The 72,089-nt window shown below is 41.9% G+C and overlaps 1 protein-coding gene across 6 annotated transcripts; it reads left to right on the top strand.

The window, feature by feature from the left end:
• Positions 1-21,211: 21,211 nt before the first annotated feature.
• LOC126213494 (uncharacterized) lies at positions 21,212-49,083 on the top strand. Of its 6 annotated transcripts, none has more exons than XM_049941320.1 (5): positions 21,212-21,343; positions 23,272-23,358; positions 30,108-30,170; positions 38,930-39,022; positions 48,667-49,083. In XM_049941320.1, the coding sequence occupies exons 1-5, from the start codon at positions 21,302-21,304 to the stop codon at positions 48,757-48,759; spliced, it is 378 nt and encodes a 125-aa protein (XP_049797277.1). In that variant the 5' UTR covers positions 21,212-21,301; the 3' UTR covers positions 48,760-49,083. The 6 variants fall into 6 exon arrangements, with proteins under 6 accessions (XP_049797277.1, XP_049797282.1, XP_049797281.1 ...); XM_049941324.1 differs by having other exon boundaries at positions 21,220-21,289; XM_049941323.1 differs by having other exon boundaries at positions 21,222-21,374.
• The last annotated feature ends 23,006 nt before the right edge of the window (positions 49,084-72,089 follow it).

The raw sequence follows: 72,089 nt of genomic DNA, 5'->3' as shown, positions 1-72,089 counted from the left end.
CAATGATATCCCTGAGGTGTGAGCATTGTCATCAAGCTCAAATATCGGCAGATGGTGCTAAGAACTATAGATTCTATTGCGTGTGTGACTTCCTAAATGGAAGGACTGTCCGTGATGCATATACCATCAATCATTGAACACAATAATATCCCTGAGGTGTGAGCATTGTCATCAAGCTCAAATATCGGTAGATGGTACTAAGAACTACAGATTCTATTGCGTGTGTGACTTCCTAAATGGAAGGACTGTCCGTGATGCACATACCATCCATAAAATTAGGCAACGTTCTACAATTTGGACCAATCTAGAGACTTTTCAACCATTTGTTTCAAGAGCGGCTACCACCAACCTAAAGCAGTTCGAAAATATGGGCCAACAGCAGTCTTTTCATGGGGGCATTACCAGCTTCATAGGATGGCATGGCTGGCTACATCAAACTAGTCAGAAGATTCAAGAAAAAAAAATGCCATTTGGCCTGAAGAATGTGAAGGCTAAATTCCTTAGACTCTTGGACGGAGTGTTTCAGGAACTGAAACCTAAGAAGAAGTGTGGTCTCCCTTGACGACAAGATTGTCTTTTTAAAGGATATGGAAGAAAATGAGTCAACTAGAAAAAATTTTTAAAAGACTACAGGTACCACATCTGACACTAAGTGTCCATTAGTGCCACTTCACTAGAATGGAAGTAAACTAGCTCAGTTATTTATTTAGTCAGGAAGGAGTAAAACCTGATCCACATCTCATAGCAGCAGTCTGAGACTTTCTGGCACTGCTAACTATGAAACAAGTACAGTCATTCTTAGGTTTCTGCAATTATTATAAAAATTTTTGACGAATTTTGCACAAACATCCAAGTCGTTGAATCGTGTATTGAGAAAGAAAAGACTCAAATTGGAATGGTCAGCAAAGTGTCAAGCTGCTTTTGAGACATTGAAACATTCGTTGATATAAGATACGTCTCGGTATTTTCTGAATTTGAGCAAGTGTTCATCCTATCACGTGATGTGATCAATACAGCAAATTGGTTGTGTTTCGAGCTACATTGTGAATAACAGGAAACTTCCAGTGGCTTATGTGCCAAGGCAGTAGAACGAGGAGAATGTAACTATTCCACTACAGAGAAGGAAGTACTAGCTGTCATTTATGGCACTATCTACTTTCAGTGTTATTTATATGGACAAACATTTAAGGTATTTATGGATCATACTTGCCTTTAGTGATTGCTGAGAGTGATAGACACTTCCAGTATGTTGACGCAATGGGTGATGAAGCCAAGTAGATTCAGTTATAAAGTGGTGCACATACCATACATGGGAAAAAGCACAAAAATGCAGACACACCGAGTAGGAAGATTGGAGCTATGCAAACACTAGATGAAAGTCTGTTACAGTGGCAGAAGGCACAGGCAGCTGATGTAGACTGTCAGGCATTTAGGTCGCAGCCATAGTTTGATACGCCTGGGGGAATGTTTGTTATGCAGTAGAAATACGAAATGCAGACCACTCATGGTGGTTCCCACATCACAGAAATAAATTATTATGACAGGCACATGACCATGACTATCATGGTGGACATATGACATCAGACAGGTGTGAAACTGACAAGGATTGGTGGACCACCAGAAAACAAGATGCTCTACAGTATATAAAAGACAGTGTGCCACGTGCACAAAGAGCAAAGATTGGTGGTACAGTTAAAAACCTTTGAAATTCTGGGTTTGGATACCTGTGGATCATTTAATAGGACAGCAGCAGGAAATAAATATATTCTGACGATACTAGCCACTTTTCCAAGTTTGTAGCAATGGTTGTGATTTCAGACCAGTGAGCAAGCACATCACGAAACGGATAGTTACCACTTGGTTATAAACATTTGGTATTCCCAATGCTATAATTGCAGATCAATGTACAAATTTTGTGTCAGATCTGTTGAAGCAGCTGTGTTGCCAGCTTCATATCGGAAAACTGTGCACTATCTCTTTCCATTCTCAACAAATGGACATACTGAGAGAGTTCATCGCATAGTTTTTAGAATTTTGAGTCATTATGTAAATAATCAGCATGGTAATTGGGATATGTGTCTTCAACACGTCTTCTCTGCGTATAATTCCAAAGTACACACAGGAACAGGTCTTTCACCACTCGAGGTGGTATGTGGTAGGAAGATTCCATCTCCTTTAGAGATTTGGAAACCTAAATTAGGTTCTAATAAGGAATCGGTGGACAAGGTCGGGAAACAGTTAAGAGAGGTTTGGCAGAAGATCAAATGAACGAAAAGAAAGGCACTTGAACATCAAGAATGGATGGGGAAACTTACTGGAAAACTGCTGCCATACTGGATGGGCCAGTGGGTTTTAGTGACAAAACCTTACACACCAAAGTGCAGAACAAAGAATTTTTTAATTATCATTGTTTATATGAAGTGATAGAGTTGATATAACTCGTAAATGTGAAGATGCGACTTCTAACGAAGACATCTGTTATTCGTGCTTCCCAAGTCAAACCCCTGAGTGGAGTGATAGATAATTTGTTACACATTCCATCACTGCATGGGGTACAGAATAAAGTGTCTATGAGGGCAAAGAAGCCACTATTTTAAAATGATCAGGTTACATGCAGCACGTCAGATACACTAAGACTGCATGATAGGTAAAGAGTATTTAATTTCTTTAGTCTCAATACGTATTTTTGTCTGCTTGTTTCTGAAAAACTGTAATTTATTACTGCATCAAATTCCGGTTGAATGGCTACAAAAATCCAGAGCATACACTGTACTACTAAAATGTATGTAGATATAATTGTTGCATGCTACTTCATTGTATTGTTACTGATCGTCATTCTACCATATTTTTAACACTACTTTATGAAGATTTCTTAATACTGTTGTATTTCAAGATATTACAGAATGAATGTATTATATACTTTTCCTAGTGAGCTAAGGCTTCCGGTTTGTTGTTTGTTAGTCATTTGTGGATGAACATAGGAGAAAATTCGAGGATAAATTTTTGTGTCTGGGGGGATTGTAGGCTGTATAATAATGATGTTTCATTTAAGGTTGTGTATAATAATTATGTATCATGGTATTATTTATGGTTGTACAAAGCAGGGATCCGGCAGAAAAATACGCTCTGATGATCTGTGCCAGAAGACGCTGACCCTGAGGGACGTTGGTTCGATTCCGCGATGGAGCGTGCCACACCGTGTGGTAGCCTTTTGTTACGAACGCAGCGAGCGAATTCACAAGGAGAAAAGCGCGCCGCCACTGCAGAGTGTCCCGGGCTTGGGACTGATGGAAGAATACGCCACCTGGCGCTCTGCTGCAACACGAGCCGTCGCCGTATCTGTGGTCACTGGAATCTGCATGCTACCACCCTGTGGCGCTCTGCTGTCGCAAGGAATGGAGCGAGTCAGAACACATTGTACTACTCTGTTTGTTTAAAGGCTCTCGTGTCTCAATAAATGACTGATAGTGGAACCACCAATGTTTCACTTACACCTCGCCCACTGAGTCAAGGAAAGAGCCCATCCACCGCCCACAAAGTGTCGCTCTCCCTCCCGCCATCCCCGACAAAATAATGACCTGTGCTCTCCTCTGTCACTGATGCTCAATATCTAGTGTCACAAAACCCCAACCCACTACGGTAGTAAGGTTACGTAGTTTAGCAGATATGAGCAGCCAACCATAATAAAAGATGATAAAAATAAACTACATGTATGAATATAATAGTTGTCACATGTTAATTATAACTGCTTATGTGTCATGAAGAAATAAAGAATGGAAGGAAGCATAGGCAGAGAAGGCAAAGTATGTGTGCAGGAGAAACATTTGTCTGAAGAAATCAACGTTTCATTTGAGCAGAGAACTGCAAATACCGCAGTCAACTGCCTGGTGCATTCTACAAGAAAGTCTGTGTGTAAAGGGGCATTAGAAAATGGTCCACCACAGACAGCACTTGTGACAGCCATCTGGCAGTAGAACAGATGGAATTGAGAGGAACTGAGAGAATTAGCAGACACATTATCTGCACTCAGAAAGAGAGTGCCGTTGTAGACTCCTGTGAATTGTGCATGCACAAATTTGGACATGTACATTAGATGGCCACAACTTGCACATACTCTGAAGGGAGTACTCTGAGTATCAGTATGATTTCTGTTTGTTGTTGTTTATGGTCTGCTGTTGTTGACATATGTGGCCAGCAGCTATAGTGCATTTAAAATTACACTCCTGGAAATGGAAAAAAGAACACATTGACACCGGTGTGTCAGACCCACCATACTTGCTCCGGACACTGCGAGAGGGCTGTACAAGCAATGATCACACGCACGGCACAGCGGACACACCAGGAACCGCGGCGTTGGCCGTCGAATGGCGCTAGCTGCGCAGCATTTGTGCACCGCCGCCGTCAGTGTCAGCCAGTTTGCCGTGGCATACGGAGCTCCATCGCAGTCTTTAACACTAGTAGCATGCCGCGACAGCGTGGACGTGAACCGTATGTGCAGACTTTGAGCGAGGGCGTATAGTGGGCATGCGGGAGGCCGGGTGGACGTACCACCGAATTGCTCAACACGTGGGGCGTGAGGTCTCCACAGTACATCGATGTTGTCGCCAGTGGTCGGCGGAAGGTGCACGTGCCCGTCGACCTGGGTCCGGACCGCAGCGACGCACGGATGCACGCCAAGACCGTAGGATCCTACACGGTGCCGTAGGGGACCGCACCGCCACTTCCCAGCAAATTAGGGACACTGTTGCTCCTGGGGTATCGGCGAGGACCATTCGCAACCGTCTCCATGAAGCTGGGCTACGGTCCCACACACCGTTAGGCCGTCTTCCGCTCACGCCCCAACATCGTGCAGCCCGCCTCCAGTGGTGTCGCGACAGGCGTGAATGGAGGGACGAATGGAGACGTGTCGTCTTCAGCGATGAAAGTCGCTTCTGCCTTGGTGCCAATGATGGTCGTATGCGTGTTTGGCGCCGTGCAGGTGAGCGCCACAATCAGGACTGCATACGACCGAGGCACACAGGGCCAACACCCGGCATCATGGTGTGGGGAGCGATCTCCTACACTGGCCGTACACCACTGGTGATCGTCGAGGGGACACAATAGTGCACGGTACATCCAAACCGTCATCGAACCCATCGTTCTACCATTCCTAGACCGGCAAGGGAACTTGCTGTTCCAACAGGACAATGCACGTCCTGTATCCCGTGCCACCCAACGTGCTCTAGAAGGTGTAAGTCAACTACCCTGGCCAGCAAGATCTCCGGATCTGTCCCCCATTGAGCATGTTTGGGACTGGATGAAGTGTCGTCTCACGCGGTCTGCACATCCAGCACGAACGCTGGTCCAACTGGGGCGCCAGGTGGAAATGGCATGGCAAGCCGTTCCACAGGACTACATCCAGCATCTCTACGATCGTCTCCATGGGAGAATAGCAGCCTGCATTGCTGCGAAAGGTGGATATACACTGTACTAGTGCCAACATTGTGCATGGTCTGTTGCCTGTGTCTATGTGCCTGTGGTTCTGTCAGTGTAATCATGTGATGTATCTGACCCCAGGAATGTGTCAATAAAGTTTCCCCTTCCTGGGACAATGAATTCACGGTGTTCTTATTTCAGTTTACAGGAGTGTAGTTGCGACTTTAGACATTTGGCTGACAGGAGGGGAACGTGACATCCTTACCCAGTGCTGGGGTAACACCAGTGGCGGGCTGGCTTTACCTACCACACTGTTCTGTAGTCGTGAGGTTCTGTGGTGTTCGCACTGCATTAATAAAAACAATGCAGTGTATCTGAACACGAGATTATAAGCAAAAGTATCATCCAATAACACGTTCACTGGCTGGGAAGATAACGTTCTGCTGCAAAACATTCTTCGGAATTCGACAACAGTAATGGACGAAACACCACACTCCTCTGCTGAGATGCATAAAGCTCCAACAATGCAGGGGAGACAAGTGGATATTTTGCTCTGGGTTCAAACAGCTGTTCCTTAAGATAAAGCTGAACGTAGCATGTATAAGGCGAAGTTAGTGTAACTTGTAATGCTGTACAAGCCAAAATCTCACACTACCAGGTCGACGAACTGGCTAATGGTAAAGGGAGTAGTTTAATCAGACTTCCTCCTTATCATGCACATTTAAATCCGACAGAGAACATGGGTTTAAGTGAAAAGTAATGCGACAAAAAACCACAAGAAGTTTATGTTCACTGAGGTTGAAATACTGACAAAAGAACCCACTTCAAGTGGTACATGGCAGGATTAGGCTTGAGGTGTCAGCCATAACAAGAAGATAGTAGAGGAGACGTTGATTCATGAAGAACTGTGATAAGTTTTGAAAAATGTGTCTTCTCTTGTTGCCATATTAAAATATGCTTCTTTTGCCAAAACACAGCAGAGTTTAGAAATATTCATCTCATTAACATTCTAATATATACCAGTAACAGCGTCACAAAGAAGCCCTTTGCTTGCAAAAATGGATGTAGGAGATTTTTTTATCTTGTGTATATAGTTGAGAATATGTAGAATACAAGTTTTCGATCTTCAAAACCCTCAGGACAACCTTTTCTGCCAGAAAAAGCACGAAATTTTGCCACTTTTCCAGATTTCCTCCAATTAATCGAAAATTATGCATCCGACTGAAAATTTATCATTACAAAAATGAAAGTGCATTAAATTATTCTTTGAATGACTGTTAAATGTCAAAATCTGTGCAGCCGTTTGGCCACAGTCAGTTGTCAAATTTCGGTCATTTCTTCCCAACTTGGTTCGAAAGCCGGCTCCAACGCCTTAGCTTAGAAAGAGCCACTCCAAATTTAAAATATCAAGTTATTAAAGTTGTAGAGCATGAAATTTCATGTTACAAAAGCATCAAGTTTCTCAGTTTTCGACAATATTAATCGTCTTGGGGTTCAAACGGAACAACAGCATCTATTTTATAAGGTTTAAGTGTGCCTGGGACTTTAATTTGCCAGCAGTGTGTAGTCATTCGAGTCAGGTATCTTTTAATTCAAGTTTCATCACTTTATCAACAATATTTCGCTTTGCGTAGGGAAATCTGCTAAGGTTCTCCCAATGGGCATCAATTTCCTAACCACAACAAAAGCAATGTTTATTAAAATCAAATACCTTCTCGTATGATCGAAGATTTGAAGCTGGCTGGAGTTGAAGTGCACAGTTCTTGTCGGAAGAAGCACAAAAATGCTAACATGATTAGATCGTCTTTGACAATATAAATAAACAAAATGCGCTGCAAATTTACTCCCAAGAGATCGTCATATTGGAAGACTGAATGGATGCTGCTGAATTCAACAAATTTACATCTGAAGGCTACTTCACCATCAGGTGAAGTGTTAAATTTTAGTGTGGTATATGGTCTGATACGACGATAGAGCAAACTTTAATGAGGACAATGAAAGCGAAAGGTGGCTCAATTCACCGATGGGGGTTTTCAGATTCTTTGCTCTTAAAGTGGACTCTAGGGATGGAAACCTTACAGGAGATTTGTAAAAAATTTAAAAATTCTCTGGTATATAAGAAGAAACAAGCGAGCAACATGTAGATTCAAGAGCCTCACGCACAGATGGAAATGTAGCAGACAATGACAATCTCAATAACTGGTTGTTAAAACATCCATCTTTTCCAAAATGTAATGATTATGTCAATAAACAGTGGAGTAATTGGTGATGAATGGGTGAACTTTCATGAGTTATTAGTAGAGGAAATCAAACGGATCACCTGAATGAAAAGAGAGAACTTGAGGAACATCTCATTTCAACACAACACCAAGATGCCTTACCACACTTGCATCCTGCACTACGGCACTCAAGATAGGGAAGAGGAGGATTTATACCATTAACTCATTAACATTGTCTTACAGACTATGTGTTACCAAGCAATCTGATAAAGATTTGAAGTTCTGTTCCTCATTTGAACTTTCTCCATCCCCCATGTCGTTGTTCACAGAAGATGGTCTCAATAAGGGTACCAAATCATATCGCTATGATGCATTCACACCTCTCCAACAGATGAAGTACCCAAAATAAAAAGCCTTGATGTGAATGGAGGTCACCTGCTCCATAAGGTTGCTTGGCACATCAAAGAAAAGTTTGGAATCATCTGTATGAAATATTTTGAGGACAGAGATATTAAAATGGAACAGATAGAAGAAGTTGCGGATTCATTAATTGTCAAAACGGCTATTTCCCAAGTTGCTGAGTCTGACAGTGTGGCAGTCGTGAGTGAGTGCAGTCACTTGCTTGTTCTCCTAATGGGTCGACAAAACAACTACAACAATTTGTGCTTCCATAAACAGGGAAGAGGGAAAGTAAGCTGGAGTGTGGTACTCCAGTAATTCTTTCACTTTGTATCCTGAATCTGCTTTTTCAGTTATGCCTTACAAGACGCGCTACCACATCTTCTACTTTTTTTGGCGAATGAAACAGGAAATTAATAAGCCTTGTGGAGCAACAGCCACACATCAAAGTGCAAGGTGCTGAATTCTTTAACACCTTAGTCTCTCGAGAAGTTATAGCACAGGTAGGAGAACAGCTGACGTTTGCACTGTTGTGGAGTTCCAACTGTGTAACTTTCTACGAGCTTTTCGTAAAATCTTCCAGAAAAAAATCTCCCAAACTCGAACGGCTACTGGCAGCATCGGACGCAGCAAGGCGCCACTCATTGCGATCCTACCATGAGGTGCAATCTTGGCTGGGGAAGAAAACTGAACCATGCCAGCTGGGCTGGAAGGAAAACTTATCACGCTTGTTTCCCATGGTGATGAGGAAAGATGTGGTAGCACTCAAGGTACTGAAGATGGTTTCCTGCACTTGCAAAACAGGATGCACAGCAATACGTGGATGTCGCAAATATGGACAGAATTACTCCTCGACATGCATACTGTTGTGGGTTATCTTGCGTGAATGCCCCAAAAATTGTGTTCCACGAGGGTGAGGAAGGGATCGAAGATAACTTACAGAACAAGTAAGTGGTGAAGGTGACATAATGGATCCTGAAGATCGGACAGTGGACCGGTAACTGCCGCAGTCTCCCAAACTACCTCGATAGAATTGAGATTTGTCACAATGTGAATCACTGTTATTTAAATTCTGCTTTCTTAAATACTCTCATGCCCTTTTATTTGTTCATTTGTACACACTTGTGTATTACTCGTACATAAACACATATTGGCCATTACTACGTACTTGGTTATCATTTTAGTAACCCACTGCCACCAATAAAGTGATGGATAAAAATGAATAAAAATAGACACGAATGAAGAAACATGAAAAGATGTACATAGAAATATATATGTGCTCATTAGAGAGCCGTCTTCCCACTGGAAATTCATTTCATTGAATAAATTTGCTTGAAGAAAAAAAAAGAGACCTTTGGTTTCAATAGTATGAACACTTTATGGTGAGTAAAACTGCAAAACTAGATGCTTTCATAACATGAAATTTCATGCTCTACAACTTTGATGACGTTTACCATTTGGAGTAGGCATTTTTGAGTTACAGGAGCTGAAGACGACTTTTTAGACCAGTTGCTAAAAATGAACGAACTTTGACAACTTACTGCAGCCAGATGGGTACACCGACATTGGCATTTACGTAATCATTCGATGTAAAATTTAATGCTCCTTCATTTTGGTAATAGTTAAATTCTCAGTAGGATGCATAGTGACCGAGTAATAGGTGAAAACCCGAGAAATGTAGCAAAAGTTTGTGGTTTTCTGTCCACAGAAATTGTCCTGAGGGTTTTGGAGGTCGAAAACGTGGATTCTACATGCTCTCAACTATATGCACAAGATGAAAATTCTATCTCAGCTTTTGCAACCAAAAGCACCCCATTACTGGACTAATACAATTGAAATTGCGGCAGAATAACGACATAGTGGATTATTAAACTAACAACTAAGTGCAAGTTAGGTCAATAGTCTTGTGACTGGCAAGACAGCCAAGCCACTAGGAGGAAGCCGAAAGGCACGCGTTTAAGCTCACGCAGGCTGGCGTGAGGTCTGCAACAGTTAAAGGAGTTGAGTCTAGTAAAAAAGGTACATAGCTGCTGGAATACTTAACTTTGATCCATAATTGGTGAACATCGGTCGGACGGTACATGCATCACAAGATAAATAGCAAATGATAATGGCGCCTTGCTAAGTCGTAGCAAATGACGTAGCTGAAGGCTATGCTAACTATCGTCTCGGCAAATGAGAGCGTAATTTGTCAGTGAACCATCGCTAGCAAAGTCAGATGTACAACTGGGGCGAGTGCTAGGACGTCTCTCTAGACTTGCCGTGTTGCGGCGCTCGGTCTGCAATCACTGATAGTGGCGACACGCGGGTCCGACGTATACTACCGGACCGCGGCCGATTTAAAGGCTACCACCTAGCAAGTGTGGTGTCTGGCGCTGACACCACAAATAGTTTGTGGAACAGCCGAGTCTCAGTATAGAGATAAACTTGTAACATCTTTGCTTGTACTGTTACAAAACCTACAGCATTCTCGTTCACAAGTTATCTATGGTTCTCAATAATTACATTATTTCATTGAAAAAGCCTGGAGTCCCTCGAATGTCGAGGCAGAAATGGAGGTTTCACATATTAATCATATGCCAAAACGCTCTCGTGCTATCATTTGCTGAAATCTTGTTTCGGTATCAGAGACCATTTATGAGGTACGAGGAAATTTTGAATACGTCGTTCTAGTTTCTCACTGACACACGAGTTCGTGATGGAGAGATTTAAATACATTCTATTTTCTCGAGATTGGAAACAGACAGCGATATACTTGCAAGTTTAAAGAATGATTCAATATATTATCTACATTTAATACACAATAACATGTAATCTGACATGAACCAAACGCAGATTCATAGCGGTACCTACTTTTCACTGCAGACTACGAATTTCTTGCATAGATTACCTACTAGCAAAATATCACAATAATATGACCATTAACGAAATGCTAGGTCGTTCATCATGAAGCTGGCGAATTAAGCTATAAGATGCGCGAGAATGACAGTTTATTACCGAATAGATTCTTTAAAATCGTTTCAGAAAGATCGCAGATTGGCTGGCTTGAGCGGTAGTTAGCGAGCCTGACTGGTTCTGCGCCGAGTAGGTCTGTACTGGCATTACACTGTGATCACCTGCTCACCCGCCCAGCACACACTGGCAGACTGCACTTCCCTCCACTCGTTCCATACTGAACTGTTGAGAGTCGCAACTTATTGTAAACGAACTTCAGCTTCAGGTTTCCATAGTGTAAATTTACCACAGTTTTCAGCGATTGAATTTTCATAAATATAATAATTAAACAAACTCGATATTTTGCCTACAAACTTTCTTTTACACAAATTGTTACTGGAAATCAGTCTTTGTACTGATTGTTTTGTATCCTACAAATAGAAAGAAATAGACAAGCATTTAGCGGTCTAAATCATGTGTTTGGTGAGGAAACGTGTCTGTATACAGTCATCGTCACGTCGGCAAACGTTTAGTTCTGAGTAATTAAGTATATAACATTATATGTGTACTATCGTTTTCTATATGTAGTGCCATAATTGCTGGAAGGTCACATTTGATTTGATTTCATCTTTTGCTATATTTCAACATGCCAGGAAGAAGAAACTGGCAAGAGTAGGTGAGAGTGCTCGATTACAAAATGAGTAAAAAATGATTTAATGGTCCCTTCTGACTAGATGAAAGTGTCTAACATTACGGTATCAGTTGAGTGAATTACTTCTTGTATCATCGACAGCCGCTTGTCGAAATAAGCCGCCACATTCCCACGAAGTTCCAGAATTCCTGCAGATCTGTGTCAGTTCCTTCAGCAATAGGGAATACATGCCATCAACTTCCACCCTTTTTCCCAGCCTGGTTTGATCCCCACAATATCTGCCTTGTGGTCATCATTATACTGCCCTAACCCTATGAGTGACAAATACTGCCCGTCCAGTAGACCCAAAAACAACTGCATCCTCCAAGTGCATAATGATGTAACAATGCAGTTCATACAAACATATTCTTGTGATTCCATATGTCATAGCTTGAAACAAACAGTTAAGCCGATAATTCAGAACAGAAATAATATAGTTCGATTATAGTTACATAAGAGAACAACAATTACATAATACATAATAATAACAAGAAATAGAAGCAATTACTTAATAAATAGAAACTTCTAGTTCTCAGACATTTTTAATTTGAATGAACACCTTTACAAGAAATCAGACAGCCCACTTCAAGATTTGCACATAATCTGGTGTGAACGCCAGGACTTACACCAGGACTACTCTGTCTGCATGATGTAATCAAGTGACATTAACCAGCAGTTCCAAACATGTACGCTTGGGGCTCTGCTGCATAGGCCTAGGACTACATCTTAGGTACATCATGTAATACAGGCTTAAAACCATACGGGCTACAAGCGACGACTTCAAGTGACAACAAGTGCAAGACAGTTTTTGACAATGTTTATTTCCAGTGATGAAGCCAAGTTTTGTGTGTCTCAAAAGGTGAATCATACACATAAGATTATAGAAAAAATTCGTGGTTCACCTAACATTAACGTCTTTTGTGCCACGTCCTCTTCAAAAGTTTACAGACTACTTTTCTTCCTGGAGAAAACCATGCCTGATTTCGTGTACCTACACACACTGCAGCTGTGGCTTATGCCAGAATTACAGCAAGCACGTGAAGGGTTCATTTTGCAACTACAAAATGCTCCACCTTACTTTCTTTCAGACATTTATGATTATCTCAAGGCCGAACTGCCTCAGTGTCGAAATGCACATGGTTCCCATTGTGACCCTCTTCTCCAGTGGCCCCCCACAGTCACCTGTCTTAGCTTCATATGATTTCTTCTTATGGGGTTAAGTCAAAGATCACCATATTCCTGCTTCCATTGCCACTTAATTTGGAAGAGTTGAAAGGAAGGACTAATATGGTCGCTGACAATGTAATTGGTAATATAGATAGAAACTGCCTAGGACAGATTTAAAAGCACAGAGAACATAACGTTATGGCATAAAACAGAAAATTCAGTTTCCAGTTCTTCAGAAGGATGAGAAACGCACTGAACTCTTCCTGGGACTGACATTAAAGAACGCAAAAAACCGATTTAAAAAAATGGATTGGGCCTGTATGCCACACAGTGACAAAAATTTCTCTGTATTCCTATCTGATAGTAAATACATAGCACATGATATGTATATCTGACACTGAAAAATTTCACACGAGTATTAGTCATGAGCAGCATGACACCAGTAAATGATGTACTCTAGAATTAGACAACCTTAGGGTACTGCTAATTATTTTGAGCAGCTTGAGCTAATAAGAAGAGACTAACATATTTTTATTCTTTCATTTTTCTACAGTGCGTTTGTGGAGAAAGACGTGTTGCCCTGAGTGGCATGTGGCAGAGACCAAGTGAACTAGTTGTGATATGTTTACCACAAGCAGCCAGAGATGCTAAACAGCACTATGAATTTTGAGTCAAAAGGTTCCAACATGTCCTTCACTCTTTATGTAAATGCAAACAGTGGTATAAATGTGCACTCTTGCTATACATTATGAATTTTAACAACTGACAAGCATCAAAAGAGTGCTGTGTAGACAAATGTCGCAAGGTGCATTTTACCTGTGTATGTTTTTACTTGCGACAATTCTATTTGTAATGAACTTTTTGTCAAACCAGTGTGGAATGTGCAATCCGATCTCCACTCAAGTGTGCACATCACATGAGTGATGAATGCACAATGGAACATGATGTAGACTCGAACAAGTTTTCAAAGATCTGAAGGTGACAATCTTAGCTGTTGAAACCAGTCAATAAGAAACTGTTTGGATCGAAATCTTGCCTATAGACTATTTCTTTGAAGTACATAGAGATCGCTGATTCTCATTTCTCATTATAAAAAAATTCAGAGAAGTTATATGCCAGTTTAAGCTTAGGGAACAGATGTATAATGAGCAGGCTGGTGGAAATATGGGATGAAATATCACAAAGGTGCCATCAGAAAACAAATTTTGTGAACAAACAAAACAAAAATTTTGTACAGCTGCTTGATATGTATTTATGTAGAGATCTATAACTGGCTGTAGTACCTTCCCAGTATAAGGAAACTTTTGAAATTGGAGTCTTTTTAATTGACATTAGCAAATTAGAATAAAAAGTGATTGACGAACTTTTGTCATAGACTTTCTTCTACCAGTATGAAGCTTACAGTAGACGCTCAAGTTAACACAACACACAGACTTGGAGAGGAACAAAGCACAAACTGAATGTGACTTTACCTTCTGGATTCTTTTCTCGACTTTATTTCTAAACTAATTTTTAATAAAAATGTGAAAATAAGCAGTTAAATATTCATCTAATGCACTTCGCACATTTCTTTAACACAATTATTTTCTTACAACATCATAATGTTTTCTGTCATTGTTAGCACTTTTTTAAAAAGGACATTTAAGCTTCATTTGTCTTCTTATTTTTTTTCCTGAGGATCGGAGTTCCATGTGACTTTTCAATATTAATATTACATTACTTGTAACAATTATTAACAAAAGGTTTACATGAAGTAATTGTATTTTGAATGCTATTAATCGCTTCCTGAAGCAAAATTAAATCAATCCAAGAATAACAATAATTACCAACTGATGAAACTGTTTCTGTTATGCCACTTGCTGTGGCGTCACTTTGGTTGCAAGTCACTCCTGCACCCCACATCAGTTAAATAAGAGCAAATATTGAAGTTACTCTATAACGAATTTGGAATTATGCTTCGTGCAAGTGCACTTAAAGACACTCTAATACAATTCATTTGCATTGTTAAAAACTACACTTAATCTCTGTAATCTCGTTCATTTCCTATATTAAAGAGTATACTTAATCTGAAGTTATACTGTCACCAGAAACCTCCTTACTTCCTTCCTCAAATCCATTAGGTCAGTGTCTAACGCTTTGTACTCTGTAATGGAGACATAGGGCATCTGTGTACACTCATATTTAAATCGCCACCACTTGGTGGCGAGCGTGCCATGGGGAATTGCACAAGCCTCTTTGTGGAAACAATAAGGTCACTGACCAACAATTTGGATATACATTAAAACAAGAAGTGCACTTTCATGCAAGCATATTTACATAACCATTACAAACCAAAACTTTTCATTGTTTGATATTTTTTGAATCTCTTCAGGGTGGTCTGTTTCCGCTATCATTTTACTTGAATCGTTTACAAATGAATCACTGTCATTATAAAGACTATTGTCATGGAAATCGTTGTTGTTCTAGTTTTCACTTTAAGATTTCTGTACAAGCTCTACATTATCTACCTCAGAAAGGAATGTATATGAAGAATTAGCCATTTCACACCAACTTACTTGAACTTTGTAATTACAACTTTTCTCTCAACATTATGGCTATAGTTCGACACTGAGTTAACACAGACTTCCCTAAATGGGAAGCAGCCAGGTTCGAGAATGGGCCATGTAAGAGCTATGAAAAGCAATATTTGGAATATCGATCGCCACTGGCCATTGGAGTGGGAAGGATTGAGAGCATTGAAGCTGCCAGCCCTAAAATCCGAATATACTGCCAATACTGTATTTAGTTTCACCATTTGTAGAAATGAGTGAGCTAATGTGAAACTAAAAATCACCTTCCATTAACTATCCAATAATACTTGCTTACTCAGACAGAAATCTTAACTGTGCATCATATAATGGGACAGCATAAACAATATAAATTAACAATGATGTGCCCACAACTGCAGTGGCCAAACGTTTCATTGCTAGCAACCCTAAATGTAGAAATTAAATATTATATTCCTGTTAATGTGCACATCATATAGTCACAGTCAGGGCACATGCTGTTTGGAATAAAAACACGCATGATGTTGTCAAAGTTACTTGGTGCTTACGAATAATGAAAAAATGCTCCACATCTTTTTTTTTTTTTGGCTTAAGTACGGTAACATTATTATTGTGATCAGACTTTCACAACTGTCTCTCTGCATTTCAAAGAATATATAGGATATTTTTCAACATGCACACAAAATTAACTAATAATTTCTTTTAGTAGGCTATAATATAACTTATTTACAACCATACAGTTGCAACATAATTTTCAGAAATAAGTCTGTATTGGTGCCAGTTGGACTGGCAGGCACACCACTTCCAGTGTCTGTAGCACAACAAACAGTACTAAAACCGACACTTTTTGTTGAGATCTTTGATATAGTCTGAAACTGAATCTGCATACTATCCTAATACACAGGTATAAATATCAAAGCTACCAATACTGCATACTAGCTTCAGAAGCACTGAAACCATAATGGCAATTGCTCGATTTACTTCTAACACTAATTAGTGTGGGTGAATGAAAGTGGTGCCAAATAGTTAAAACGACTTTATCTTTTATGACATAACTAAAAGTGGCTTCAATTGAGTGATGCCACAGTAATCGGGGTGCTGCAATTTCTGCATAGTTACACAGTTTTCTATATGGCGTCTGCGACAATTGAAATTGTTGAGGCAGGTATTATGTAGTAGTATACAGCGTGGCATTCGAATAATTAATTACACATGAAAGAAAATGCAAAGGATACCTAAACGGATTTCAGGCAGGAATAAAATGGAAATCACACATTCACCTTTAAAAGAATTACCATTCAAACCTGAAAATTGTTTTATAAATCATTTCTGAATTACAAAAACAAATTTAGAGTACTTCTTGAATCAAGTATCAAGCTCCATTTAAAGATGAGGAACACAAATTTTGGACGCAAACCCAGTTTGCCTGAAACTGAAGGTGATAGATACTGGCATGTAAGCGTTATAGTGCCTCCACAGTATCCTCAAAAATACATTTTTGGGGTGCTTACATGAGATGCTGGATGATGTTTACAGACGTAGCAATCATAATAAAATTTCTATCTGTGTACCACTTTCGAATAACAAGAACAAATGTTGCATAGTTGTAGAGCTGCGTATCGGACACCATTTAAAAATCCGATACTCATATTAAAGATGCATTATAAGTTCGAGTGAAACTGCAAATGACACTTCGATATTTGACATGTGGCATTTACCTGTCATCTCTCCAATATTTATATCATGTCCCCAAATACAAATTTTTAAATTATTGCATGTTCTGTTCCATGTTGTGTACTATGACCAGAGGATACAATTGAGAGCTAATATTTTTTCATCGTTGCACCCAATGGCAGTTAAAAATGACAAAACAATAATGTTACTCTATAATAAATTTTGTAGATATGCTTTGTTCAAGTGCACTATAATATAATTGAACATTGAATATCCATGTTCCTGTATTAAAAGCTAGAGTCAAGTTGAAAGTAAATTGCCTACAGTAACCTTATTTACTTCCTTTCTGAAATTCACTGGATAGATGCTCAAATTTATGTCGCCAGTACTATGATCTGAATACATTTGCCAATATTGTGTTGACGTTCAACATTTGTAGAATTCAGTGATCTGTAGTGAAACTACAAATCCCCTTCCACTAATTACACAATGACACATGCTTACACACAACCAGAACCTACCCATGTGCGTGATAGCACAGATATGATACATTTCCACCACATAGATTAACCATTTTTGCTCATATCTGCAATCTCAAAAAACTTTAGCTATGAACAACTTCGAAAGTAGGAGGTTGATATATGCTCCAACTGAAATAATTTAACTAAAAACATACATATCATGTTGTAAGAATTGCTTGGTACTCACCTTGTACACAACCTATAGAATGATACCACACTTTATATCTTCTTGTTGTCTCACTGGCTAAGCAGAGTAATAACAGTATTTCTACCCAACTTTCTCAGATTTTCACAACATATTTTGAAGAAAATACAGATTCTTTTTCTAACAAAAAAAAAAAGCAAACACCATCCAAACAGGCCTTGAAGGTTCAATAGTACTGACTGGCCACCATGTCATCCTCAATCTTTAGGCATCATCAGATGGGGATATGGAGGAGCACATGGTGAGTACACCACTCTCCCAGCCATTGTCAATTTCCGTGAGCAGCTTTTGTAGACACATAAAATAAAATAACAGGTTTCTAGAGTACAATTTTTTTCATGTAGTGCCAAACATTTTCAGCAAACAATCTTTTTAGGTGCCAGATAAATCTGTACACACGCCACTCTTCGAAGATTTTAACTATTTGTTATGTTCATTGATTTAGACATAGTGATTAATTCTTATTTTGGCTTTTGGCACAAATAAATGACAACTGTAGACAATTTCCCGTGTACCTACATCAACATCTATGCTCTGTAGGCCAGCCTGAAGTCAATGGTACAGGGTATGTCCAAATACCAGTTATTAGTGTTTCTTCCCATTTCATTCCCTTGGAACATGGGAAGCATGACTGTTTGAACGCCTCTGCATGTGCTGTAATTAATCTAATCTTTCCCTCACTATACCTATGTGATTTATACATAAGGGGTTATAATATATTCGCATAGTCATCATTCAAAGTCGGTTTTCGATACTTTGTTAGTAATCTTTCTTAGGATAGTTTATGTCTGTCTTCAAATTCTGCAGTTCAGCTTCTTCAGCATCTCTGTGACATTTTCACAAAGCTCAAACAAACCTGTGTCCATTTGTGCTGCCCTTCTCTGTATACTTTCAATATCCCCTGTTAGCCCTTTCTGGCACAGGTCACACACACTTGAACAATATGCTAGAACCAATCACATGACTGATTTGTAAAAAATTTCCTTTGTAGACTGATTGCACTTCCCCAGTATTTTACCAATAAACTGGAGTCTACTTTCTGCTTTTGCACCGACTGAGCCACCTCATATCCCTACAAAGGGTTATACCCAGGTATTTGTATAGCTCGCCTCATTGGTATTATAGTCATAGGATACTACACTTTTTCATGTTGAAGTGCACAGTGTTATGTTTCTGATTATTTAAAGCAAATTGTCAGTTATTACAGGCCTTTGAAATCTTATCACGATCTGGCTGAAAATTTACACAGTTCTTTCAGACAGTACTTCATTATGGATGACTGCATCATCTGCAAAAAGTCTCAAGTTACTGTTAATATTGTATGCAAGGTCATTAATATATGCTATGAACAGCAAGAGCCTAACACACTTCCCTGGGGCACATCTGAAGTTATTACTACATGTAACGACGACTCTCCATCCAAAATAACATGCTGCATCCTCCCTACCAAAATTCCTCAATCCAGTCGCAAAGTTCAATATGAATGTACTTTTGATAACAAGCACAGGTGTGGTACTGAGTCAGATGCTTTTCGAAAATCAATAAATACTGAATCTACCTGACTGCCTTGATCCAAAGATTTTAGAATGTCATGTGAGAAAAGAATGAGTTGGGATTCACATGACTGATATTTTCGGAATCCTTGCTGGCTGGCACGGAGGAGGTAATTCTGTTCGAGATACCTCATAATGTTTGGGCTCAGAGTATGTTCTAAGATCCTAAACCAAATGGATGTCAAGGATTCTGGACTGTAACTTTGTGGATTACTTCTACTATCATCTTATAGATGGACGTGACCTGTGCTTTCTTCAAACTACTAGGCACCATGTTTTGTTTGAGACATCTGTGACGGAGTTTAGTTAGAAGGGAGGCTAACTTAGCGTAAATTCGGTGTAGAATCTGACAGGGATTCCATTGGGCCCTCGAGCTTTACTCAAGTGTAACGATTTCAGTGGTTTATCAGCACCACTGACACTAGTACTTACTTCCTCCATCTTTTCAGTGTTATGAGGACTAAATTGGGACATTCCTCCTGGGTTTTTCTTTGAAATGGAAAATCTGAAAACAGAGTTAAGCATTTCAGATTTTGCTTTGCTACACTCAGTTTCAGTTTCTGTTTCCTTCGCTAGGGACCGGACAGTAACTTTTGTGACACTAACAATCTTTACATAAAACCAGAATTGCTTTGGGGTTTGTGAAATATCATTTGACAACAATGCCCGGCAATTCCTGCCCATCAGTACGTGAGGTCTGCCTGGTCTCGGTTTATCTATGTTTATTCCTGTTTCAGAAAAACTCTTAAACTGTATTTTCAGGAACACTGTTTTTACACAGTAAGTGAATATCTAAATGTTTGAATGTAATTTAAGTGACATAATGACATTGTATTGTATATTCTGTAAATGTATAACAAGCTGCACAGGACATCAAAGAAATTAACAACATGTACTGTTACAGAAAACCCTTAAACTATATTTTCAGGAACACTGTTTCTAAACAATAAGTGAATATTTAATTGTTTGAATGTAATTTAAGTGATAAATGTCATTGTATTCGTATACTCTGTAAATGCATATAAAAGTGTCAATGTATCTGCAAAAATCACTGTATCCAAACTGACAACATCCATACATTGCAAAATGTCTACGGATGGCTAATCAAATAAATAAATAAATAAATAAATAAATAAATAAAGCTCCACGTCAGAGTCACAGCATCGATATCGACGTGGGCAGCTGACAGAACATTTGACAATATTCTGCTGCGGCAGTCATTGAAAGCCTCACACATTGATCTCTTGACAGACAAATGCGTTTTATTCAGCAATTCTCTAGCTACAGCTCTATGCTTTGTTTTACATCTATGACACAGTAGCCTCTATTTCTTTAGCTGTTTCTTTACAGTAACTGTATACTGTAGAGATTGCCTCCCATTATGAACTGTTCTACTGGGTACATATCTGTCCAGTGCATGCTTAACAATTCTTTTAAACTTGAGCCAGCATTCCTCTACATACTGCTGCCCTGTGCTTAAACTTTCAGTTCCTCATTAAGATACGACACTACTAATTTTTTATCTACTTTACTGAATACACACACACACAGATATATGCTTGTTTCAGTTATTCTTTGTACTCTGTTAGTCATTTGCTGCCACAACCATATCAAGTTCACTGATGTGGACATCCTCAAAGAGGTCAGGTCTATTTGTTGCCGTTAGTAACAATATATTTTCATCATGAGTGAGGTTCCTAACTGTCTGTTCTAGTTAGTTTTCAAAGAAGGCAACGGAACCGATGACCTCACTGTTTGGTCTCCTCCCCCAAATTAACCAACAAACGACTTTAATTTTTTTCCTAGCAGATATGCAGCTCTGATTCCAAGAATGTTAGAACGACCTCCGTGGTAGGTTCTTTCTTCCGCATTTATTAACTTTGACCACAGCAGCAGACGGCTGTAGAGTTTAGTAGTTCGTGTCATGCGTTTGTACGGTATTATGTTGCGTTTTCTGTGTGATATGTAAGTGATTTGATGGTGGAGACAGGAAATCACGGAAAGACGCATATTGATGTGGTACTACGTCAATACTTAATTATCATTACAGCTAACTGCCTCGAATGAAGTAGTTTGCCAATGCCTTGTACTGATGCTATAGTAACTGTTCGTATAGTTATTACATCGGTTTAATTTCATTTATTGGACACATTTGAATGATAAGTTTGTTCCACATTTAATTCTTGCATAATCTTTGGCGCCTCTGGTTGTGGTTTGAGATAGCCTTAGAATTTCGTAAGTAATTATTTCAGGTTATATGTATCAGAACCAAACACTTGTTGTTTTCAGTGAGCTTGTGTTTCCGCATTGCGAGCAGGAGGTGACTAGTGTTTAGACAAACATATTAGTGCACATTACGTACCTGTGCTGTTCGGCAATTACGAAAAATACCAGATCGACGTGTGGGTATGTAATATGCTTGCTGTTTTCGTTCTGTCCGATAAAATTGCTAAATGTTTCCCGTGATTTAGCAAAAGAACCGCCAGAAATTTTGATGTGTTGTCTGTAATTACCGGAAAAGTGTCTATGTGGTGGTTAGAGAAAGTGCAGGTCAGTGTGAAATACTTGGTGATCTACGAAAAAGGGCCCTCATGAAGTTCACACGCCCGCTGCATTCATATTGTTATATTTACTTCTGTTATGCATGCGAAGTTCGGTAACAATATTTGTGAAGGAAGGAATAGGGACAGTAAGAGTTCACTTTAATCTGTAGTTCGCTCGGGTTGTAGCGCACACAGTTGTACTGCCGATACATCAGATTCGTTAGCACACATTAATACAGATTATCAGGGATTGGTTATGTTGGTATGAAAGAGAATGCTGTAGAGGGAATTGATTGTGTTGGGTTTTCCATGGATTTTCAATGTGCCTATGTGCTCCATAGTTCAGTAAATAGTGTTAACTGCTGTTTGTAGTAATGTGCACGTTTCAATCTATGGAAGGATATGGGAAATGTAATTGACTCTGTAAGGCCTTATGTGTATGTGTAATTGCCATCGACAAAAGCATCCCAAAACCACAGAACATTGTCATGGGTACGCTTATGAGAAAGTAATTTCACTAAGTCTTGTTAGAGGAATTTAATCGTTGTTAAATCTTGACAGTCAAGAATCATTTCTTTTTCCATGCAATGTTCAGGCAGCAGTGTGTGTTTTTTTAGTGCTTGGGTAAAGATTGCAGCATTGCACTATATTAAGTTGATATTGTTGAATATAGATGACTGTATAAGGAAACAGTTGTTGAAAATACATACTAAACTGACTGAAAAAGAAGAAAGTTCTGTCTGTATGGGTGGATTTTCATGTTCTGCTTTTCTGAATACCATGAGCAAATATGGGTTTATAGATTGATTGAAAATGCAGCCAGTATGATTGAGAAATAATTCTTTTCTGTCCTTGCATACATTGCTAAGTACATAATTATAAACCTCTTACATTATTCTGTATATTAAGGAATTTGCAGGATACATTGACAGGCTTAGATATAGCTCAAGACTCATTTTAATCTTTTATTCTTCATACGTAAAATTGTCTACAGTAAATAGATTTGTCTGGTAAACTCACTTTATCTTAGTTGCTTCACATGACACTTAGAAATTTATGTGGAAAAAGCAAGCTATGTCAGCTACCATATTCAGAATAGGATTGTATACCACAAGCAAATGCTACTAAGTAACAGCAGTAACTGTAAGTCATTTGTTTCCATTGTGTGTGGTTTTTGTTTTCTGTCAAATTGAGTTGTGTTTTCCATTAATGACAGTGAGGCTTCAGAGTCCTTATAACCAGCAAGTTGTAAATCAGTTCTGTCTATCAGGTTCTTTGTTCCTCAGCCAGTTTTAAATTTTTAATATGCATTGACTCGTTTGCTCCAGCCAGAAAATTCTGCCTGTGCACTATGTTGAATAGTAACAATTTATACAATATCACTTTTGCTTTCTTGTTTTTCAGTGGATTAGGAGAGCACTCATGGACTCCAAGGGAACTAGTTGGCTGAAAAAAGAGAAGAATGAAGTATATGCTGAACCAGGCTCCTTGGTAAATAGCTTCTTGTATTTTTTACCATTGTTTCATTAATTTCTCTGTGCAATGTGGTGTGTAAACAAGCAGATTACCTTCCCTGTTGTTTGTCAGATGAAATATTTGGGGGTTGACAGAAGCGTCCGATCCAACGCGTCGGCTTTGACCTGTGACGTAAGGGTGTTGTCGTGTGTGACGTCATGACGGCGCGGAGTTTGGTTTGAGTGTGGTTGTCCTGTTTCCTCGAATTTCTGTTTTAGTTGATTATATTTATCTTTCTGATCTGTTCGTTCTATCCCTAGATTTTTTTTAAAAAAGACAAAAAACACTAATCAGCTACTGAAGCATCTTTATCTTCTATGGGTTGCAGGGGTTACGTCCCCTGGGGAGGTGGGTGGGTATTCATGCATGGCTGTCTTCACTTACACGTTGTAGCTACTCAAGGCGTCTAAATTTGTTTATATTTAGTTTGCCCCCCACCCAAAACACCCCATTTCCCGCGCTTGTCCCATTAGTGTCATTAGGCTTCTTGTGGAAAGTGTGTGTGTTTGATTTTGTTTCCACCATATTTGTGACGTCATGGGTCAAAGCAGACGGGTGGGATCGGACGCTTCCGTATTTCCGTATTTGGTACTGGCTGTTGGTTTTGATTCTTGACCAAATGAAGTTGTGACTCTTGGCTGTGCAACATATTTGCAATGGATTGGTATCTTGTAGTATATAATGCTGCTCTCCAATATTTGTTTTAAAATTTCTGTAGCTTATTGTTAGTGTGATGTTGGCATGCCAGTAGTTAATGATTACAGGTTTGTTGTCTACTAGGAAATTGTCACATGTTTTTGAACTGTTGTGGTGTTTGCAAGCACTTGTTACAAATTAATTTTCTACTTTGATAATTAGTTTGGTGTGTTGTTACTATCTAGATTTGTTCCTTTCTTAGAAAGGTATTATTAATGGATATGATAAAGCAATATATGAGTAGGACTTTACTTGCTAGAGTGCAGATGATTCAGGTGGTACTGTAGATCAGTTGTATGGCTTGCTGGGTGAATTGATCAGATGCTCTATTTGTGGTCAATTTTTAAGTTGATCAGAGTTGATTTCTCAGACAAGAGGGATATATATGTGGATTTATTGCAAAGACAATATTTGGCAGTCTATTCGTCATGGTGCCTGATGGAGAAATCTAAACTCATGACCTACAATATTTCTTTCCTGGTGTATAATTTTTGCTATTGTTCATCTAATTGGTTTTATACCCTCAAAGTTATTGTTAGCAATATTACCGATCTTGATCTGTTCTTGTTTTGTCAGTAGGTATTCAGAATCTATTAAATATAGGGAAGTGGTAGGGGACCAAGAGTTGTTGTTGAAATACTTTGAGGAGCTGAAAGACTATTAAATGAAAGAGCAGTTGGTGGTGTAATGAACAACCCTAAGAAGGAAATGGTGGTAATGCTGTAACTAAAAGGAAAAAAAGGAGTGTTACAGTTTTAACTACAGAATGTTGGAATGTTTGCAGTGCTCTTTAACCAGTAGATCTTCACATTACCACTCTAAATATTTGGTAACACATAAACTACTTAAATGTTAGTATAATCACATAATTAAACTGTGTGGGCTCAAATATGACACATCTGTAACACACAACATATGCCTACGGATTTGTTGGTCATAAAAGAAGTAATTATAGCAGAATGTCACTATCAGCTTTTGGCAAATTAAAACATGCTAAAGCTACTGTTAGAGCTCACTTCTTGATTCAGTATTTCTGAGGTCAGCAGGATTTGAAGTTGCCAGTGTGTGGCCTTCAACATTCTATGGATAATTCTCTCCTCATTGAACTTGTTTTGAAAATATATTGTTCATTTCTTTCTTCATCAAAGTGCTGTAATTAGTGTTTTTGTAGCTAGAGCAAAACACTTGTGACCCTATAAAGATGTCTTTTCTCTGAATCATTCATCTTGAAAGTTTATCTAGAAGCAGTGCAAACACAAATGTATACCCATGCTAGACAATGTCACATTATGAACGTAGCCTTGACAGGTTTTTGTTAGTGTCAACTGCCAAAGTCTGTGTCAAGTAGGACCTTCCTCCCCCTCCCCCCACCCCAAAAGAAGAAAACCTTTGTGCTTCGAATTTCTCACTTACCTTTCTTTCTATGAACTTGGTGTGTGTAGTGTCTTGCTCATATTCAGGATGTTCATTCTTCTAGTGGTACTGTAGGTCTAGCATTGATCTCAAAATGTAAGCAGTTGGTAAAGGCAAGTCATCGCAGATTTAGCACACATGCCTTTGATGTTCCAGTCTTCTTATCACTTCTTTTTGGAACAACTACAGAAGTGACGACTACAGTGCACTTTCATATCATGTGTTACATCTGTATTGTAAATGTATCTGTTTTTCCATTAGCTCAAAGCTGTGTGACTGAGCAGTCACTGTTCCAGCTTTTCATGTGAGGTATCTGAACTAGTCCAATGGTGAAAAGCAAAACTCAGTTGGTGACAACTCAGGTGCCTCAGTTACATTTTCCAAAGAACAGAGAAAGTAGAATCAAACACAGAAAATGTCAGGATAGAATAATGATATACAAAGGATACATTTGTACTCAACACATTGAGGAGGCCTTTGGTTGCAGGTAGGTAGAATCAATGGACTGCTAAATATTTAAGCTATTGGACAGTGTCATCCATATGAAGTACAGAACAACACTAGAGCATGAATACATCTAATGCAAGCAGAAATCTGTTGGCGTGACCGGTGGCGTAAAGAGGTGCTGTGGGGTGGGAAGTGAGGGATAGCAGGGTAGGGGTGGAGGTGATGCTGTGCTGCCTGTGGGATTGGTCAAGGACATAGGGTGACAGAAGAGGGCTTCTGGGTGCAGTGTTGGGTGGCTGTATGGGTGGTGGGGGGGGGGGGGGGGGAGAGTTGTGGGGTAGGTGTGTGCACTGCTCAGTGCTAGAATGAGAGCAGGGTAGGGAATAGGTGGGGCGGAGCATACAGACTAGTGAACATTGACGCTATAGGGGGTTATGAGGATGAGTGATATGTTGTAGGAAGAGTTTCCCTCCTAACCTACAGCCCATTCCTGGTCGCCATGTCCAACTACATTCTCACACACAATTACTTCTCTATTGAAGGGATTGCCTACAAACAAACCTGCAGTACATCAAAGGCCAACTGTATGTCACCATGTTCTGCAAATTTATTCATAGGCCACCTCATGAACCTGATCTGATTAAGTCCATCAGACCCTCTATTAAATTGGACCATTGTTTCCCGTTTTATATCATATTTTTCTGAAACTAAGTTTTAGTATGGCAAATAGTATTACAATGATTTGGGTGTCTCAATTAGCAATGTCAGTGAATAATACTATGAACTAAAAGTTAATACTGGCAGTGCTTCTACGACTGCAGTTGCTACCACTAGTGGTTCTTGTAGTGGTGGTGATGAAAGAATTTGTAGGTGTGCAAGGTAGACTTTTTCTGATGCAGAGTGTTATGGGGAAAGGAAATGTAAGACTCCACCAGCTAAGAATATTGGGAAACAATGTGGTTTGATGGAAATGCTAAGGGTCACACTGAGGCGTGCACAGCCTAAAATTTCCTTTACAGCCTTTTCCCAGAAACGGAATTCCCATGCCTTGTCTTGTCAGTCACAAATACAGAAGCGTCAGATTCCACCCATCTGCTTTGACCCATGATATCACAAATAAGGTGGAAACGAACATACACTGAGACTACAATATGGCGCCTATGATGTCATTACATAAACATGACCACTAACACGAAAATACAATTAAAAACCAACACACATGTTCCACAAAAACCTAAGGAAACGAATGGGACAAGCGTGGGAAATTGGGGGTTTTTGGGTGGGGACAAAGTAAATATGAACAAATTTAGACACACACCACCATACTAAACGACACAAAACGACAAAAAATGGACGGCACAAAACTACTCAAATTCCACTAAACACAATATACAGTGGAATCGGACACTTAGCTTGATCTACATAGCTCAACAGCAGCTCCCAATCCCACGAATTGGAATAAAACATTTCCCTTCACCTGTTATCCTTAAGACACCTCCACATATAGCCATCCCTGATCAGAGATGCCAGAAGTTTTGTAAGCTGCATTTCTTCACAACACACTGAACACTTCAAGATTTCATCCAAAAATCCGAATAGTTGAAGAAATTTTACTAGAGACAACGCACTGTCCCCCATCATCGCCGACAACTGAAAACTGTTGACCCTGCCAGTCATATCCATACCTACCAAAGACATAAAAAAAGCATTTTACCAAAATTCACACACACCAATCAAAAAAAGTAACATTGACATAACAAAACCAAAATAGTTAACTCCCTGAAAAATATTCCGCTGAAAGCACAGTCACTACCAATACCACACACGTGCAATGCTACCACACAAATGAACATCATACGCCACGTAACACGCTACCCATAAACACACCACCAGAGAGAACCACCAACCGCAACAATACACCACCTATAAACACGGCACACATACAAACTAAACCAAAAACATCACCTAACACACAACACATGAACACACCACCAGAGAGCACCACCGATCACATAAAAACACCTACAAATATGCCACTCTCACGAACTAAATTCCACACCGCCATGATGTCACACACCACAATAGCCTTAAGTCACGGGTCAAAGCCGACGGGTGGATAGGACACTTTGGTCGACCCCCATCTCCCACATACTCCTAGAGTAGCACTCTCCTTGCAAGTCAGTACTACCCATGACTGAAGCAACTGAATCACATTTTCTGCTGGGATTTACCCTACCTCTCATGCCTTGAAATGAGGAATAATCTCACCACCCTTCCCACAGTTGTGTTTTGTCTCCAATTGAACTGATAAAATATTCTTGCCCATCGCTACTCCAGCCCTGCTTCCTACCTCTTGCCTCATGTCTCATATCCCTGAAACAGAGCTACATGCAGGACATGCATGTTTCCTGCAGCCCTGTCAGACATCTCCAACACAAAGACAGGGCTACCTGTGAAAGCAACCTTGTGATTGGCAACTACCCACCTGCAGCCACTGTGCTGTATCCTACATAGGCATGACAACTAAATTACTCTGTCTGCAGGAGTGACCATTGCCAAAGTATGGCCAAGAAAGCTGGACCACCCACTTGCTGGAAGTGCCCCCAGCATGATGTGGTTCACTTCAGTAACTGCTTCACAGCTGGCTCCAACTGGATTCTATCTTCTAACACAACATATTATTTCCTGTAACCCCTCTAGACTCAGCCTATGCTAGTCCATGTCCTCTACCCATATCCCCTTTCCCTGCTCTCACTTCAGCACACACACACACACACACACACACACACACACACACACACACACACACACACACACACACACACACTTCTTTCCTCCCAGTGCAATTACTATTTTCCCTTTCCCAAATTCTCTCCTCCCCTTCCCCTCCCACAGTACAGCTTCCCAAAACTACCTTTAGCAACTCATACTGTCTCTGCCACATCCTTGCATGCTATAACAGAGAACACATTATCTTCCCCCACTCCTCATCCCACTTTTACACTGCTATCCCTCTCTCGCTGCCTTGTGCCTCCTCATATCTCACAACCCACCCTAACAGATGGTTGCTCATACCAAAAGCAGATGGTCATTCCCAGTTCCTGGAGACAGTGGCCATGTGTGTCTGTATGTGTTGTGTTCCTGTGAATGTGTTCTCTATTTCAGAAGTGCTTTGTCCAGAACCTCAATTTTTTAGTACTGTTTCATTGTATTTGTCTGCAAGTCAGTATAGAAAGTAAACATGCCAGATTTAATGTTTATGGGAAAGTGAACTGGAAACAACACACCAACCAAATCTGCAAGAAAAGTCCTCAAGATCAGTTCTACCTCGTGTGTAAACTGAGAGGAGTGTTTGGTTCAGATGTGTGTTAATTCCCTTATATCAGTAACATAAAAAAAGGTCCGTGTGATATTCTAGGTGGAACATACAGTGCCATCTGTATTTTGTTTACCAGACTTAGATTACTAATAGTTTTTGATATCTCTATGACTCTGCTGTTGGCATCAGGGAGAATGTTAAAAAAATGTGTTCCCAGAAAGCAGTTTACAAACAAGATATTGTAAGTAATGCAAAAATCCACATCCCAAGTCTTATGCTAGCAAGAACAGGAAACTCTCTGTAAGTGAATGGCCTCAAAAATTTCACTTACTATGCCCTCCCTGCTTCATCCACATCATTTTAATATTTCAAAATAAAACAGTGTGATTGGCTGATAGAAAATTCATGTTGCAATTAGTTGTATGATATGGGTATTGTTGATTTTAATATTAAAGATTCTAGTTGTACCCACTGATTTCATTACACTACTGTTTTTTTGCATGATGCGCATTTCATATTTCATATAAAATAGTTAATGATAAGTAAATAAAGATTATGGAAGTAGGAAATATGATTGAAAATAGCAGCATAGGAAAATGAAGTGCAAGATGCTAATAAATTTTCAAATATTACTGATAATATTAAACTGATCATTCATATAACTTTTCGATCATTACCATTGAAAAGCACCTTACTGACTGTCACTGAGAAGGCCACTCTCTGAAAAGAATGAGTCATTTCTTCTTTAGAAGTGTCATAGACTTACAATATGTGATGCTTGTTTGTAATATATCTAAAATTGTCTTCTTAAAAGAACTCCTTGCAGATATTTTTTTACTATTCACCACAGGTTCAATTACACACATCTACCATGAAAGTAAAAGAAGAATTGGATGAGCAAGTGAACCAACAGGTAAGTCTAGAATTTGTGTAACTGTATGAAATTAAGCAGTGTTATGTAATGGCTCAGGTTTGGTGAATATAATATAGATTGGCTTGATGCACTTATTCTATAAACCTTTTAATCTCTGATGACTGTCACCTACTACTTTCATTCGAACTTGCTTCTTGTCTTCATGCCATAGTCTCCCTCTACACTTTTTACCCTCACGTATCCCTCCATTACCAAATTGACTATCCCTAGGTGCCTCAGAATTTGTGCTATTAACAGGTCCCTTATGTTAGTGAAATTGGTCACTATGTTCCTCCCTCATTTGTTTCGTCTACCCATCAGATCTTCAGCATTCTTCTGCAGCACATTTCAGATGCTTCCATTCTCATCTTGTCTGAATTGCCTATCATTTATATTTGACTTCCATACAGGGCTGCACTGCAAATATCTTCAGAAAATACTTCCTAACACTTAAAATTTTATTAGATGAGAACAGTCCTCTTTATTAGGCACATGTTCCTTGATATTCCTAGTCTTCACTTTATTTCTTTCTTACTTCAGCCATTGTCAGATACTTTGGTGCCCAAATAGCAAAAGTTGTCTGCTACTTTTAGTGTCTCATTTTCTAGTTGAAACTCAACATTGACTGATCTATTTCAGCTAGATTCTATTGCTTTTATTGATGTTTGTCGTACAATCTCTTCTAGTAATACTATACAATTTTACTCTTCCAGCTTTTACCTCCCACACATCCCTTCATTGACAATTTCAAGATGCTGGTTTTGTTGATAGAATTACATTGTCATTGGTAAACACACAGTTTCCTTTATCTTCAGATTTCCTTCATGTCTTCCTTGTACAGAGTGCATATCAGATGTAGGCTACAAGCCTGTCTCATTTCCTACTCAATGCTTCCCTTTCATGTCTTTCAGCTCTTACAACTGGAGTCTGGTTTCTGTGAAAGTTGCAAACAAACTTGGGCTTCCTGTCTATTTATTCTGCTGCTGCCCAAATTCCAAAGAGTGCAGTCAACTCCACATTCTCAAAAGCATTTCAGTAAATCAGCAAAAGCTGTAAACACAATTTTGTTTTCATTTAACTCATCTTCTAAGGTAAGCCATAGTATCAGTATTGCCTTGTATTACATGTTCCTGGTACCCAAAGTGATCTTATGTAAGGTTAACCCTCTAAAAGCTTTTCCAATCTTGCAAGCATGATATATTAATCTGATGGTCTGGTCCGATAGTATTCACACCTGTTAGCACCTGCCTTTCTTCGAATTTGAATTATTACATTCTGGTTGTTGTATAACTTTCTCAGCTATCTCGTATCTTGCACAAAAGTGGAATAATTTTGTCATGGATGGCTTTCCCAAGTATCCCAATAATTCTGAGGGAATGTCATCAACTGCAATGGCCTTGTTAACTTTGCTGTTTCAGTGTTGTATCAAATTCTGGCCATATCATAATATCTCCAGTCTTGTCTACAACTACTCCTTTCCCCTTTCTGGAGCAAGTTTGTTCCCCTTTGCCTTACAACCATTCTTGTTTAGCCGTATTGCATGTTCTGTTAACATCATTCCGTAATGTCTGTATTCCCTTTTGTCTGTTTTAATAGCAACGTGTTTGTATTTTCTCTTTTCATCAGTTAAATTCAGCATCTCATGAGTTAAGGTATTTGCACTAGGCCTTACTTTTTACCTATGTTTCCTCCTGCCTTCACTGTTTCATCTCAAAGCTGCCTATTCATCACCCAGTGTATAATCACCCTCTATTTATCACTTGTTGCCTAATGCTCATTTTCAATCTATCAATGATTTTCGGTTCATTCAACTTACCCAAATCCCATGTACTTAAATTTTACCATTTCAACAACATTACTCGGCAGTTAATAAAAACAACTCTAGCCAGAGTCCACATCTATCACTGGAAAAGTTTTGTAGTTTACAATCCTGTTTTGAAATCTTTGTTCTTGACATCACATAATCTGCTTGAAACCTTTTGGTTTCTCCACGTTATTCCACATACACAAGCTTCTTTCATGATACTTGAAACAAGTGTTTGCAGTGACTAATTCATGCAATGTGCAAAATTCTACCAGGCAGCTTCCCCCTTAGTCATTTATGCCATTGAATTTTCTCGTAACTATTGTGCATCCTGTTCCTACTATTGAATTTCATACCTTCTAGATTTGGCTTTCATCTTCCTTAGCTATTGAATAATTACTCATCAAACTTTTTCCTATTCCATTCTTCTGCTGGTCTGGTTGCCATACAAATTTCTACCACTGTTGTATTTCCTTCATGCCTATTTCAGCTATGGTAATTCATTGACATTGCTGTTGATAATAGCTTACTCGTGTTCCTATTTTCATGCTCATTACTGGGGCTCTCACTGCATGACTTCTATTTGATTTTTTGGAGATAATCCTGTACTGACCTGACCAGAAGTCTTGTGCTTTCTGCCACTGCACTTCAGCTCTTACTACAACTGAATACAACCTATCAATGTTTCCTTTTTAAAGTCTCTAACCTCCCTTGGCTGTTGTCGTCGTCGTCGTCAGTTCAGAGACTGGTTTCGTGTAGCTCTCCATACTACCCTATCCTCTACAAGCTTCTTCATCTCAAAGTACGTACTGCACTCTACATCTTTCTGAATTTGCTTAGTGTATTCATCTCTTGGTCTCTCTATCTCTCTCTCTCTCTCTCTCTCTCTCTCTCTCTCTCTCTCTCTCTCTCTCTCTCTCTCTCTCTCTCTCTCTGACTTTTACCCTCCACACAGCCCTCCTGTACTAAATGGGGGATCCATTGATGCCTCAGAACATGTCCTACCAACAGATACCTTCTTCTAGTCAAGTTGTGCCACAAATTCCTCATCTCCCCGATTCTATTCAGTACCTCCTCATTAGTTACATGATCTACCTATCTAATCGTCACCATTCTTCCGTAGCACCACATTTCAAAAGCTTCTATTCTCTTACACACACACACACACACACACACACACACACACGTGCAGGGAGCTGAGAGCATACAGCCAAGCTGTGCTGTCAGCTCTCTGAGACTGCGTGCGAATGAGTGTCTACTGCTGACAAAGGCCTTAATGGCTGAAAGCCTTTATTGTGTGAATCTTTTTATTGTGCCTATCGTGACTCAGCATCACTACTGTATCATGAGTAGCGACTTTCCTTCTCTGGTATTGTTACATTCCATCCTGGATTTTCCATTGTTTGATGTTTGCTTCTATTCTCTTCTTGTTTAAACTGTTTGTCATCCATTTTGTCCACTTCCATACAAGACTACACTCCAAACAAATACTTACAGAAAAGATTTCCCAACATTTAAATCTATACTCAATGTTAACAAATTTGTCTTCTCGAGAAAAGCTTTACTTGCCATTGCCACCCTACATTTTATATCCTGTGTACATTGACCATCATCAGTTATTTTGCTCCCCAAATAGGAAAACTCATGTACTACTTTGTGTCTCATTTCCTAATCTTAATCCCTCAGCACCAGTGATTTAATTTGACTACATTCCATTATCCTCATTTTGCTTTTGTTGATGTTCATCTTATAATCTCCTTTCAAGACACTGTTCCTTCTGTTCAACTGTTCTTCCAGGTACTTCACTGTCTCTGACATAATTAAAATGTCGCCGGCAAACCTCAAAGTCCTTATTTCTTCTCCATGGATTTTAATTTCTGCTCCAAATTTTTCTTTTGTTTTCCTCACTGCTTGCTCAGTATACAGATTCAATACCATCAGGGATAGGCTACAACCCTGTCTCACACCCTTCCCAACTGCTCTTTCCCTTTCATGCCCCTCGACTCTTTATAACTGCCATCTGGTTACTGTACAAATTGTAAATAGCCTTTTGTTCCCTGTGTTTGATCCCTGCAACATTCAGAATTTGAGAGAGAGTAATCAAGTTAACATTGTCAAAAGGATTCTTCAAGTCTGCAAATGCTAGAAATATAGGTTTGCCTTTCCTTAATCTGTGTTGCAAGACAAGTTGTAGGGTCAGTATTGCCTCATGTTTTCAAACATTTCTATGGAATCCAAACGGATTTTTTCCAAGGTCAGCTTCTACCAGTTTTTCCATTCATCTGTAATGTATTCGTGTTAGTAATTTGCACCCATGACTTACCAAACTAATAGTTTGGTTATTTTCACGTCTGTCAACACCTGCTTTCTTTGTGATTGGAATTATTATATTCTTCTTGAAGTCTGAGGGTATTTCACCTATCTCCTACATCCTACTCACCACATGGTAGAGGTCTGTCAGGGCTGGCCTTTCAAAGGCTATCAGTAGTTGTAATGGAATGTTGTTTACTTTCAGGGCCTTGTTTCGACTCAGGTCTCAGACTGCTTTGTCAAATTTGACATGCAGTATCATTTCTCCCATTTCATCTTCATCTACATCCTGTTCTATTTCCATGATATTGCCCTCCAGTATATCACCCTTCTATAGACCCTCTATATAATTCTTCCACCTTTCTGCTTTCTCTTCTTCACTTAGAACTGGTTTTCCATCTGAGCTCTTGATATTCGTCCAAGTGCTTCTCTTTTCCCTAAAGGTCTCTTTAATTTTCCTGTAGGCAATATCTATCTTACCCCTAGTGATATATGCTTATCCTACTAAGATATGTAATACTCCACATTCAGACATATAGACTGCCTGGCCTGCTTTTCTGATAACATCATCCTGAGTCGACTCTGCCTGGAGATCTGAATGGGGGACTATTTTACCTCCTGAATATTTTGCCTAAGATAATTTCGTGCAGTAGAGCTGCATGCTCTTGAGAAGAAAAACAAAGAGAGCTACAGTTTCGCATTGCTTTCAGCCATTTGCATTATTGGCACAGGAAGTTGGTTAATGCTACAAGGACAGGTCAGTTGATAATCCAGACCATTGCCACTGCAACTGCTGAAAAGTATTTTGCCCCTCTTGAGGATCCATGTCTAAGTTTGATATCTCCTCAGATAATACTTATTTTTGTTTGCACCTAACACTGTTTCCAATGTTGTTGACATGCAAGCAACCCTGCCTCGGCAGTGTCCATGGTTCATTTGGGGTGGGGACTGTCAACTATTGTTTAAAGTGCTGTCTTTGAGCAGGAGCAATAGTTCTAGCATGTATATTACTTCATTATCTACATGAAGATAAATAACAATTCTGTGAGACTGCATTTATGATACCTTTCTCCATAAAAGTAGGAACAAGAAATGCATTTTGCAATTGGGTGATTTGTGAGTGGTGGCAAGTGTAAAAAATGTATTGTATAGTTGTCTGTAGCTGAGTGCATAGGATAATATTATAATAATCATAAAATTGGTGGTTCAGATCACACTAAGTGCTACCAGTTCTTTTAGTTTTATTTAAATTCCATATGTAAAACAAATCGTAATTTTAATTCATGCTGAGTCATACTTTTCTAATAGTTATTTTAGTTAAAAGTTACATGAAAATGTGAGTATTGTTAAAAAATTACATTTTGGTACAAAAATGGAGAGCATCAAATTGAAAATAAATAAATCTCGCATGAATGTATCAAAATTTTTGTTTTAATATGTTGAATGATGAAAAAATATGTAATTTTTACCAAACCATTACAATTCAGTATTTGTTAAATTTGCGAGTTGTTAGTAGACTTGAAAGTTTTTAAAAAGTAGTAATTCCTACTAGGAGATCCGAACCAGCAACTTCTTCATTAAGGCACTTTTATGCTATTCTTCCAATTACCAGCAATTATGTTAATAAATAGGAAATGTTTTGTAGTAGGCAGCACTCAGAAGTCTTCTGATATTCAAAGTCAATTTTTTTTAGTTTGGTTACTGCCTAGTGCTGGTTTAGGAAATTGATGTTCCAGCACTAAACTCCAAATACTGTAAGTCTGAAGGAAATTGAAGAGGATGATCTGCAAGATACCCTTTTCAGTCAAGTTCTTACTGTCACAGAGATGTGTCCATAATGGTTAAGGTGGCAGCCCATAAAATGCAAAAAATCCAGGTTTAACTTATCAGTGCAGCCAAAATAAATTTTTACATCTGTTGTTAGACAAATCTCTAATGTTAGACAGTCACTAGATCACTATGTGAACGTTTCTGATTAGCTTAAATCACCCGTTATTCAAAATTGTATTGGCTGATTGCATTCAGCAGAACAGTGAGTGAATAGAGCAGTCAATTTTACTTGATGAATGACTGTAGGATTCATTTTTATTCATGCAGAGGAACTGTTCTCTTTCCAAAATCATATAGGAGAACAAAATTATCTGCTGTTTAGGTCTTTTGCTCCAAACATGTTTGCTGTGCCTCTTCTTACAACTTGAAATGACCTGTGCATCTTTCTATTCCCATGAAACGCCACTGTTCCATAAAATAACAGTTCCATTGCCTGAGGTGATCCTGCAACATCCACTTGTTTTATTTCATCTGGTCTAGTGGTCAATTGTGTAGAAAAAGTTTGATTTTTCCTTCTCTCTCCTGTCCCCACTTTAGTCAATTATGTGTCTGTAATTTTAGTATCTGTGCTGTAGAAGAAATGTGAAATGCATTTTTATGTTCTTTAGTGCAGAAAATTTCTAAGGCAAAGCATTGTAATTATGTCTTTCCTGTTACTGTCTTCTGTTCTGCTACAATCTGCATCATTGTCAACTATCAACTGTAGAGATGTCTTTGATCCCTTTTCTAACATTTTTGTTCAGAAGTTGTGGGGTTTTCGTTTTTTGTTCCATGTTTTGCAAGATATGATGTTGCTTATAAATTAATGGAAGGCTTCTTATATAAGCTGTCTTGGTGGTTCTCGTATGTTCAACTTTTGGTTGGCCATGGGGATTCAGGGGATTTAGCTTCATTTGAATTTGCTGTACAGATATCTGCTGTCATGTAACTACGTAAAGTTGTTAACATTTGCAGGTCCTCACTGTATTCCACAGCATTCCCCAACTGGGTGTATTGGCTGTTATGTCATGTCTGATCACTTTATCAGGTTTGTTAGGCAGAAGTATGTTCCTGTCTTCCAGAGTTTGTTTTTAACAGTAGCAATCTGAGATGCTTCAGTAGTCCAGTGCTCATGTTCCAATCTCTGTATTTAGAGAATTTATTATTTTGGGCATGTCTATTACTAGCAGAATAAATGTTTTCCTGTTGTGTGGTTTTTCTAAACAGTTACACACGCTAATTTTGGGAAAACATGTTCCGTAGATTTTCACAGGAATTTTTGTTTTCACACCTGTGCTAATGTCACAGGACATGATTTTGAGATGAAAGAGTTCAGATTGTCCTCTCGAAATTTAGATCTACATTTTCCATGGATTCTCTGAATCTCTTCAATGAAATGGATGGACAGCATGGCTCATGTTGTCTATATTTGGTCAACCTCATGTCATGTTGTACTTTATTCATGTAATTTTCCTCCAAATCTTTTTCACTGTTTGAATTCATGCATCTTCAATTATGTAGCTGACAAGTATATATATCCTGTCACTGCAGTATGATAGAGGATTTTGATTTGTATACAATATTTACCAGACTATTTCTTAAGCATTAATGTACTATGGTGGGTGGACGTTGGAACTCAAATAGTTACTTTTTCCACATCACATTTGACACTTCAAAATTATTTTCTCCTCACATTTGATATTTACCTGCATGCAGATTGCAAATTTCAGTAACATGCAATGAGATAAATGCAGATTTATCTCATTGTCCAGTACTGATTTTTCATGATAATGTATTACTGCCTGTTAATGAAACTCTGGATCTTGTCTTGAATGCATATACACTTTTCTAAGAGTAAGAGGATTGCTTATTGAATGGGTGTGAGGCTACAAATTCAAGTGTTCTGGGTTCCATCCCAGGCACCATCTGTCACTTTTTCACATGGAAATTGTCTATGTGGAAAATGACAGTTTCCATTCCATTGTGAAGCTCTAGGTCCTCATGTAACTTACTGTGTCAGTGAGTTCAAAAGTTGGGGAAGCCAGTGGTGTACCACACCCAGTAAGATAATGTCTAACACAGCGCTAAGGTGTTAATAACTAACTCCAGGTTGTTGAAAGCTTTACTTTTACTTCAGTTTTGCATTAGTTCTTGTGACATTAGACGTGTATTTTCCTCAGTACCAAAATTTGGTGACCTACACTTAGATCTGCATTTACCTGCTTATTGTCTTTACAGGTGGTTTTCTGACCTAAAAAATGCATTCTGCATATAACCTGCTAGCTGCTTAGTTTCTTCTTGACCATAGTGCCCTCATTGGCTTTGCATAAGTACCCTATCATCTTCCACTGAATAACATAGGTCAGAAAATAGGGAGCTGAGATCATCATACAATCAAAACATGTTCTTATTGGAGCCTTCACCTTGGCACATTCAGGGGGGGCGGGCAGAGAGAGAGAGAGAGAGAGAGAGAGAGAGAGAGAGAGAGAGAGAGGGGGGGGGAGGAGGAGGAGGAGGAGGAGTAGTAGTACTAGTAGTAGCTGCTTGGCAAGGATGAAATAATTTCTGTTTGGTTGATATCTGATGTGTCTACCTCCAAAGTAAACAGAACTTTGATTTCAAATGTTCATGGTTCTCTGACATTTCCTACATTCTGTAGGACCTCCTCAGTATGAATCAATTGGAATGAAAGTAAATCTAATTTAATGTGACACATTTTGTTGTTACCTAATGCCAGTAAGTGAATACATGTGACCAATAGCTTTTTAGCCCCACTTGATGTGTAACACAAGCACAAAAACAGAAGCTTTGAATATGCCATTCTTTCTTTTTTCAGTTTCTTCAAGATCCACCAAGGATTGTAATGCCTAGTCTTCGTATAAAGCAAGACCTAGAACTGAAACGGGATTTAGATGGCATTGAGCATGATGTAAGTTTTCACTTCGGTGATGCATTGTGCATGAATTACTGTATGAATATTATGAAATACATTGGGTGCAGTAAATTCCAGTGATCAGAAATGATGAATCATTAAAACCTAGGATATGAGCACTTCTCCAGAATTTTTATAGTATTTCAATTGACTTTAGGTATATTGTTCTGTTGTGTGTAATGGTATTTGAATGAAACTTGTAGGAAACATAAGTTTATTAACTGTAACACATGGTAATTTTATTGTACATGTAAATAATAAATGTCTCAAATTCGTTCTTGGAACAAATGTACCAAAGAAGACTTCTTTGCAGCAGCTGTCAATTTGTCTATGTCACAGTTCTGTAATAGAAAAGATGTAAGAGGTAAAGCAATCAACTGTAAGCAGTATGTTATCAGATAAGTATGGTATTTGTCATACTATTTCCTTTCTCTGAAGTATTTAATGAAAAACATACTGCATTATTGGAATTATGTTTGCTCTGTGTAAAGACAATGGGTTTATCCAGTACGCATGCCATAAATTTACAGTGTAATGGAACATTGCTTATCCCAAACTGCTTGCAAAGAGAAAACATTGTGATAGCAAGAATTCTTATAAACAGCATTAAATTTAACACATTACAGTGATAGTGTGCGAAATTCCATATTCATTTAATTCACTATCACCATAGTGTACTAAATTTAATGCTGATGAAGGTTTCTCAGGTCTTCAGCTGCACGGTAGTGTTGATATCTCGCAACGTTTCAGGAATTGTCATACTACCCATCTTCTGGCAAAGTGTCGAGATTGGTGGAGAGCGGGTTATTTATATGTGCGGTCAGCCCCCTCCACTAGACCTTGGGTAGCCGTGGTGGATCAGTGGCGGGCACACAGTGATGATGACAGTCTCCCTTGGCAGCCATGTTTGGTTCTCGGTGTATGCATTCTGTCTACGTCCGTGGCGGAGGACGTTGACGGGTAAGCTGTAAGCTCCCGATGGACTGCCGCTATCGCAGAGTTCCATGCTGTGCCAAGTTGAGATCCCTCATCTCTGTTGACCAGATTGTTGTGAAATCTTATTTCTATGGATTCTTTGATAATGCTTTCCCAGAAGCCAGATGCTCGGCACTGTACCTTTGTGATTTCGAAGTTGAAGGTGTGTGTTTCATTTATGCTGTATTTTGCTTTGGCTGATTTTTCTGTGTGGCCTAGTCTGATATGTTCTTCACACCGTTTAGATGTACAGTGCTGTGTTTGCCCAATGTATTGTTTTATGCATTTGCATGGTATGCTTTATACTCCTGGTGCGTTAAGGATCAGCGGGTCTTTGGCAGTACCTAGGAGCTCCTTGTCTTTGGTGGTAGTTGGAGAACGGTTTTGATATTATATTTGCCCAGAAACAGTGCAGTTTTGGCTGAGAGCGGAACCATGTATGGAAGGAAAGTGAGTCGTTTGTCTCCTTCTACTTCATCATAATCTGGGGTTCTCACTGCTTCCTTCTTCCTTTTACGTGCCCTGTTCATCTGCGTTTCACTGTAGCAATTTTGGAGGAAGACTTCCCTCAGGTGTTGCAGCTCGGATGGTTGGCTGTCTTAGTTGCAGATGGCATGCGCCCTATGTACCAGCGTGGTAAGTACTGTTTGGCCGGCCGAAGTGGCCGAGGGTTCTAGGGGCTGCAGTCTGGAACTGCACGACTGCTACGGTCGCAGGTTTCAATCCTGCCTTGGGCATGGATGTGTGTGATGTCCTTAGGTTAGTTAGGTTTAAGTAGTTCTTAGTTCTTGGGGACTGATGACCACAGAAGTTCCATAGTGCTCAGAGCCATTTAAGTACTGTTTGTCTTTGTGCTGGATGGTGGCAGCTTGTTGCATGAAGGTATAGGTCTGTGTGTGTCTTCTTCCTATGTACTGCATGGCCTAGTGAACCATCTGCCATCCTCTTAATTAAAATATCAAGGAAGGGGAGGCATCCATTTTCCTCCATTTCCATTATAAAATTGGTGTTCAGATGGAGATCTGTTGAGGTGTTCCTGAAACTCATCTAGCACCTGTTTTCCATGTCCGCATATAACAAAAGTGTCATCGACATAGCAGAAGAAGTGCTTTGGTTTCTGTCTGGCACTTTGAAGGGCCACCTCCTCGAAATGTTCGATATAGAGGTTTGAATTCACAGGAGCCAGTGGGAAGCCCATGGCCACATGTGCAATCTGTTCGATGAATTCCCTGTGGTGCTGAAAGTAGGTTGTTAGTGCTTGTTCGAAGAGGCTGACTTTGTGGTTGTGCTGGGCTAAAAGTGTCATGGAGTCTTGAAGGACACTTTCGTGAAAACAGACGTCATGTTGTAGTAGCATGTCCCTGAGTATTTTTACGAATTTGGCTGAGTTTCTCACATGGTGGCTGCAGTGTCCCACAAGGGGTTGGGGCAGTGTTGCTAGGCATTTAGCCTTAACTGTAAGTGTTGGAGTCTGCAATCTGTCGAGAGGTACCCCTTCCTTATGGATCTTAGGGAGTCCATAGCGGTGTGGTATTGCTGGCACTCTAGGGTACAGCCACTTCTTCATTGGCTCAGGTAAGCCAGATTTCTTCAGCAGAGCTATCATCTTTCTACTCATGGTTGGGGTTGGATCCTTCTTCAGCATCTTATAGGCCTCGTATTGTGGCAGTAGGTTTATTTTCTACCGTTACTCGGCAGTGCTTAATAGCACTGTAGCGTTCCCTTTATCTGCTGGTAGGATCGTTATCACCGTCATCTGTAAGGGACCAGAGAGCTGCTCGTTCTTCCGCAGATACATTATTTGTAGGTAGCTGAGATCTGTCTATTATTCTGGAAGTTTCCCACCTGACTTCCTCTGCTTCCTCCTTTGGAAGCACTTACTGCTTCTTCCACACCACTATAATGTCTCCTTTCGGGTTTGTTCTGGGGATAGGGGAAAAATTCAGTTCTTTCTTGAGGACTGCGATTGTGGCACTGTCCAGTTCTTTTCCAGCCAAATTGATCATGGCTCTGATGTCATTCATCTTCTTTTTTGTCAAAAACGTCGCAAGATATCAATGCTACTACCCAGCTGGAGACACAAGAAACCTTCAACAGTCTTTGCCCGGAAAGCAAACAGTCAAATTTAATGCTGTTTACAAAAGTTTGTAACACTTACTAGAAATCTATTCTTTGTAACAGTATCCAGCTCTGTGGACTAAGATCAGTTGTGGTGAATATTGGAATTTTTACTGGGTAGACGTGATTGGAAAATGAAAAGAAGGGAACTGAAACATTTCAGATGTGGGATTAGAGAATGCCACTGAAAATTAAGTGAACTTACAAGGAATATGGAGACCTCAGTAGAACTGTTAAGGAAAGAAATGTACAGAAAATGCTGACTAAAAGAACGGACAGGATGATAGGATAAGTGTTAAGACATCAGCTAGTGAACTAGTCAGATGTGTTTCTATCTCACTTGGGGAAAAATGCTACTATTACACATACCAAATAGGAACTTTAAATAGTGTAGTTAATTTTTATATTAGTTACATAGTCAATAGTGGAACCTCATCACGCACTTGCAAGTCTAACCTAGTAGATAAAGAAGTGCTTTTTTGGGGAGGATATAGTGTAATTCAGTACACAGCAAGATTTGGACGATGTACTATTTATTCCAATATATATCTTGTAAAATGAGTGTGGCAACAAAATAGGAGGCATTAGAGCTAATATAGATGCTTCCTGGCAATTGTTCTCCCCCAAACACTACCTTGATATGGAGTAGCAAAGGGTGAAGTAATGGATGTAGTGGTACCAGTTGTACGCTGTTCCATGCAACATTGGGTGATGACTAGTCTGGTGTAGATGTAGGTGTACAAAGAATCGGATATTAATAGGCAGGGATATGGACTGTAATCACACATTTTTTATGAGAGAATAGGGAACCCATTTCTTAAAGATCACAGTACCCACAGACAATGATTACACAGCACTGTGAGGGTGTTGAAAAACATCGTCATCATTGTTCAAGTGTGTTCAACATAATACTTGACAAATGAATGGGACAAATTGAATGGGAAAATCTGTGCTTGGCACTGTCATAGCAAATTCCAGAGCGAAAATGGTTGTCCATAGCATGCATGAAAGTTGGTCTGTAGAGCATTACCTGAGAAAACAGGTTGAGAACTGTAGACACATGGGTACAAGCTTCAGCTGAATTTAAAGAACTAGAACATTAGTAGATCAATAACATTGAAATTATGAAAGTGATTGTGTGTAAAATCACAATCTACAGTAAAATTAAAACTGAGGCTTGTGATCTATACTGTCCCCAAAAGTACTTTGGTATTGACACTAGAGCAGGAACACATGGAGATGCAAAATGCAGTTGCCTCATTCTTCCTTGACTGTTCGTATGATCTGACATTTCATTGAACACACTCTAATTTGCATACTAATCAGTGTACAAAGGTGGAAGTGGGTTTTGGAAGAGTTGCACTACATTCTCATTTTAGATTTGTTTGTGGCAATAAATTTTGTTCTATATGCAGAATATTTTCGAAAATCCATTATCTAATGTTCCTGAAAATTTGACTCCTTGGGAAACTTTGTTACTGAGTTTAAATGACCAAATTGTGTTAACAAAGTACTTAGAATATATCTTATTTTCAACAGCTCCAAACTCTGTCAGAGATGTCTAACATGAGATTAAATTAAATTAAATATTATGTGTGATGCTCTGCTCATGTGAAAAGGTATCAGTCATCTGTTTTCTTGAGAGAAACACAGCACAGGATTTACGGTTAACATGACATTACATTTTCTGATCAAACTTCACAAATCCATGTAACAAGAAAGTTACCAGTTTTGGTAGAGGTAAGGAAATGTAACAGTTTGAAAGTAAGAAGAGTAGTGATAACATCATTCACTGCCTTCTAATTACAACAATTATGATTCAAAAAATTAAGATTTTGTTAGTGCCACTAGTGCTGAAATCCTGAAGTGCACTTCATTTGATTGTAGTTGCCAATAAAAGCCTTCTTAGTAATGAAAATACAATCTGCTCTGCAGGTAAATACACTACACATTCTGTGGTAATTTTCTTAACAGCTTCATTACTGAGTTCCCCAACTGGACAGTGTACCTTTTTTACTTGTTTCATCAATGTTTTGCAACATAATCTTCAATTGAGGCCCATATCAATTCTGTTGGGTTGAAGTGCCAGTGAAAAGTTATCAGCCTAATTATTTTATGCCTGTATGCTTTTGTCAACCTGTAAGATTTTGTATGTGGCCAACTGGTTTATTGAGAGGTATTGGATTTATATGCTCTATCTTTTCAAATTTTTCACTTACTTCCACTTACGGATGCTGAAGCCAATAACTTCCTCTTTTTATTTTAGCATAAGTTTCTCATCAACAACAGTACATTTGGGAGCACTATGAACAAAAGGTGTTGATGATGTAGGCAGATTATGCACAAACCATTTCTCTCAACTGATTTTATATCGCAATGCCTTGAACAAGAGTGATATTGATATGTTGTTGTTGTGGTATTCAGTCCTGAGACTGGTTTGATGCAGCTCTCCATGCTACTCTATACTGTGCAAGCTTCATCTCCCAGTACCTACTGCAGCCTACATCCTTCTGAATCTGCTTAGTGTATTCATCTCTTGGTCTCCCTCTACGATTTTTACCCTCCACGCTGCCCTCCAGTACTAAATTGGTGATCCCTTAATGCCTCAGAACATGTTCTACCAACCTATCCTTTCTTCTGGTCAAGTTGTCCCACAGACTCCTCTTCTCCCCAATTGTATTCAACACCTCCTCATTAGTTACGTGATCTACCCATCTAATCTTAAGCATTCTTCTGTAGCACCACATTTTGAAAGCTTCTATTCTCTTCTTGTCTAAACTATTTATCGTCCATGTTACACTTCCATACATGGCTACACTCCATACAAATACTTCCAGAAACAACTTCCAGACACTTACATCTATACTGGATGTTAACAAATTCTTCTTCTTCAGAAACGCTTTCCTTGCCATTCCCTGTCTACATTTTATATCCTCTCTACTTCAACCATCATCAGTTATTTTGCTCCCCAAATAACAAAACTCCTTTACTACTTTAAGTGTCTCATTTCCTAATCTACTTCCCTCAGCATCACCTGACGTAATTCGACTACATTCCATTATCCTTGCTTTGCTTTTGTTGATGTTCATCTTATACCCTCCTTTCAAGACACTGTCCGTTTCATTCAACTGCTCTTCCAGGTCCTTTGCTTACAATGTCATCAGTGAACCTCAAAGTTTTTATTTCTTCTCCTTGGATTTTAATACCTACTCTGAATTTTTCTTTTGTTTCCTTTACTGCTTGCTCAATATACAGATTGAATAGCATCGGGGAGAGGCTGCAACCTTGTATCACTCCTTTCCCAACCACTGCTTCCCTTTCATGCCCCTCAACTCTTATAACTGCCATCTGTTTTCTGTACAAATTGTAAATAGCCTTTCGCTCCCTGTACCACCTTCAGAATTTGAAAGAGGGTATTCCAGTCAAAATTGTAAAAGCTTCCTCTAAGTTTACAAATGTTAGGAAAGTATTGATATATCCACTGAATAACATCTGCTGAACTGGCTTTTAGCATTAAGCACTGCACAGTCCACAACTGCTAACAGTAATGACAGGTAACATTGCAACTAGAAGTATATGAAATGAATGCAAACAAAATACCATAGTGCAGTGAATGCTTCCATAGGACAGCGAGCTGCCTAAAACTGAACTGTACTGCACTTGGGAAATATATTGGCAGTGTGGTGAAGGTATATCCCTTGGGATAGACTGAATGTATGCTCTGCAGTCTTTGCATGTATCACTACACTATTTCATTTCTAGTTGCCAGTCCTAAAGTAAGTCTAAATAGAGTTCAATTAAATTACCGTGTTGCTTTCTAGAACCAGGTCCTTGATTGTCACACAGGCAGTCAATGCAAAATAATTTTTGACGGGTGAAAATCTTGGATGTTATCTTGGGTCCAGTGCAAGACACTACTGTTGATTGGAGAGGAGGAGAAGTCAAAGATTACCAGAACAATAATACATTGCCCAGAAATGGGTGTCAAATGCCTGAACTCATTTGCACTAAAGCTGTGAGTGTGAGAAGAAGTTAAGTTGATAAATGCGGGCAACAATAGGCGGGTGAAGGCTGAAGACGTGTGATAAAAGGTGTGTGGATAGAAAAAGCACAACACTGCAACGTGAGGCATACTTGGGTCACCAGACGATGGTCAGAGTCAGTATGTGTTGTGCTGTGCTGGCTGTGCTGTGAAGTAACAGTGTAGCAGAGAGTTTTTAGTGTCTCTGCAAAGAGCACAGTGAAATGTACCACAAGGTGGAATCATGGGAATGTGGGTTAGAAAAGCTGATCAGCAAATTATATCTTTGTATTACAGATTTGCACAAGCTGTATTAATTCGAACATATTTGTTATTTTCTTGAAGTTCTGTTGGGAGTATCTTGTCACAGTGATTGTATCAGTGAGGATCCCAGACTAAATTTCGTGTGGGATGATCTTGAGAATATTGCAAGCATTTACATCACTAATATTGCATGTAGATTGAGAAAAGTTATCGGCTAGTTGAAAGCTAATTGAAATAAACATAGATTGTGAGTTTTCTAGAGATCAGCAGTATATTGGTAACCAGCTGAGTTCGTGGCATTGCTGGGGTAGGTATTTATTCCAATCTGTTAGTCCATCTTCTCCTCCCACGTTCATTCCATCTCCTCCTTTGCCACTCTTTTTGTCTCCCCCTCGCCCACTATTTTTCCATCTTGTCACCTACTCTCTCTGCCTGTCTCATCCTTGCCCTTTCTCTCTGCCCATCAACTTCTCCTCAAGGTGTGCAGTACACCTATGAGCTCCTTTGCAGGCAGAATGACATACCTGTCTAATTACAGTGTCATGTAGCAATTGTATTCCAGCTACCACATTGAAAAAAAATGTATTAGTCAGCAATATGAAGCACATACCAAGCAGTAGTAGGAATAAACTATTTCTTATGACTAGACACAGCCATGTTCCAGTTAAAGTTGTGCTCAATGCTATGGGGTGGTGGAAATTTGTTGTTAACAAAATTAAATTTTTTTGTTGATGAGAAAGCAATGACATTGCAGAGGCAAAGGGTGAAAGAATACACAAAACAGATATTAAATGTCTAATTCTCTGTATGCAAGCTATGGCAAGAGTACGTAATACTGGGATGAGTGGAATCGGAATATCTATGCCAAAGGAAAAGCAGTAACATGTACACAACATAAATTCCTGGGCAATGTGATAAATGTGTTGTATGGCAGAAATTCTGTGAGCTTATGAACAATCCAAAAAAGTACCAACTTTGCTAGAGGTTAACAGCTTATGTTGAAGAGAAATGGATAGCAGAGCTAGCAAACAGTCCTACAAGGGGGTAGGAAAACAGACTGCGGCTGCTGTTATTTAAAGTGCTGGGTATCCCATCCAGAAACTATTTCTCATGGTGGCATTTGTTGCACATGTATCGACAAATTTAAATCTGTAGAAAAGATTACACCTCATTTAGTATAACAGATGAGGTTTGTGGTTCAGATCCTACTACACAATGAATTTTCCTTCTCTTTTCCTCTACTGTACTGTCACACTGGATGACAGCTTCAGTGCATGTCATGATAGGAAAATCAGTAAGATACTTTTGTTGCACCATGAACGTTAGATGGACAGCTTGCCACAGGTGCATTTAATTTACAATAAATTTAAGAAACAACTTACTAGGGACATTATGCGTCATTTGTTTTTTATATTAATTTTACAGCTATTAACCAGTATAAGATTTAAATTCAGCTTTCTTAACCATTATTTTCAGTCATATATGCCAACACATGCTGTCATCAACAAAAATATAAAAGTAAGTATGAAAGTAGCATCAAACCTACGAGCTGTGGAGCCCCATTGTGATATTAGAGCACTCTTACCAATGTTAATACATTTACGGTTCTAATAGGTGGTAGGTAATTTCATCTCATGTGGTTACCATGCATGAAGCTGCTGTACAACAGCTCAACAGTGTGAACAGCTTTAGTGTAAGATAGCTGACATCTTAAGATAGGTTACCACTATTCTTCTTCAGCCCCAATATGATGCACATCCTCCACTTCTGAGGAAATTTGTTCCCTGAATGAAATTCCTTTTTTCACTACACCTGTGTGAACAAATTATCATGCATAAACAATGTAACACAATTTCCAAATCGACTTATCAAACAGATGTTTATGAAAATATGAGGCATATTACTGAAGTGGCAAGTGGCTTATTTTCACAAAGCGTAGATTTATATATGTTGTCGTATGATCAGGTACTGCCAGAGCAATCTTGTCTAAAGAACATTGCCACAGTGCCTGTCTTCATTTGTGTTTTGAAGTGATTGACATGCAGATGTCTAGGGTGTTGCATGCTTTGCTTTTTACAGATACCACAGTTTTCATCGTTATGTCAACACAATTCTGTTTGTAAAGCATAAACGTGGCAGTACTGTGGAATAGCCCATGCCATAACTAGATGTCTCTTTTCTCAAAGGTACTAGTGCTGTAGACACAGTACCTGAACAGTTGCTTGCATACTAATGAGTACAGAATATGGCACTGTGTTTCCAGGTGACCGACACTGAACGGAGGATGACAGTATTTCCAAAATGCAGTGCAACTGTGGCTGTGATCTGCTATGTGCTGCAGACAAATAAGAATTGAATATGGCAGTACACAGTAAGTGGACCAAACATTGAATGTAAGATTACAGTTATTGGAAGAACTGTCATCATCTGTTGGAGATTACACAAGATTTTGGGTTTTTGACATGAATCGCATTTAGGGCAGATACTCACTATCACAAAGAAATAAATGTAAAGGTGACCTCAAGTGTTCGATGAAGAAGTGGGACCTAGAAAAGGGCTATGTGGGGTGATCAACATACTACTGTGAGTCAGATGATCACCAGTTTGAATTTGAAGGCAGCAGGGCCTATTGCTATGACAACTTTACTGAGACAATTGCAATGCATAAGACTTGGTGCTTAACCACATCCAGTGTCTACCCATGACTCTTAAGTTACTCAGCATATATGAAAATACCCTTTTGGTAAAATCTGTAACAAAACAAGGTGTTCTTGTTAGTGTTCAATGTAAAATGATTACCTTTCCTATACTGTTTTTGTTGCAGCCATCTGGTGCATGGACATACCCATGATTAATCTTCATTCTGTTTATACATCTGTATCTGTACTCTATATCTAAAAAGAAAGATGATGAGACTTACCAAACAAAAGCGCTGGCAGGTCGATAGACACACAAACAAACACAAATATACACACAAAATTCAAGCTTTCGCAACAAACTGTTGCCTCATCAGGAAAGAGGGAAGGAGAGGGAAAGATGAAAGGATGTGGGTTTTAAGGGAGAGGATAAGGAGTCATTCCAATCCCGGGAGCGGAAAGACTTACCTTAGGGGGAAAAAAGGACAGGTATACACTCGCACACACACACATATCCATCCACACATACAGACACAAGCAGACATATTTAAATATGTCTGCTTGTGTCTGTATGTGTGGATGGATATGTGTGTGTGTGTGCGCGAGTGTATACCTGTCCTTTTTTCCCCCTAAGGTAAGTCTTTCCGCTCCCGGGATTGGAATGACTCCTTATCCTCTCCCTTAAAACCCACATCCTTTCATCTTTCCCTCTCCTTCCCTCTTTCCTGATGAGGCAACAGTTTGTTGCGAAAGCTTGAATTTTGTGTGTATATTTGTGTTGGTCTTTAAATATGCCTGCTTGTGTCTGTATGTGTGGATGGATATGTGTGTGTGTGCGAGTGTATACCTGTCCTTTTTTCCCCCTAAGGTAAGTCTTTCCGCTCCCGGGATTGGAATGACTCCTTATCCTCTCCCTTAAAACCACATCCTTTCATCTTTCCCTCTCCTTCCCTCTTTCCTGATGAGGCAACAGTTTGTTGTGAAAGCTTGAATTTTGTGTGTATATTTGTGTTTGTTTGTGTGTCTATCGACCTGCCAGCGCTTTTGTTTGGTAAGTCTCATCATCTTTCTTTTTAGATATATTTTTCCACGTGGAATGTTTCCCTCTGTTATATTTGTATCTGTACTCTGCTACATATGAGTGGCAGTCTTTAAAAAAGTTGGTTACATAATTAAATTTTGCTTTGTTTGCAGGTACAAATCAGCCTTGCTGGTACCCTTTTTAATTTCCGAATCACAGTAGGCTGCTTTATGACGAAAAAAGAAAAATTACGGAAAAGCTTTAGTGTAGAGTAATTCATTTCCAGCAGCAGCAGGAACGGTTGAGCTGTGTCCAGCTTATCCTGATCCTGATGACTGACTTAGCTGTGTGGATTGGCTCCCTTTGTGAGGAGCCCCCCCCCCCTCCTCCCACCCCTGTCTCGCCACTGTGGTGGGTTTGTGCTTGACTATGATGGGACCCCAGACTTTACAGCATCTTTTCCCTTTGGTGCTGCATGTCTCTCCTCTTGGTACTCTTTTTCTGCTCCCATGGGGAACAAGTCTGTGGTGTTTCTGGTAATGTTCTGCATTGTCCACAGCTGACACAGGGACAATCTCACACCGTTTTTTGTTCCCTTTTCCGTTCTTCATTCACCTTCACCTATCCTTCTCCACTTTGGTATTTGAGGCTCCTATTGTTATTTTTCTTCCCAGTGTGCTCCTGATGGCCGGCCCATCTGTGTGACACATAACAGGTGACTTGATAATGTGTAATTCCCAGCCCTGGTTCAACATGTAGGGTTCAGAAGCACAAGCCAGGCTCAGGGACGGGAGATTGCCTGAGCTGCTAACTTTCCGAATTGCCAGTTGGTCTCCCTATCAGATGTTTGGGAGGCATGACCTGTTGGGAGGCGTGACCTGTTGGGAGGTGTGACCTGAGGTATGAACAATCACCTAGGGCGAGTGTGACCTCTAGTTGAAAAGAGCGTGCCCTTGGAGGCACTTGCAGTCATTGGGGGTGGAGATTTCCTCACAATGAGCCAATCATCTTCACAATCAATGTCTGTTGTTTGTTGTTGTTGTTGTCTTCAGTCCAGAGACTGGTTTCATGCAGCTCTCCATGCTAATCTATCCTGTGCAATCTTTTTCATCTCCCAGTACGTACTGCAACCTACATCCTTACAAATCTGCTTAGTGTATTCATCTCTTGGTCTTCCTCTGTGATTTTTAGCCTCCACGCTACCCTCCAATTTTAAATTGGTGAGCCCTTGATGCCTCTGAACATGTCCTGCCCACTGATCCCTTCTTCTAGTCAAGTTGTGCCACAAATTTCTCTTCTCCCCATTTCTATTCAGTACCTCATCATTAGTTAGGTTCTCTACACCTGTAACCTTCAGCATTCTTTGTAGCACCACATTTCAAAAGTTTCTATTCTCTTCTTGTCTACATTCCTTATTGTCCATGTTTCACTTCCATACATGGCTACGCTCCATACAAATTCATCAGAAAGGACTTCCTGACACTTAAATCTATACTTGATGTTAGCAAATTTCTCTTCTGCAGAAACGCTTTCCTTGCCATTGCCATCTTATATCTTACATTCTCCCTGCTTCGACCATCATCATTTATTTTCCTCCCCAAATAGCAAAACTCACCTACTACTTTGAGTGTCTCATTTACTAACCTAATTCCATCAGCATCACCTGATTTAATTCGACTACGTTCCATTATCCTCATTTTGCTTTTGTAGATGTTCATCTTGTATCCTCCTTTCAAGACACTGTCCATTCTGTTCAGTTGCTCTTCCAGGTCCTTTGCTGTCTCTGACAGATTTACAATGTTATCGGCAGACATCGAAGTTTTTGTTTCTTATCCATGGATTTTAATTCCTACTCCTAATTTTTATTTTGTTTCCTTTCCTGCTTGCTTAATATGCTGATCAAATAGCATCAGTGATAGGCTACAACTCTGTCCCACTGCCTTCCCAACCATTACTTCCCTTTCATGCCACATGACTCATAACTGCCATCTGGTTTCTGTACAAATTGTAAATACCTTTTTGTTCCCTGTATTTGACCCCTGCCACCTTCAAAATTTGACAGTGTTCGTCAACATTGTCAAAAGGTTTCTGTAAGTCTACAAATGCTGGTTTGCCTTTCATAAATCTATCTTCTACGTTCAGTGAACTCTCTGCCAAACACTTACACGTCATTTGAGGAGTATCCATGTAGACTCAGGTGATGCAGATTTGGATAAGTCGTAGGTTCAGTATTGCCTCGCGTGTTCCAACATTTGTACAGAATCCAAACTGATCTTCCCTGAGGTCAGCCTCTACCTGCTTTTCCAGTCATCTGTAAGGAATTCGTGTTAATATTTTGCAGCTGTGACTTATTAAACTGTCAGCTTGGCAATTTTCAAACACCTGCTTTCTTTGTGATTGGAATTATTGTACTCTTCTTGAAATCTGAGGGTATTTCGCCTGTCTATCAGGCTATCAGTAGTTCTAATGGAATGTTGTCTACTCTTCGTGGTTTCACTTGCTGAAGATGGTCAGTCCTTCACAATAGTAAATCTATTTCTAATTCAGAAAGGTGTTGATGCAATTGCAAGCCCTGTGATGTCCTGCTCTCATTTTGCGGAATAGCACTTTGCTTTTGGAAACTGCTTCTGATTCTCAAGCATGACGACTGCTTGCTGCTTTGCTTCTCAGCGACATCCTGTTTGTGTTGAGGCCCATAGAACTCTGAACTCTTCTGTGTTGGTGTGTACAGTAGGCTGCTGGATGGTCTGAACAAGGCCGAAATCCAAACGTACCACTCTGGCCAGGGTGCCATTGCCGTCAATCTGGTGATGAAAGAGGTAGGTGCCTCCTTAGTGTGCATGCACGCGCACACCCACACACAGCCACACACAGCCACACACACACACACACACACACACACACACACACACACACACACCCCAGGGGGTCCACAACTCTTTTGTGGATACGTGCGAAGCGAGCACGGGGCCCCGAGCTAATGTGGCCCTCCTTCCTTTCTGGGCTGCATACCCTCCCTTTCCGAATCCTTCCCCGTCCCCCATATTCGCCCCCCCCCCCCCCCTCATCCCTGGCTCTTTCCTTCCCTTTCTCCCCCTCTGGGAGTATGGTTTGTGCCTACGTCCGGAGACGGATGCTCGAAACTGTTACAAATTCCTTGCTTTCTATACTTGCAAGTCTTCGTCCTTCCTCTGTCCTTCTCTTTTCCTTCCCTCTTCTCTTTGCCCTTTTCTCCGCTGCGGCGTTTGAGACCCCTCTCCTTTCCTTTCCCTTTCTCTTTTTTCCTCCCTGTGCATGTCTGAAGGCCGACCCACGCACTTCCATGCGTAGCCGGTGACGGGGTAACGCGTAATTCCCCGCCCCGGGTAGACAGGTAGGACACGTACGCACCCCCTGGTAACGGCCAGGCTCAGGGAGGGGTGATTACCCGAGCTGATACCTTCCGAAAGTGCCGATTGGTCCCTCCGTCCGTTTGTCGGGAGGTGTGACCTGAGGTGTGAACAATCACATAAGGCGGGAGTGCCCTCAGAGAGGGCTCCCACAAGGGAGGAGCGCGCCATTGAAGACGCCGGTAATCATGGGGGATTCTTCCGCAATGGTTTCCTCACCTTCCACTATGTCTACTCACAAGCATAAGTTCACTGAGTCTCAGCCACAGACAGTTCTTCCATCGTTGCCACAGTTCCTTCTTGTTTCTCTGTCTGACGAAGGTCACGACTTCTCTACGGTCAACCCTTTCATTATTCAGAAAGGTGTCGACGCAATTGCAGGTCCTGTAAAGTGTTGTTCCAGATTACGGAATGGCACCCTGTTGTTAGAAACAGTCAGTGCCCTCCAGGCACAAAAATTGCTGCGTACCTCACTACGACACACCTTCCCTGTCCGGGTGGAACCTCATCGTACTTTAAATTCCTCGCATGGAGTCGTTTATACACGCTCCCTCGATGGATTGTCTGACGAAGAAATTCAGCACTACCTGTCTGACCAGGGCATAACGGCTGTTCATAGGGTTATGAAAAGGGTTGACACGAACATCATTCCAACCCGCAATGTCTTCTTGACATTTGACAAAGTTCAACTCCCATCGAAAATCAAAGCAGGCTATGAGATAATTTCCGTTCGCCCTTACGTCCCAAACCCTACGCGTTGCTATCGGTGTCAGCGGTTCAATCACACCAGCCAGTCCTGTTCCAATCCGGCCAAATGTGTTACGTGTGGCAAGGATGCCCATGAGGGTGCTTGTCCACCTCCATCCCCTCGCTGCATCAACTGTATGGGTGACCACGCTGCTTCCTCTCGAGATTGCCCCGTTTTTAAGGACGAAAAGCTCATCCAGGAATTTAGAGTGAAGAAAAAGGTGTCGACCTTTGCTGCTCGAAAATTATTCGCCAGTCGACAGCCCACCGTGCCTCAGACAGGCAAATACAGCACTGTCCTTGCTTCTCCTCGGCCAACCAAGGAGGCGGCCACGCAGACTTGCGACCTCGCCTTTAGTGCCACGGTCGTCAGATCGGCCAGCGCAAAGATCGCCCGTTCAACCTCACCACTTTCGCCTGCCCACTCTCTGGCTCACCCTTCGTCAAGTTGTGCTAAATCTCGAGCCCAAAAGTCAGACACCAAGACTTCGAAAAAAGAGCATACTCGTGAAGAGTTTTTACGTACCGCAACTTCCCAACCATTGGTTCGTCCTTCATCTAAACATCATACTTCCAATAAGGCTACAAAGAAACCCAGTTCCTCTCCTTCTCCGCCAAGGCGTGTCACATCTACAGCACCACCTGGCGGAAATGGCCCTCGGCCGTCTTCTGTGTCTCCGAGGCGCACTGCTGGCGGTCGATGAACCGGCCGATCGCTGGTGGCAGGAGCTGCTCCTGACCAACCTACGGATCAGGATCTTCTGCCTTCGGCTGAATGCCATTCCATGCTGTCGGTCGCAAGCTCTGAGCAGTCGTTGAGTTGACAGCGACCTTGGTCACATTCCTCCATTTTCTGTTCACCTTATGTCCATTATCCACTGGAATATCCGCGGTATTAGAGCCAATCGGGATGAATTGTCGATCCTCTTATGATCTTACTCGCCGGTCATCTTCTGTCTGCAGGAAACAAAGCTGCATCCCCATGACCGCTTTGTTCTCCCTCATTTTCAGTCCGTCCGATATGATCTCCCCTCTGTTGAAGGCACTCCAGCACATGGAGAACTTATGATTCTTCTCCATGAAACTCTCCATTATCACCCAATCCACTTAAACACTTCCTTCCAAGCTGTCGCCGTCCGTCTTTCCCTTTCCGGATACACGTTCTCTCTTTGTACTGTATACATTCCATCGTCCACACCAATGGCACGAGCTGATCTCCTTCATTTTCGTGGTCAGCTTCCACCCCCATATTTGCTGGATGGGGACTTCAATGCCCACCACCCGCTTTGGGGATCTCCACATCCTTGTCCACGTGGCTCACTATTGCTAGACGTCTTCCACCAAGCAGATCTAGTTTGCCTCAACACTGGGGTCCCTACATTTTTGTCTGCCTCCACGACAAATTTATCTCATTTGGACCTTGCGGTCGGTACTGTTCCGCTAGTTCGGCGCTTCGAATGGTTCGCCCTTGATGATACACACTCGAGTGACCACTTTCCATGTGTCCTTAGACTGCAGCCTCAACTGCCTTACATGCGCTCGCGACGCTGGAAGTTTGCCCAAGCTGATTGGACACTTTTTTCGTCTCTAGCGACATTCGATGACGGTCACTTTCCCCGCGTCGACGAAGAGGTCACACATATTACCGACGTTATTCTTATAGCTGCAGAACATTCAATACCACGCACCTCCGAATTTCCCCGGCGCCCCCCCCCCCCCCCCCCCAGTTCCTTGGTGGAACGAGGCATGTCGTGATGCAATACGTGAGCGGCGACGTGCTCTCCGCGTTTTCCGCCACCATCCTACTTTGGCCAACTGTATCCGCTATAAGCAGTTCCGAGCGCGATGCCGTCGTGTCATCCGCGATAGCAAGAAGGCAAGCTGGAAATTCTTTATTAGCTCATTTAACACCTTCACTCCCTCCTTGGAAGTGTGGAGTCGGCTTCGACGGTTCTCAGGCGCGCGTAGTTTCTCCCCGGTCTCTGGGCTCACTGTCGCGCATGACACATTAGTGGACCCCGTCGCAATTTCTAACTCGTTCGGTCAGCACTTTGCTGAGACTTCGAGCTCTTCAAATTACCCGCCAGCGTTTCTCCCGAAGAAACGTGCAGCGGAATTGCGACCGCTTGCTTTCTCCTCTCAAAATCGCGAAAGCTACAATACTGTTTTCTCCATGCGGGAACTCCAACATGCACTCTCTTCTTCTCGCTCCTCCGCCCCAGGACCGGATGGTATCCACGTCCAAATGTTGCTCCATTTATCAACCCATAGTCTGCGTTACCTCCTTCGCCTTTATAATCGAATTTGGACCGACAGTACTTTTCCCAGACGATGGCGGGAAGCTATCGTCGTTCCTGTTCCGAAACCTGGAAAGGACAAACATCTCCCCTCTAGCTATCGCCCCATTTCTCTCACGAGTAGTGTCTGTAAGGTTTTGGAGCGTATGGTGAATTACCGTTTAGCGTGGTGGCTGGAATCCCACAGTTTTTTAACACCTGCCCAATGGGGATTCCGAAAGCATCGTTCTGCAGTTGACCATCTTGTTGCTCTCTCCACTTATGTCATGAACAATTTTCTCCGGAAACGCCAAACAGTAGCAATTTTTTTTGATCTGGAGAGAGCATACGATACCTGTTGGAGGACAGGCATCCTCCGCACACTGTTCTCTTGGGGCTTTCGAGGTCGGCTGCCCCTTTTTCTTCGCGAATTTATGGCAGAGTGCACATTTAGGGTGCGGGTGAACACTATTCTCTCCCGTACTTTCTCCCAAGAAAACGGGATACCCCAGGGCTCCGTGCTGAGTGTTGTACTGTTTGCCATTGCCATAAATCCAATTATGGATTGTCACCTTCCTCATGTCTCGGGCTCCCTCTTTGTGGACGATTTTGCAATCTACTACAGCTCTCAACGGACCAGCCTTCTTGAACGACGTCTTCAAGGATGTCTCGATCGCCTCCACTCTTGGAGCATCGAAACCGGCTTCCGTTTTTCTCCCAGTAAGACCGTTTGTGTTAATTTTTGGCGACGTAAGGAGTTTCTTCCGCCCTCCTTACATCTAGGTCCTGTCAACCTTCCGTTTTCAAACGTCGCTAAATTCTTGGGTCTTATGTTTGACAGAAAACTGTGCTGGTCCTCCCACGTTTCCTATCTATTGGCTCGCTGTCTGCGATCCCTTAACACCCTCCGTGTCCTGAATGGTACCTCCTGGGGAGCGGACCGAGTGGTCCTTATCCGCCTCTATCGCGCCTTAGTGCGCTCGAAATTGGACAATGGAAGCATAGTCTACTCCTCTGCTCGGCCGTCTATTCTTCGGCGTCTCGACTCTATCCACCACTGTGGATTACTTTTAGTGTCTGGAGCTTTTTACACCAGCCCTGTGGAAAGCCTTTATGCTGAGACTCCTGAACCTCCGCTGTCCAATCGGCGAGTAGTCCTTCTGAGTCGTTATGCTAGCCATCTGTCTTCCATGCCTGCTAATCCAGCCCATGACCTTTTTTTCGACGCCTCCTTTGATGTAGGGTATGCAGGCCGCCCCTCTTCCCTACTACCACCGGGAGTCGGCTTCCGTCAACTGCTCCATTCTCTTTCCTTCCACTTTCCTAAAACCTTCTTGACAACTTGGGGTACAGCACCGCCTTGGCTCTGTCCCCGGATCTGCCTGCTCCGTGACCTTTGTCGATTTCCCAAGGATGGTACCCCTTCACTTGTTTATCGTCGGGCATTTGCTGCTCTATGTGCACAAATGACGGACGCCACATTTATTTACACCGACGGCTCGAAAACATCGTTAGGTGTAGGGAGTGTCTATATAGTTGGCGACACCCCGAATCACTTTCGGCTTCCCGACCAGTGTTCGGTTTATACTGCGGAGCTTTACGCTGTTCTCCAGGCTGTCCACTACATCCGCCGCCATCAGCGGCTACAGTACGTTATCTGCTCATATTCTCTCAGCTCTCTCCTCAGTCTCCAAGCTCTTTATCCTGTGCACCCTCTGGTCCACCGGATTCAGGACTGTCTGCGCTTGCTCCACCTGGGGGGCGTCTCGGTGGCGTTCCTCTGGCTCCCAGGACACGTTGGTATCTGTGGAAATGAGGCGGCCGATATTGCAGCCGACGCTGCAGTCTCTCTTCTTCGGCCAGCTATTCAATCGATTCCCTTCGCCGATCTACGGAGCGTTTTATGTCGACGTGTTGTTCATTTATGGCACAGGCATTGGTCGACACTTACCCATAATAAATTGCGGGACGTGAAAGCTCTTCCTTGTGCTTGGACCTCTTCCTCCCGAACGCGTCGTCGGGAGGAGGTAATTTTAACTAGACTCCAGATAGGGCACTGTCTTTTCACCCATCGACATCTCTTAAGCGGCGATCCTCCCCCCACTCTGTCCCCACCGCTCTCAGTTGTGGACGGTAAGACACCTTTTAATTGAGTGCCCCTATTTTAATCCGTTACGCTCCCATCTACAGCTATGGCCTGATATATCGTCGATTTTAGCAGATGACACGCGCTCAGCCGACCGCGTTGTCGAGTTTATTAGTGCCAGTGAAATGACGTCAGTCATTTGAAGCTTTCTTTGGGGACAACCAACCCCTTTCTGTAGTGGATTTTTAAGCCTTCCTTCTGCTTTTAGTTTCTCCAATTTTATGACTTTCGTTCCCATTGCTGCTGGTTTTCAATTTCGGTGTTTTACTGTTTCCTAAGTCACGGACCGGGCGCTAATGACCATAGCAGTTTTGCGCCCTAAAAGAAACAAAAACACACTCTCTCTCTCTCTCTCTCTCTCTCTCTCTCTCTCTCTCTCTGTCTCTCTCACCATTGATAGATTGGTGCTTCCGTCAAAGATCAAAGCAGGCTATGAAGTTATCACAGTCCAACCATGTATTCTGAATCTGATGTGCTGCTACCTGTCTCATTGTTTCAATCACTCGAATGTCTTGTTGACACCTGGCCAAATGTTTAACCTATGGTGGGGATGCACACAAGGGCAATTGTTCTCTTCCTCCCTGCTGTATAAACAGAAATGGCCACCATGCTGCTCCTCTTGAGATAGCCCCATGTATCTTTATGAGTGGGGTGTCCAGGAGATCTAGCTGAAAGAAATGTATCTTAGCTGGTCGCTCGAAAGTTTCTGGCTAGTCTCAAACCCTGTCTTCAGCAGTCTGGTACTTTGAGTACCGTTCTTGCTAAATCTCGCTCCATGCAAACCTGAGACCTTAAATTCTACTCTGAGGTTGTGAAATTGCCCAGTGTTAGGGTAGCATGGCTATTCCTTCTTCCAGTTGTGCAACAAGCCATCCAACTCTGGCCACACAGGGTGAAGTCACCAGTTATACAACCGGCAGGCCAGGAAGGACAGCAGGAATACTCCCGTGAAGAACTCGTATGACTCTCCTGCCAACCACAGCCTGAGTCTTCATCTGCTAGCCAGAAAGGTCCGAAGAAGTCCAAGAAAGGCAAATGGTCTTCTCCTTCGCCAATTCAAAGAGCCTCTTTGGTGGTGTCGCCATGTGACACCGTGGCCTGGCTGGCCTTTGTGTCTCGAGTGTGCACCACTAACCATTTCTGTGTATTGAACTCTGCAAGCTGTCTGCACAACAAAGCCGACACGTCTGTAGACTGAATGGAACACGATTGTCATGGCTCTGTGCCCTGTAGCAATGAGTCTTGACAGGATGGATTGCCATCCTCTGAGGTGACATCCATTCATTGTTTCCTTATCATGACTCCCTGAATGGATGTTCGTGGCCTTCAATCCAACAAAGAGGATTTAGGGCTGCTTTTAGAATTGCAGCATCCACTTGTATTCTGCTCTCAGGAAACAAAATTGTGTCCTCATAACTGCATTGAGATTTTTCATTTCTTCCTGGTCTGATTTGACTTTGCCCAAGCTCATCTATTGGGGAGTCAAGCTGCTCATACCGGATGATGTTCATAGTAAAGCCATCTCCCTGACTCCCCGTCTTCAAGCTGTTCCAGTTCGCCTTTGCCTTCCCCATTTGACCTTCTCCCTTTGCACCACTTACATCCCTCCATCATTCAGTGTCACCAGGGAAGACTCTCGCAGCTTGTTGGGCAACTTCCTCACCCACTTCTGCTGCTCAGTGACTGAAGCACACCATCCCTTCTGCCCCCCCTCCCCAACTCTGCAAGTCCGGTGGTTAGAATATGCCCGAGGTATTCTGGCCTGTCATAAGAGGCGACTAAAAGGAGTCTCATATGTCCTGGCCTTTGTGATGGTCCCCTGTCTGATTTGACCATCTTTCTAAACTTTCCTGAAGAGCGAGCCAAGTGGGGAAGGGTGCCTTACATGGTGCATTGTGTCCATCGTGCATTGAGATCTTTAACACACATTTTCGTCATCGCATTGCAGTCCTGCCCATTCTGCATATCTTGGATGAGACACCCTCCTGGGTGCGTTTCCACCATGCACTATGTAGAGTCACTTTCTGCGCCTATGGTGACCATGGACTTCTTTGCACCTCATATCCAGCACGGTATCTAGTCGAATGTGTGTGTACCCTGTTGGCTGCAGTGTCCCCCGACAACACAGGGATCACTCTGCTGATGTCTGCGCCATTAACTCCCCACATATGCCATGGAGTAGATGGCCATCTCCCTAGGGCATCGGGACTCCCAGCAATGGCGATCCTGCCAGGTGATTCTTGCTGAGGCTGGATGGCACCTGTGGGGAGGGCCCCTGTTGGGAGTGGGTGGCATTGGGTTGGTGGCATCAGGGCAGATGACACTCCATGACTTTCAGTGGGAAAAGTCTAACTTCATTGCTAAGAAATATGAGCCCAAATCGTCCCCCTCCCTGGCCACATCATGGCAGGAGCGCCAGGCTAAAGATGGCAGTGAAGCTTATTCGCCCCAGTACCTCGTATGTACAAGAGTTCATGGGGAATCTTTGATGTCCATGAAACCTCAATTTTTCGTGGAGCATTTGGGTGACAAGTTCAGGAAGGTGGAGGGTTTGTCCAAAATGCGCTCTGGGTCAGTCCTTACAAAAACAGCATCCTCTGCCCAATCACAGGTATAACTCGCTTGTGACAAATTGGGGGATGTTTCTGTTTCCATCACACTCCATAAGATCTTAAATCTGGTCCAGGGTATTACATTCCACAGGGATTGGAATAGAAAAGGGAGGTAATGACAGTGGCACATAAAGTGCCCTCCGCCACACACCGTTGGGTGGCTTGTGGAGTATAAATGTAGATGTATACCTAGTGTTGCAGTCTGACAACGAGCTGCATGCCAGTTTAGAGCGGCGATGTGTTCATTTCATCTGCCGCATCCATCAGGGTCCGAGGAATAATCAGTTTCCCACTGGTGCCTTCATCTTGGCCTTCGAGGGTGATAAATTGCCTGAGAAGGTGAAGGTGATAGTCTACCGCTTTGACGTCAAGCCATATATACATCCCCCGATGAGGTGCTTTAAGTGCTGGAAGCGGCCATATGTCTGCCTGCTGTACTTCGTGTCACATGTCGATATTGTGAATGTCTATCACATCCCAATACTCCATGTGCCCTGCCACCCATCTGTGTCAACTGTGGAGAGCATTATTCACCTTGATCGTGAGGATTTTACAGGAAGAGAGGAAATTCGTGGAATATAAGACCCTGGACCGACTGAGGCTAAGAGGAAATTTGAGCACCTACATCCTTTAGCTGTGACCTCTTACACAGCCACTATGAGAACAGTTGTTGCCTCTCAGAACCAGAAGGCTACACCTGCCCCCTTGATGGTGCGGGGCACTTCTCTCCCTGTTGGTCTCGCACCACCTACTATGGGAGCAACCCCCCCCTTGCCACACACACACACACACACACACACACACACACACACACACACACACACACACACACACAAACTGTTCTGGACATCGGTACCCACTTCTGAGCTGGAGAAACGTAAGTCTTCTTTGGATCCTCTTGCTAGGAAGGGGTCACTGCCTTCCCGGGTTTCTGCTAGTGGGAAAGATGATACTCAACATTGGCTGAAGAGCCCAAAAGAAGTTGGTCATAGGGCTTCACACTCATCCTCAGTCCCGGAGACTGAATCAGTGAAGTTCTCCCAGCCAGGGAACCCAGTGAGAAATCCAAAGGCCCTGTGCTTACTGGCTGAGGCAGAGACGTTGAAACTTTACGGTCTCAGTTCGACCTCTGCGTCTTAAATACTGGGGCCGCCACACATTTCAGTGTGGCTCATGGTAGTTATTTGGTAATTGATTTGTCAATTGGCAGCCAAGGACTTCTCCCATCTATCTGCTGGAGAGCACATGACGACCTGTGCGGTAGTGACCACTTCCCCATCTTCCTGCCACTGCCCTGGCATCAGGCCCATGGACGCCTGCCCAGATGGGCTTTAAACAAGGTGGACTGGGAAACTTTCACCTCTGCTGTCACCATTGAATCTTCCCCATACGGCAACATCGATGTGATGGTTGAGCAGGTAATTACAACAATCGTTTCTGTGGCAGAAAACACGATCCCTCGCTCTTCAGGGTGTCCCAGCGAAAGGCAGTCCCTTGGTGGTCGCCGGAAGTCACTGAAGCAATTGAGAAGCGTTGGCTAGCTCTGCAGCGGCGTAAGTTGCACCCTTCTCTGGTGCACCTCATAGCCTTCAAATGGCTCCATGCCTATGTTCACCTAATTATCAAACAACGGAAGCAGGAGAGTTTCGAGAGGTATGTTTTGACTATTGGGTGCGGTACATCATCTTCCCAAGTCTGGGCCAAAATCAAACTTGTTTTCAGGTACCTGACTCCAAAAGGTGTTGCCAGTGTTAACATAAATGGCGTGTTATCTACCGACACAAAAGTGATTGCCAAGCGCTTTGCTGAGCACTATGCTCGGGCCTCTGCATCAGAGAACTAACAGGCTTTCGCACTCTCAAATGGCTGCTGGAAGGACAAGATCTCTCGTTCACTACACTCCAAAGTGAATTCTATAACGCACCATTTACAGAGTGCGAGATCCTCAGTGCCTTGCACATCACCCTGACACAGCTACTGGACCAGATCAGATTCACAGATGATTAAACATCTATCATCTGACTACAAGCGTCATCTCCTTGTCTTCAACGGAATCTGGTGCGATGGCATCTTTATATTGCAATGGCGGGAGAGCACCATCATTCCAGTGCTCAAACCCACTAAAAACCCACTTGATGTGGATAGCTGTCGCTCAATCAGCCTCACCAACGTTATTTGTATGCTGCTGGAATGTATGGTGTATCGGCAGTTGGGTTGGGTCCCGGAGTCAAGTGGCCTACTGGCTTCATGTCAGGGCAGCTTCCACTAGGGTTGCTCTACCACTGATAATCTTGTCACTTGAGCCTATCATCTGAAAAGCCTTTTCCAGCTGCCAACACCTGGTTGCCGACTTTTTTGATTTACGAAAAGTATACGACACCATCTGGCAACATATCATTCCTACATTATACGAGGGGATCTCCGAGGCATGCTCTTGATTTTTATCCAGAATTTCCTTTCACCTGGCACTTTCGGTGTCAGAGTTAGTGCCTCTCATAGTTCGCTCCATATCCGGGAGAATGGGCTCCCACAGGGCGATGTACTAAGTGTTTCTCTGCTTTTGGTGACGATTAATTGACTAGCAGCAGGTGCTGAGTCGTCCATCTCACCTTCTCCGTATGCAGACGACTTCTGCATTTCGTACTGCTCCACCAGTACGGGTGTTGCTGAGTGGCGCCTACAGGGAGCAATTCAGAAGATGCAGTCATGGTCTCTAGCCCACAGTTTCCAGTTTTCGGCCACTAAGTCATGTGACATGCACTTCTGTCGGCATCGTACCGCTCATCTGCAACCAGAACTTTACCTTCATGACGACCCAGTAACTGTAGTGGAGCCATATCGATTCTTAGGAGTGGTTAGCGACACCTAATCGACTTTTCATCCTCAACTTCATCAGCTTAAGTCGAAGTGCTGGCAGCACTTCAATGCTCTCCACTGCCTGAGTAACACCAACTGGGGTGCTGATAGCTCTATGCTGCTGCAGCTCTACAGAGCCCTCATTCAATCCCACTCTGACTATTGGAGTCTGGTTTATGGTTTGGACGCGCCCTCAGTGTTGCATTTACTCGACCCGGTGCTCCACTGTGGCCTACACTTAGCGACAGGAGCTTTTAGGATGAGTCCAGTGACCAATGTCATTGTGGAGGCCAGAGTACCTCCATTTCAGATAAAGTATACACAACTGCTGGCCAGTTACATTGCACAAACTCATGGTTCTCCGGCACATCCAAATTACTGTCTCCTTTCCCCACTCATGGTGGTTCATCTCCTGCATCGGCAGCCCAGGTCAGGGCTAATGATTGTGGTTCGTGTGTGGTCCCTTCTCTCCGAACTGGAATCCTTCCCTTTACCACCTCCACTTGCAGTCCATTCATGTATGCCTCCATGGTGTACACATCGGCTGCAGCTTTGTCTGGACCTTTCAGGTGGCCATAAGAACTCCGTTAACCCTGCAGCTCCCTGCATTCACTTCCTCTCGATTATTGACATGTTCTGGGGCTCTGAAGTGGTTTACACCGATGGCTCGATGGCTGATGGTCGTGTTGGCTTTGTCTACGTTCAAGGCAGCCATATTGTGAACAGAATTCCTTACCTGATGGCAGCAATGTATTAACTGCAGAGCTGGTGACCATTTATCGTGGACCTCAGTGTGCCTGTTCATGCCCTGGGGAGTCATTTTTTTAATGTACAGGCTCTTCGAGCAGCCTGAAAACTGTCGACCAGAGCTACCCTCGTCATCCATTGGTATCATTCATCCAGGATTCCATCTATGCCCTGTAACAGTGCATTCGTTCAGTGGTGTTTATCTGGACCCCTGGTCACGCCAGAATACCAGGAAATGAACTTACTGACAGGCTGGCCAAACAGGCTACACGGCAACCACTTCTGGAGATCAGCATCCCCGCAACTAACCTGCTTTCTTTATTGCGTCACAAGGCTTTTCAGCTTTGGGAGACAGAATGGCAAAATCTCAGTATGCACAACAAACTGCGAGCCATTAAGGGGACCAAGAGTGGTGGAAGTCCTTAATGAGAGCCTCTCACAGGGACTTTGTGGTTCTCCGCCGGCTCTGCATCGGCCATGCCTGGGCGACCCACGGCTACCTCCTGCGCTGTGAAGACCCACCTCAGTGTCAGTGCAGCACCTGATTGACAGTGACCTAAATTATTCTGCTTTGTCCTTCTTTGGCTGCCCTGTGACTTCATCTTCGGTTGTCAGGCTTATCATTGAGTTTAGCAGATGACGCCTCATCAGCTGATTGTCTTACATTTCATCCATGAGGGTGGGTATTATCATTCGATCTGAGTTTAGTGCATGTCTGTGTCCTCCACCCTAGTGCTTTTAGGGTGGATGTTTTAATGTGTCGCAGAATGGCTGCTTTTTCCTTTTTATTCTCGTGGTCTGGCAGCCAGTTGTTCTTGATTGGAATTCAGGAATATTTACTACTACTACTACTTCTTCTTTGCTGAAGGAGTTTCGAAAAACCGTGTTTAATAACTCTGCTTTAGTGGCACTGTCATCAGTGACTTCACCGTTATCACGCAGTGAAGGTATTGATTGTGTCTTGCCAATGGTGTGCTTTATGTATGACCAGAATCCCTTTGGGTCTTCTGCCAGATTTCGAGACTGAATTTCGTTGTGGAAATTATTAAAATCATCTTGCATTGAAGAGAGCGCCATATTTCAAACTTCTGTAAAACTTTGCCGATCTTGGGGATTTTGTGTTCTTTTAAATTTGACATGCTTTTTGCGTTGCTTCTACAACAACGGTCTGACCTGTTTTGTGACCATGGAGGATCAGTACCCTCACTTACTAATTTTATGTGGTATATATCTCTCAATTGCTGTCGATACTATCTCTTTGAAAACATTCCACAACTTATATACACTTGCATGATCAGATCGGAAGGAGTGTAGACTGTCTCTGAAAAAGGGTTTAAGAGCATTATCAGCTTTTTTAAATAGATATACTTCGCGTTTCTTTTTGATGATTGTAGGTGTTACGGTATTCAGCGTAGCAGCAGCTGCCTTGTGGGCGCTAATTCCTGTATTCGTCACAGTACTCACTATATGTCGACGATTATTTGTTACTAAAAGGTTAAGTATGCTTTGGCAACCATTTACGGTTCGAGTGGGCTCATGAACTAATTATTCAAAATAATTTTCTGAGAAATTATTCATTACAATTACTGATGATGTTTTATGGCTGCCACCAGCTTTAAACGTATAATTTTTCCAGCATATTGAGGGTAGATTAAAGTCGCCACCGACTATAATTACATGAGTGGGGTACTTATTTGAAATGACTAAAGTTTTGTTTCAACCGTTCAGCTACTATATCGTCTGAGTCGGGGGGGGGGGGGGGGGTCGGTAAAAAGATACAATTAATAGTCTAGTCCGATTGTCAGGTATAAGGTCTATCCATACTATTTCACACCAACTATCTACTTAAACTTCGCTACAAGGCAAACTACCTTGGACAGCAATAAATACACCACCAACTGTATTTAATCTATCCTTTCTGAACACTGTTAGATCGTTCGAAAAAATGTCGGCTGAACGTATTTCCGGCTTTAGCCACCTCTCTGTACCTACAAGTATTTGAGCTTCAGTGCTTTCTATTAGGTCTTGGAGCTCTGGTTCTATCCGAACACCGCTACGACAATTTACAACTACAATACCAATCTTTTCCACAACTGCCTTACAGTGTTTTACCTGCCTACTTTCAGACAGATGTCCCTTATGTGGTTCCCTTAGACCCTCTAACCTAAAAATCCGCCCAGTCCATGCCACACAATTGTGAGTACCCATCTATCCACTTCCTGTGTGTAGTGGGTTCCTGACCTATTAAGCAGAACCCGGAAAACCACCACCCGATGCCACAAGTCAAGGTATCTGCAGCCTACATGGTCACAGAATCGCCTGAGCCTCTGATTCAGACCCTCAACTCGGCTCTGCACCAAAGGACCACAGTTGGTTCTATCGATGAAATCCACCTTAATCTCAGAAGCAAGACTGGCAGTCTTTACCATTTCCGCTGGCCGCCTAAAACCAGACAGTCTCCTCCAATCCAAAGAGACAAACGTCATTGGTACCGACATGAGCCACCACCTGCAGCTGGCTGCACCCTGTACTCTCCATGGCATCCAGAAGCACCCTTTCCAGATCTGGAATGATTCCCCCAGAATGCTCACTGGCCTTCTTCCCTTCCTTGGCCACCATGTTCGTAAGGGGCCCCACTACACACCTAACGTTGGAGCTCCCAACTACAAGCAAACCCACCCTCTGTGAATGCCCAGTCCATGTTGGCCAAGAAGCTTCCTTTGGAACAGGGTGGATGACTGCATCCAGGTCAGAGACATCATCAGCCACAGATAACACCTGAAACCTGTTCATCAAACAAACTGGGGAGGCACTACGATTGGGCCCCTTGGAAAGTTTCATGCTGCTTGCAAGACTTTAGAATGATCTCCCACTCGACCACAGGTGAGGGGTCAATCTCAGTGCAAGCAGTACACGGGGCAGCCACAGCAGTGGACCGATCAGATGACATGTGGGATGTGCTCGACGACCCTCGCGTCCCTGCGTTTGATCCCCCATAGTGACGCCCCTGGGCAGCAGCCTCAAGCTGTGTGATGGGAGCCAAAGCAGCCTGGAGCTGTGAGTGAAGGGTCGCCAACTGAGCTCACATCTGTACACAACAATCACAGTTTCTATCCATTACTGCAGTCACTGCTGTTTGAAGCTGGTAAAAATATGTAAGACACAAGTGGTTTACTTGCATTATTAGTAGCAGGAACTAGTGGTGCTGCTCTCACTGACTGTCTAACTGAACTTATGACCTGCCACTTGACCATGAAATGCAAGTATTCTCACCTCCCACCTAACTGACATGGTACATGAAGCGGATCCTAATGCAATTTGGAATTCCTGTGTGATGGTCTAGATAGGTGTCTGCCTATTACACATTATGACCCTCCTTAACTGTCGGCAGTCTGTGTCAGTCAACAGATGAGGTCGGCCTGTATGCTTTTGTGCTGTACACGTCCATTCACCTTTCCACTTCATTATCACATCAGGAAGAGTGGACCTAGGGATGTTTAGGAGTGTGGAAATCTCGTGTAAAGACGTATGACAAGTGACACCCTATCATCTGACGAAGTTCAAAGTCCGTGAGTTCTGTAGAGCACACCATTCTGATCTCTCACGATGTCTGATAACGACTGAGGTCACTGTTATGGAGTACCTGGCAGCACAATGCACCTAATATGTAAAACGTATGTTTTGGGGGTGTAGGGATACTTTTGATCACATAGTGTACGTGTGGGGTAGTCCAGTATTTAACCTGTACCTCAAAATATAAAGTTGTGAAATACAATTTTGATTGTTCACAGGCACATTTGCTGGTATTTTGTGTTAGGGTGTAAAAACAACTAGGATCATACGCAGCCATGTAAAAACTGTGAAACATGGAGAAAAAGAGGAGATAACAATTGCCACACTTTAATCCCAATTGACTGAAGAGAAGACAGCTAAACACAGGGACATGGAGAAATGTCTACAAAATACATTAAAGAGAAACAGAGGTCCATAACTAAAAATTAAATGGGGTTTGCCATATCGCTATGATGGATAAAAAGTATAATGCAGACAACAGCCCGCACATCATTCACTAAAAAAAAAAAAACGGCCAAAAACTCAGACAGCAAATCCAAACAGGTATATGAACAGTTAAAAAAAGGCATTCCTCGGGAAATGGCAGACAGTTACAAGTTGGGCACAATGTGCACAAATTGGTTGGGGAGCGCCACTTATCAAATGCTGATGGCTAAAAAGGCAGCGCCTAATACACGACGAAATTAAAATGACCTGTCTGCAGCAGGGAGAAGGTCGAGAGGAGATTGTCCAAGCCGATGTTGAAAAACCTGGAGCTTATTCCCATGAAGGGAGGACATGTGGAAATGCCGAAGTGACATCACCTCCTGTCAGACAGCAACACACAGATCACCAGAGGGAATGTAAGAACTAGTGGGCTGAGGTACAAGGAATGCAGCCTTGGCAGCAGCATCAGCAGCCACATTTCCTGTCAGACCAACACGACTAGGAACCCACAAACATCACAGTGGCTCCATCAAGAGTGAGCAAGTGACAGTTTTCCTGGACCCACTGCATTAAGGGATGGGCGGTGTACAGGGCACAGAGGCTTTGAAGCTCACTGATAGTGAGCAGATGACAATTGAAAAGGCTGTCACCAGATGTACTCCAGCATTGATACAGGGTGCGGAGCTCTGCTGTACCTACTGAGCAGTGTGCTGGAAGCCGATACTGTAAAACATCGCCAATGATGAAGGCATACCGACACCATTGTCAGTCTGAGAAACGACAGTATACACAAAGGTACTATCATGGCATTCCATACGCATGTCGTGCAACAATGGAATAGAGCAAGGCTGGAATAGTGTCCCAAGGAAGCAAATAAAGGCCAAGGTGAACGTGGGCCACCACACGAATCAGAGATTGTCAAGGGTTCACACCTGCAAGGAAAGTTGCAGGTAGTGTGAAGTTAAGCTGCTGGAGCAAGAGCCGTAAGTGTAGATGTATGAACAAAGCACCGGTAGTCTAATTTCGAAGTGACAAGGGATCAGTACAAACTGAGGATGGTGGCGTACCATTGAGGACGTGTAGAACATTGAGGGATCGCATACAGTGGGCTGCAGGTGAGACGTGGGAGGACCAAGAAACTTTCCTACCGAGCAAGAGACCTAGGTATTTCAGTTCACATGAAGAGAAGAGCAACAGGGCCAAGATGTAAAGACAGTGGAAGGAGTCAACTGCACGCTAGAAATTCATACCAACTGTTCTGTCAGTGGAAAAGCGAAAGCCGTTGTCGATGCTCTATGAGAAAAGACGATCGAGACATCGCTGAAGATGTTACTCTATGAGAAATGTCCGTGGATAACTGCAATGAATGGAAAAAGCAACAAAAAGAGAGCTGGAGGTACCAGGAGGGAGACAGGGCATTATAGGTTTAATGGCAATAGCAAAGAGGACGATGCTCAGATCAGAAACCTGAGGCATACCATTTTTCTGGATAAAGGTGTCAGACAAGGCAGAACCCACACATACCTTGAAAAGTCTCTCTTAAAAATTCCTCACGGAAATTGGGCATGTAACCACAGAAGCCCCACACGTAGAGACTGCAGACGGTAACAGTCCTCCAGCATACGGCGTAGGCTTTCTCCAAATCGAGAGAGAAGCCACACCCTGGGGTTTGTGCAGAAAACCGTTCATGACATTGGTGGTCAAAATGACAAGATGGTTAACTGCAGAATGGCACACTCGAAATCCATAGTGTGCAGTCATAAGCAAACTGCGAGAGACTAGCCACCATACCAGCTGGCCATGAATCGTATGTTCCATTACCTTGCAAACACAGCTCGTTAGAGAGATGGGGTGGTAGCTAGAAGGAAGGTGATTGTCCTTCGCAGGCTTAGGTATGGGTATGACTGGCTTCACAGCAGTGCCTGGGAAACGTGTCCTCTGCCCAGGTAAGGTTGTACATATTAAGCAGAAAGTGCTTGCCTGCAAGACAAAGGAGCTAAAACATCTGAATGTGAACAGATCTGGCCCTGAGGTGGAGGGTCGGGATGAAGTGAGAGCATGAACTAGCTCCTTCATAGTATCAGCGACATTGTAGCACACTAGATTTTGAGAAGGGTATTGCCCGAGCCTCCTCTGCTCGTTTCCGGTGGAGGAAAGGATAGGGATAGTGGGAAAAGTTCGAAATTTCCGCAAAATGGCGGCCCAAGGCGTTAAGAGATCATAGTGGAGTCCACAACAGCATCATCTGCCACCGTCAGACTGGAAACTGGAGAATGGATTTTGGCCCTAGAGAGCCGACAGAGGTTGGGCGACATGACAGTGGGAGTGGAACTGTTAAAAGAACTTGTAAATGAAATCCAGAAAGCTTTTTTGCTGACCTGAAAAACACGACACTGTGCATGCATTGCTGTATAATGAATGCAGTTTGCCTTCGTAGGATGACGGTTGAAAACGCAGATAGCACATCTACATGCCCCAGGACATGGAGTGGTAAAGGGGAAGCGTGAGGAATGGAACGTTCTGCAGCAGTAAGGATAACGTTTGTGAGATATTCCACCTGGTCATCACAACTGGTGAAATCTTCGTCAAAGGCCACCAGGGAGGAGTAAAGCCCCCAGTCAGCCTCAGTAACCTACTATGTGGGTGTGCATGCAGGTGTGGTAGGAGTCAGCATATGGATAGCACACAGGAAATGGTCGCTCAAGTAGGTGTCGGAAGTAATGGACCGCTTGAGACCATGGGCAACCTGGGTGATGCAGAAGTATATGTCCAAATAGGACTAGGTGTGTAAGGAGTGGGAAAGGAATGTGGGTGCTCCTGTATTAAGATAGAAGTGGTTAAGTTGGTCAAGGTCAGCTAAGTGGGCACCGATCTGACAGTTTATGGGAGAACCCCAAAAGGGATGGTTTGTGGTATAAAAGAGGGGGAGGGGGAAGGCACCAAACTGCGAGGTCATCAGTAAAAGAATTAGGCAATGGCAAGAAGGAAAAGGAGGCATACGCCAAAATGACAGGAGAAAGGCAGAACCAAAATAACAAGTCGGACAACCAACACTACTATGGAGGAAACAGGAAAAGAAAACCACAGAGAGAAGCAAGAGACAGGTACAAGGGGTAAAAACAAGAGAGAAAGATGAGAAACATAGTAGAAGATATCCTCAGAGTAACAAAGCAGTTTAAATCACTTAATAAAGGCAAGGCCGCTGGTCCAGATTGTAAACCAGTCAGATTCCTCTCAGATAATCCTTATAAAGTAGC

This window comes from Schistocerca nitens, chromosome 11 (genome assembly GCF_023898315.1).
Source record: "Schistocerca nitens isolate TAMUIC-IGC-003100 chromosome 11, iqSchNite1.1, whole genome shotgun sequence".
In the NCBI taxonomy this organism is placed as follows: Eukaryota; Metazoa; Arthropoda; class Insecta; order Orthoptera; family Acrididae; genus Schistocerca; species Schistocerca nitens.
Note: the sequence above shows the minus strand (reverse complement) of the source record. Positions and strands in the feature narration are given on the sequence as shown.

What these genes read in the sequence shown, in the direction of transcription:
- LOC126213494 (XM_049941320.1), top strand. Translation starts at nt 21,302, where the DNA reads ATGGTGGAGACAGGAAATCACGGAAAGACGCATATTGATGTG. An exon ending in GAAAGACGCATATTGATGTG is followed by an intron (nt 21,344 to 23,271) that starts GTACTACGTCAA and finishes CTTGTTTTTCAG; the next exon opens with TGGATTAGGAGAGCACTCAT. An exon ending in TAGATGGCATTGAGCATGAT is followed by an intron (nt 39,023 to 48,666) that starts GTAAGTTTTCAC and finishes CTGTGTTTCCAG; the next exon opens with GTGACCGACACTGAACGGAG.